The 71,060-nt window shown below is 43.5% G+C and overlaps 3 protein-coding genes and 1 pseudogene across 6 annotated transcripts; all 4 read left to right on the top strand.

Annotated features, from left to right (window-relative positions):
* The first annotated feature begins 2,667 nt into the window (after positions 1-2,667).
* Positions 2,668-28,259, top strand: LOC106601185 (hemicentin-1-like; annotated as a pseudogene). The gene is made up of 18 exons (XR_006769384.1): positions 2,668-3,166; positions 3,694-3,966; positions 4,057-4,383; positions 5,776-6,039; positions 9,208-9,456; positions 9,811-10,140; positions 10,396-10,638; positions 11,421-11,645; positions 21,217-21,486; positions 21,582-21,911; positions 22,115-22,165; positions 22,770-22,914; positions 24,135-24,154; positions 25,768-25,935; positions 26,492-26,758; positions 26,932-27,264; positions 27,385-27,636; positions 27,913-28,259. The product of XR_006769384.1 is annotated as a hemicentin-1-like (transcript).
* Positions 28,260-28,391: 132 nt separating this feature from the next.
* On the top strand, positions 28,392-31,349 carry LOC106601286 (hsp90 co-chaperone Cdc37). The gene is made up of 8 exons (XM_014193385.2): positions 28,392-28,754; positions 29,113-29,394; positions 29,520-29,625; positions 29,708-29,823; positions 30,217-30,339; positions 30,424-30,606; positions 30,723-30,794; positions 30,972-31,349. The coding sequence occupies exons 1-8, from the start codon at positions 28,644-28,646 to the stop codon at positions 31,110-31,112; spliced, it is 1,134 nt and encodes a 377-aa protein (XP_014048860.1). The 5' UTR covers positions 28,392-28,643; the 3' UTR covers positions 31,113-31,349.
* A 6,025-nt stretch (positions 31,350-37,374) lies between these two features.
* Positions 37,375-51,850, top strand: LOC106601287 (non-receptor tyrosine-protein kinase TYK2). Of its 2 annotated transcripts, none has more exons than XM_014193387.2 (24): positions 37,375-37,469; positions 38,639-38,847; positions 41,998-42,121; positions 42,987-43,119; positions 43,264-43,427; positions 43,632-44,016; positions 44,144-44,329; positions 44,608-44,765; positions 44,830-44,947; positions 45,083-45,266; positions 45,431-45,549; positions 45,787-45,957; positions 46,268-46,355; positions 46,617-46,744; positions 46,966-47,101; positions 47,478-47,629; positions 47,753-47,903; positions 48,034-48,125; positions 48,281-48,473; positions 48,705-48,823; positions 50,417-50,589; positions 50,695-50,812; positions 50,979-51,089; positions 51,182-51,850. In XM_014193387.2, exons 2-24 carry the CDS (start codon positions 38,661-38,663, stop codon positions 51,320-51,322), a joined length of 3,531 nt encoding a protein of 1,176 aa, XP_014048862.1. In that variant the 5' UTR covers positions 37,375-37,469; positions 38,639-38,660; the 3' UTR covers positions 51,323-51,850. The 2 variants fall into 2 exon arrangements, with proteins under 2 accessions (XP_014048862.1, XP_014048861.1); XM_014193386.2 differs by lacking the exon at positions 37,375-37,469 and adding an exon at positions 37,777-38,008.
* Positions 51,851-52,518: 668 nt separating this feature from the next.
* On the top strand, positions 52,519-63,386 carry LOC106601288 (ribonucleoprotein PTB-binding 1). 2 transcript variants are annotated; one of them, XM_014193388.2, is made up of 15 exons: positions 52,519-52,875; positions 54,536-54,602; positions 54,772-55,241; positions 56,922-57,113; positions 57,226-57,346; positions 58,137-58,237; positions 58,365-58,436; positions 58,736-58,814; positions 59,168-59,355; positions 59,473-59,554; positions 59,666-59,805; positions 60,241-60,312; positions 60,473-60,598; positions 61,230-61,289; positions 61,392-63,386. In XM_014193388.2, the coding sequence occupies exons 1-15, from the start codon at positions 52,561-52,563 to the stop codon at positions 61,524-61,526; spliced, it is 2,220 nt and encodes a 739-aa protein (XP_014048863.1). In that variant the 5' UTR covers positions 52,519-52,560; the 3' UTR covers positions 61,527-63,386. The 2 variants fall into 2 exon arrangements, with proteins under 2 accessions (XP_014048863.1, XP_014048864.1); XM_014193389.2 differs by lacking the exon at positions 58,365-58,436.
* The last annotated feature ends 7,674 nt before the right edge of the window (positions 63,387-71,060 follow it).

Raw genomic sequence — 71,060 nt, 5'->3', positions numbered from 1 at the left:
GAGGACAGTGCGAGGTCTCAGGGGAAAGTACTGGGGGCCCACCTTGGCTAAGGACGTGAGGTTCTACGTCTCTTCCTGTTCGGTGTGCGCTCAGAGTAAGGCTCCTAGGCATCTCCCGAGAGGGAAGTTACAGCCCCTCCCCATTCCACAACGGCCATGGTCTCACCTGTCAGTGGACTTTCTGACCGATCTCCCTCCGTCTCAGGGGAACACTACGGTTCTGGTCGTTGTGGATCGGTTTTCAAAGTCCTGCCGTCTCCTCCTGTTTCCTGGTCTCCCTATGGCTCTGCAGACTGCGGAGGCCCTATTTACCCACGTCTTCCGGCACTACGGGATGCCGGAGGACATTGTCTCTGATCGAGGTCCCCAGTTCACGTCCAGGGTATGGAAGGCGTTTATGGAGCGTCTAGGGGTCTCGGTTAGCTTGACCTCCGGTTATCACCCCGAGAGTAATGGGCAGGCAGAGAGGGTGAACCAGGAGGTGGGCAGGTTTCTGCGGTCGTATTGCCAGGACCAGCCAGGGGAGTGGGCGAGGTACATTCCATGGGCTGAGTTGGCCCAGAACTCACTTCGTCACTCCTCCACTAACCTGTCACCTTTTCAGTGTGTGTTGGGTTACCAGCCGGTCCTGGCACCATGGCACCAGAGCCAGACCGAGGCTCCTGCGGTGGAGGACTGGGTTTAGTGCTCCAAGGAGACCTGGAGAGCCGTCCAGGAATCTCTGAAGCAAGCCAGTGGACGGCAGAAGAGGAGTGCTGACCGCCACCGCAGTGAGGCCCCCGTGTTCGTACCGGGGGACAGGGTCTGGCTCTCGACCCGGAACCTGCCCCTCCGCTTGAAGCTGGGGCCGCAGTGTGTGGGGCCCTTCAAAGTCCTGAGGAGGATAAACGAGGTGTGTTATAGGTTACAACTCCCTTCCTATTACCGTATTAACCCCTCGTTTCATGTGTCTCTCCTCAGGCTGGTGGTAGCTGGTCCCCTGCAGGAAGGTGAGGTGCCGGAGGTCCCTCCGCCCCCTCTGGACATCGAGGGCTCCCCGGCGTACAGCATAAGGGCCATTCTGGACTGGAGACGCCGGGTGAGGGGCCTGCAGTACCTCGTGGACTGGGAGGGGTACGGCCCGGAGGAGAGGTGCTGGGTACCGGTGGAGGACGTCTTGGACCCGTCCCTGTTGAGGGATTTCCATCGCCTCCACCCGGAGCGCCCTGCGCCTCGCCCTCCGGGTCGCCCTCTAGGCCGGTGTCGGCGCGCTGCGCGAGCCGCACGTCGGGGGGGGGGGTACTGTTACAACTCCTACCGTAGGTGGCCCCCCCTCCTGCTCGGGTGGCGCTCGGCGGTCGTCGTCACCGGCCTACTAGCGTGTGCGTGTGTTTTGCGCAAGCTGAGTTTTGTCCCTTGTGTTTGGGGCACTTTGTTTTGTAGTGCGCTCTGAGCGCTGTTTGGGTTGGCTTGTCATTTCAGCCTTTGTGCCTATTAAAGCCAATACCCTGCATCACTGCTTCCTGCAATTGATTCCTCGTCAGCAAACACCCACGCCTTACAGACGAGTAGCAGATACACCTTTTGATTGGATGGAGCTCTTGAGTTTCTTCCCACCTGCACTTGCCCACCTGTGGGTTGCTATAAAGCCTGTATAGTGTATAAGATAGTGAGGCATTTCTGTGTTCTTATCATCTCTATTCTAACTAAATATCAGTCTAAGTCAACAGAGATGTTATTTGTGGACGGAGCCATCCCACCGCCCACTACCTCCCCCTCATCTGATGACTTATTATATCATCACCACTTCACCACTCAGTTCTGCATCCACTCACCAGAGCACACATCACATGATCAAGATATTTAGTACTCTCCACCAGTCTCATAAATAGACAGGAAAGTGCAGAGAAAAACTGGAAATAACAGTTAATTCTAGAACGCACAGAGATTCCGCCCTAGTGTGCTAATTTCAACACTATGAAAAATTATAATAAATATGAATAGAAATATTCTGAAATTAAATAGATGCAATCAATTGAGTGACTGTTCCCCTGAAATAAATAATATACACAACAAAATGAAAAGACAAATTAGTTATTATGTAAATTTGATGGAATTGTTAATGTTGTCTGAAATGGAAGAACACAAACTGCATCACATTGTCTAATGCTGGTGAGTGGGTGTCAATCTGTGAGCTGGTGACCTCAGATGCTTAGACATATAGCCTTTCAGAAAAAAATGAATATTGCTATTTAAATCTCTAACTTGTCATATTTCATAAATCTTTTTAGTTCCCTGACTATAGACATGCCTTGTGATTGGGCTACACACAAAACACAACTAGGCTATATAAAAAAAAGAAACTATTGATCCTCTTTGGCGAAGTTATATGCCTATTACTGGTGTAGTTTTATAAATTGTTTCATTTCTTTCTGAACAGACAACAGTAATTCTATAATTTTGTGAAATGTATTTCAATGTATCAGCGGTGAAAGAAATTATGAAGAGCAACGCTGGAGAGATAACAGTTGCAGGCTCATGTCTATCAGAGCAGAGAGAGGGAGACAGATCACAGAAAGTGAATGTCATTCTAGAGATACAGGCGCAATTATTTTTCTGACCACAACAATGGCCACGCGTTGGTCTATCGGCGCTACAATGTTGCGCTTTTTTAGACGGCAGGATAAATATAGAGCAGGCAACTTGAATGAACTCTGATTGCTTTTACTATCATTTTTACATCACGATGGGAATTATGTATGATACAAGAGAGCTACCGCATCCTTGCAAATGGGTTCCAGAATGAAACAGTCCAAAACGAGGTGCCGGGTCCTGTTCCATGGAAATTCCCTAAATTTACATTGTTAGGTTTCTTGCGCTTGATGGTTGAAATCGTTCGAAGGGGTCTTCCAGTAAAGAGCACGTGACTTCTCACGATTTTCCGGTCCTGTTCTTGTAATTCAATACAGAGTCAAAATATAATGTGAGACAACTGACCGCTGCGCCTGTTGAAGAGTTGGGCTGTGTGCATGTGGGGACTGGACACTTGGGCATCAGACACTGACCACAAGGAATACCTACATTTTTCTACGTCTTTCTGGGAATGAAACATTAGTTTAATATAAAATGTGTGAAATAATATTTAGTCGGATTTTTCTTGGGTTTCCGTTACTTCTCTGGATGGCAGGTAAAGTTAGTTTTGTTATACCGTTATTGAAAGATTTAAGAATTTCAAGCAGAATTGGAACACAGATAACGCTAAAATATTTGACATTCCAGTTAAGAGGGATAGGAACAATAGCCGCCTTGGTTCGCGTTAAAATCCACAATAACTGGATCTTATTTCATAGTGGCCAGAGAGATAAACTAAAAACCAATAACAGGTTTTGGAATTACCAGGAGAAGGCAATGTAGTAGCGAATAAAATCTGTATGCTCGCAGTAAAGATGATGTGACATATGACACAAAATGTCATTTTTTTGTCTTAACGGTATGTCTTGTCCAATATACTACGTTTTAAACTTTTTTTCCTATATTTCAATTACTGATTAGAAACTGGCTTCTGAAAAAGGCAACTAATTTTAACCTCTTGTTAGTTTACCATTCTGCATTCTAGGCCTAGACTTGGGATCGTTTATGTTTAAAGAAACAGTATGTCTGCTTGAGAATGCAAATTAGCTGATTATGGTCTCTGTCATGTGGTCTGACCTGTAGGTGGGCCTACACATGCCGCCTGTCCTATTAAGCTCAACCCTCCCAGAGTGGTGGTGAGATATGGAGACTCAGTCTCAGTCAACTGCAGCACATCATTCACAGACCATGAGGGGATGGGCTGGGAGGCCACATTAGGAGGTACAGGTTTAGAAAAGGTCAACTTTGTCATCTGGAATGTGGAGAATTTGACAGACTGGACAATACAACCTGCATGCTACCTCACACCAAAAAAAGGAGAGCAGTGTTCGAAAACGTTCCGTGTCATTCTATACAGTAAGTTGTTTTTCTTTTGCGTCTTGTAGTGAGTTTTGTCAGTGAAAACAATTATTTTCTTCTCACTATATGTAACTATTTTGTCTCTAGAGACTGCAGACAGCGTCTCCATCTCTCCTCAGAGCCACTCTGGTCCGATGGTGGAGGGGACAGAGTACCAGCTGCGGTGTGACATAAAGAACGTCGCTCCTTTACGGAAGCTGGTTGTGAGGTGGTACAAAGGGAATGAAACTGTAAAAACTGAAACATTTCATGACTCCAGGAAGAACCCAGTGAATGTGTCCTCCACCCATAACATTACCCCCAGGAGATTTGAGGATGAAGTAAAGTACAGATGTGAGGCAGAGCTGGACCTGAGACCAGAGGGACCAGTGGTACCACTACCTGTCTCACAGACTCTTCATTTTGCTGTTTACTGTAAGTCTTTTTGTTTTCTTTTTGGGGGTTGGTGGCACTGCGGGGCTGTTCAATGTTGGTCCTGGAGTGCCGAAGTACTTCTGGTTTTCATCCTCTCCTTCTAACAAGGGACTAATTCAGACCTGGGACAATTTACAGGTGAGTGCAACCAGGTAGAAACAAAAAATTGAAGTGTTTTGGGCCTCCAGGACCGGAATTGAACAGCCCTGCACTAAAAGGACCTTTTACAGGGACTATTTCATTTCACATTCTTCAAACGATCCTAAAGTGATGTCATAGACCCTTTTGTTTGATGTTAACGTCAGTCTGCAGTGCCTGTAGTCTGTATCAATGGCAAAACTGTCATCAGCCAAAACAGCTGTGAAGTCCTTGGTTGCTGCACCCATTGCAACTAGCGGCAGGATGTGGGGAGTGCTGACTGAGGGGAACTGTAGTTTTGCCTGGATGACAGCTTGTGGTGGCTCATCTTAAAGGGGAAGGCAGACATTATTTTTGTCTGCGACATATTGCCTGACAACTCAAACTGAATTCTTCCACTGCTCTATGTTCACTACAAACTTCAATCTAAAACTGCCATCGTTGAAGTCGTTTGTAGTGACGTCAAAATGAGGGGTGTTCTACAAACAAAGTAATCAGCGATTGGATCAGCTCTAACCAATCAGAGTATCAAAGCCAATGAACAATTTTCAAAACAATGCTTTACCCACATGTTGTTCTGGCTCTCGCCCAACCCATTGGTTTCTGGGACCAATCAGAATAGTTAGAATATGTTTGCGTTCCTCAAATTATCATGGAGGTAGTCAGATCAAGACTTATTGTGGAGGAGAAACGAACGTCTGTGGGCGTGTTGTAGCATTTTGGGTAGCCAGGTATGGACTATTAGTGTGTTCCAACAAATCCAAAATTCCAAACGATCACAACAGCAATTTGCATGTGTTTTGTCTCTCCTACCTTTCCATTTGGCTTCATTGTACTGTTAATTTAACAGCCTCCTGAAAGGTCTCTGTCAGTTTCCCCTTATCTGTTACTATACTTATTGAATGCCCAAGATATTACAGCATAGCTGAGTACACAACCCATAATCTGAGCTGCGTTGAGGGTTATCCTGTACCTGAGGTCATTTGGTACAATACAAATAGTATTTAACATCTTTGAATTGATTTAGCTGTGCTTGATTGAGCTTATCTGTGCAATGGAATCAATGCAATAGTCCCAAAAGTCCAAACCCCACCCATGTAGCAATCCAGACAGGCCCAAGCAAATATGCAAAGTATTTTAATGAAAATGTAAAATACTCTTTGAACCCAGGTCTTCTGTCCATATTTGTATATTCTATATCAGTGTCTGTTGCATTTTGGTATTATTATGCTCATGTGACTCTCGTGCCTCCAGTCCCACCACAGAACATTCTGGAGCTGAAGGACACAGAAGTTGATGTTGGTTCCCCTACTGGGCTGAATTGCTCCTCCAATGGGAACCCCCGGCCAGAGTACTCCTGGACTTATCACCGGGCTCCCAACGTGAAATTGAAGAACGATGATGGGGGGTCCCTACTGACCATCGAGCAGGCCACAGGGGAGAACATTGGGACCTACACATGCCACGCCAGTAATACCCTGGGAAAGGTCTTTAAAATAGCCAGGGTCTCTGTCAGAGGTAAGACCTTCACCAATTATAATGAATTATTGTATTTTGCCTGTCCGGATGCTTAAAGCGCTTTACATAGTAAGGGTTAGGGTTAGGGTTAGACACTCACCTCATCAGCCTCTGTCATCAAAGCGTCCAGGACATTGGTAATGTCGGCTAATGACACTCTTGGCTCAGATCTACCATGTCTTTCTCTATGGTTCTTAAGGGGGTGAAATAAAAATGTATAAAATGGTTCTATAGTCTACGTCTATGTGCTGTATTCACAGTTGCATTTGTTTGTCTTTGCTAATGCCTACTGGACATTATGTCATTGTTCAGTGACACATTTGGATATGATAGTCTATTATAATATGATACTATCACAATTTCGTGACAGCAAATATGATGAGGAACATACATTGAAATAAATATTACTGGACTGTCCCTTTAATACCAGGAATAAAACTGAGCTCAAACAGTATTTTACTGGAGAAAAAAAAAAACAGTATGCCTACAGCTTTGTTTTCCCAAATGAATCTCTGCTTTCTGAAATGTCGTTATGTATAGCCTATCTAAGCTATTGATGTGGTTTCTCGTTCCATAATTGAATAACACATTTAGAAACGGCCTGGTGCTTGTGGAGGAGGGTTGTTTTCTATTATATTTAAGAGGGAGTGGAGTTGAGGGATAGAGTGAATGTGCTGTGCTGACTGCACTTTCGTTAAATAAGTCAACAATTCGGCGCCGCGCGGCTGCAACTTCCAATGAACTAGAGAAAAGTACTCGAATAGATATATTGAGAGGCAGCTAAATAACGGGCCGCTAGACATCCAGGCGGCTTACGAAGCCTCTGACAAGCTCAGGCAATGAAGGATTTGTACCTAAATCGGCTTATTTCAATCGCATTGACTTTGGAACTGTTGTCGCTGTTGAATGGATCAGAATCAAGTAAGTTTTTGTAGTGCACTGAACGGGAAGTGATCGGTGGTGTCCACAGTAGAACATGTTAACGTGCTCGTCGTCATACAAATTGCCTGACAACTTTATTTTGTTTATTCTAAAATATGATGAGAAAAAAATACCACGATAGTAGACGCACATTGTTGAGATGAAAGAGGCTACAAAGGTAGAGATAGGCTTATTTACCATAATCTGGCTCAGTGCTCTCTGATTCTGAGAGTCAACATCATGTATAGAAATAGTATTCCAAGGTTTTTTAGTCATATTCCTTAATCCAGCAATAGTGTTAAAGAACCACGGAAATGCGTGGGCAAAACACACACACACACACACACACACACACACACACACACACACACACACTAAACCCCAGTTCATTGAATAAATAATTGTTTAACTGGTTGAAGTTACATTGAAGTTACGTAGAGATGTGCTTCATGTGAAGTATGATATTTAGTTGTGAAGTGGGTTACATTATTGATGGAGCTTATTAGGGGAAGGGACAGTGACATAAAAGGTCCACTAAAGAATGGGATGCAAAAAATGTCAGTTTTTGTGAAGGAAGGGTATCCTTCCTGGCTCATTTTCCTGTGTTTTGGTCAACTGAGTCACTGGCGGCTTTCAGCTGCATGTCCAGGGGCGAAAATCTGATATCCACTTTGGAGGGGACAATTACATGAAAGTTTCTCAAGAGCAATTCCTGAGGGGGACACCAAAAGTAGTGCTGTAACACATAGCCTACATTGTAATATGGTAAATGTATATTGAGGAACAAAAGAAATAAGGTGTTTGCCGTACTCCTAACTACCGGTACCCAAAACTACACAACTAATCGCAACAGCAATACCATTGCCTTTAACAAATCTTAGTTCAGTCACCAGTTTAAGTTGAGAGTGGGGGTATCCATGGCATTTTCCAATTATGTTCCTATTTTACAAGTCAAAAAAATTGAGAACCTTTCATAATGTTGCCAAACAAAGACTCAACAAACTTACCTGAGACTCCCTGTCTCTGCCAGTCTGTCCCTGCATATCTGTCCCCAACTCTGCTGTCTGTGTGCCATCTGTTGCCTGCTCTGCCTAATGACATCATTGTGAAACATTTCCATTAGAATTTCATTTCTTTCTTATGAACATTTTATCAACTAGTCTTTGAGATATTAGGCTACTAGGGTTCTTACTATGCGTTTTGGTGTATTGAAAAATACTCTGATGTCCGTCTTTTATTTTTCTGCCATTTTTCTACCTGGCTGGCTACACACACAGTGTGTAGGTTATTTACAGTAGGAGATGGGCTTCTATCATCTTCAATCATTCTATATGGGCTTCGATCTAAAAGGTAGCTAGCAAATGTGAAATGGATTAAAATGACAAGAGTTGACAGCTGTATGAGTTCACCATTTACACAACATATGCTGCAACCTTTTGTAATTTTAATAGTTTGTTTCATATTGGCTGGCTTCCAACAATAGCTGAATTTGCAAAGCTAGCGAGCACCAATTCAGTGTCAGTGGTGTTTGCTATAATCTTTGCTACCCGGGTTAAATAAAGGTAAATTAAATAAATAAAAGTTCCCTTGCGACAATTTAGCTTTTGCAACGAGACCATTAAATATATTTAAGACAATGGTAGATGAGAGTGTAGTTCTGTTCAGTTTGGACTTCAGTTTATCGCTAACCTTATCACAGGGACTTTGAAGCACTAACTTACATCATCTGCATGCTGATTCCATCTTTGACGACGCCACATAAATGGAATAGGTACTAGTTAGCTTAATAGTTAATATTTGCGCGCTAGCTCTGCATATTCAGCTAGTGTGTGTGTGCGCGATTGACTGGATGAACCTCACGGCAGTTACGTAGTAAGCTAAGGAACGGGCAGTGGATCAAACCATTGTGAGGCAAAGGGCGGGGGGGGTCGCAATCTTTTGAAACTTAAAAACGCGCTATTAAGTGTCTATAATCAGCACAATTGCTTTCATTGCGTATTATTAATATTATTTAAATTACATAGTTATGTTTCAGTGATATATTGGGGGGGACAAATCATATTTTTCCCAGGATGGGGGGGTCGTGTCCCCCCCGTCCCCCCGGGATTTCCGCCCCTTTGCATGTCACAAAAGTGTGCATTTCCTTTTTTGCTGCTGCTCATTGAAATAGGATGTGATTTATTGTTGGATATTACCAGGTATTTACATTATGTAATTCATTATCTCTCTTTTCTCCTAACTCTGTAGGAGCAGAGCCGGTATGTCCTATCAAGCTGATCCCTGAGAGTGTGGTGGTGAAATATGGATCACCAATCTCAGTGTCATGCAGCAACACAACCAGTGTTGAAGAGATCTACTGGACCACAGGTCCAGAAGTTGTCAATGACACTACCTGGAGTGTTTTGGAACTCCTAAACTGGGACATAAGGCCTGGTTGTAAGGCAACCTTTCAGGGGATTGGAAGATGCAGTAAGCCTCTGCACATCACAGTATACAGTAAGTGAAGATGCTGTCTTCTTCATTCTCTGTCAGAAGAATAATGTCTCTATCCGTAAGGGGTATCCTCTATATCTGGCTGGTATAATATATTATACTGTATATTGTATTATATGAACATTGTGAATGGCATTTCATGTTCCTGTTGTACCGAAATAAAACCAATCTGTGACCCCAATGCGTACGCAATGGGTACCGAGGGGGTTTGGTGAACCGTTACACCATTATTGTTCACCATATGCTCTTACACATATTTACTGTCTCTTTTTTACTGTTTCGTATTAACTTCTAGTTGTTTTTAAAGGTTGGTTTTTGTCTTGAAACACTAATAAGTCTGAAAATTGTCTTCCACAGAGACTCCAGACAGCATCTCCATCTCTGTTCTGAGACACTCTGGTCCCATGGTGGAGGGGACAGAGTACCAGCTGCAGTGTGACATACAGAACATCGCTCCTCTACAGAACCTGGTTGTGAAGTGGTACAAAGGGAATGAACCCTTAGGTAATGTAACTTACAGTAACGTCAGTAAGACACCAGTGGATATGTCACCTACTCTGATGATCAGCCCCATTAGACATGATGATGGAGCTCAGTATAGATGTAGAGCACAACTGGACCTGGGACCAGAGGGACCACAACCCCATCCTACAGTGACATCAGAACCTCTCAACATTACTGTGCACTGTGAGTTGCTGAGAACTGTTCATATATACTAAGCATGCTAACGTTGTGTAACGTGTGATAATATATTAGCTCTATGCACATTCCGTAAGTGCGTAATGTTCTACGGTGAAGTCTCACTATAGATAGATGTCTTTTAATGTTAGAAGAAAATTATCAAACTTACAATTGTGTTTGTTTCCTTCACTGCAGTAATTCATTCAATAAATGTGTTTTCATATTTTCACCACCTGCCTTTATACTCCCTCCCTCTCTAAGATAAGCCATGCATCAATGCATCTCGACTGCCAGTGAGGATACCTGTGTTCAGGGGCTATCCTGAGGAGTTAGTGTGTGAGGCTGAGGGTTACCCACAGCCCAGGATACAGTGGGTCTCTGACCCAGCGAAGCATGTCAGTGAGGCGGGAGGCAACCTGACTGTCTTTGAGGCAGGGCTCTACAACTGCACCGCCACCAACGATGTGGCGACAAGCTTCATTGTGGTAGAGGTGGTTTTAAATGGTAATGGAACCTTTATTAAACTGTATTAAACCCTTTAGTAACCCATTATTTACTGTTTATGAACATCTTGTAGAACATTTTCTTCTTGCTGGTCTGCTTCCTCCTCCCATCTCTCTGGTCTCCTTTCTCTCTCTGTGTCTGTTATTCTTTGGTTGACTGATTAATGTTCTCTGAACAAATTGTATTAACTTTTAACTATGCAGTTTTCCTCATATGTCCTTTACCCGTTGACCAATCCAATACCTCTTAGTCTAAACTGCTCTCCTCCTGCCACATTCTGTAGTCAGATACATGTAGTACATCTCTGTTGTGTGAGGGAGTTTGAACCAAAGCTGCAAAACATGAGGAGATGATGAGGGGACAGTATTTTGTTGTGCACATATAAAATCAGGCATGAAACAAACTCCTTGGGAAGGGCACCTGGTGAGGCTAGGTAGAACTGAGCATCATCTATCATTCATTGAAGAGTGTTGGGTAAAGTTGTTGAATATTTGGCAGTTTAGCTCAGTACTGACTGTTGCCTTGTAGAAGACTATTTCAAGGGTAAAGTTGAGCAATGTCCCCACTCTTACGGTATGTTGTAGATCTACTCTGACTGGTGGGATCATGTAATATTATGTTAAGTAATACATGATTATTCTTTCCTGTTGGAGGAAGTAGGATAAATCAGTGTATTGATGCTTCTCTATTTGATGGTGAATATGGTTCAGTCTGAGGTGGCGCCAGAACGTTAACAGAGTGTGATGGATTAATGGGTGTTTGTTATGTCTCTCTGGTCACAGAGGACTACCTGCCCCTCATAGCGGGCTTCGTGGCCTTCATGGTCGTGATCATCTCGGTCATCTTCGTCTTCATCTACTCCATCTACTACAAGAACACCAAGATGGGCCGCTACAGCCTGAAGAAGGCCAAGCTCAGCAGCACGCCCAACGGCAACGTAGCGCAGAACGGCGGCCAGGACACTCCGCTCCCGATGACTAAACTGTCTCAGCCAAACATCAACTTTTAGGAGAACAAGCTTTATTGGGATGGGACATTCTGAATGAAGAGCCCTCTTTCCCCGCTGAGAGACTAAGTGAGAGACCATATGGTTGAGGTGGTTGAGGGGCTGGTCACAACTCATTCAGCTGGCAGACGCAGGTCTGGATTGTGATAGTTGGGAGTGTCTCCTGACTCTCCTCCAACCTCCCTATGCACTACCTTTCCTCTTTAGCACTAAGATTAAGTACAGATCAGTCCCTCTATTTCCCCTTCTACTGAAGAACCTGATGAGGTAGAATAACTTCTGTTTTTAATGTGAGCTATATGATCTATTCTACACATTCAAAGTGTAGCTGATGTGTGCTCTGAAGGACAAGAAGAAGTAGCAGCAAATAGACAAGGTGAAATCCCTCTTTCAATTGGCTTAATTGAAATGTATTTTTTATATGACTGGTTTTGGAAAAACTGGTTTGTATTGCATAAGCACCAACAAGGGAATTGTTATGTCATTTTGAATGTCTTTTTTTAGTTTGGTCTGATGACAAGGTAATTGCAGTCACATTATACAATTGCTTGAAGAGCAGCACATGATTGAAATTGTGAGAATGACCCCTTTGCCTGGATGTGATGTCTTGCTCGTGACAAGAAGCTTGGAGTGTAACCTGCAGTACAGTGGAGGCTGCTGAGGGGAGGACGGCTCATAATAATGGCTGGAACGGTGTGAATGGAATGGCATCAAACACATGGAAACCATGTTTCATGTATTTAATTCCATTCCACTCCGGCCATTACCACGAGCCCTTCCTCCCCAATTAAGGTGCTACCAACCTCCTGGGCTACAGTATATGCACACAACTTATTTAGGTTGTGAGCACAATGATCACTGAAACCAATTAATATAGCCTACATGTGAAAAGTATTATTTCCCCAGAGTGTGAATTAGTCCGTGACATTGAGGGGGACTTTATTTTTTTACAGGACTTCCTAAAAAAAGAAAATTGGCAGGTGGCTGTAACGACTGTCGAAGAGATGAGACCAAGGCGCAGCGGGTACCTGAATACTCATACTTTAATATTATTATTTAAAGTGAGTAACGGGAAAAAACAAGAAACAGAACGACAGCTAACAGATTTGCAGGCTAAACAAACAACAGTGCAAATACAACTACCCACAAAAACCCAAACCAAACACACACCTATATATATAGGACTCTCAATCAGAGGCAACTAGAAACACCTGCCTCCAATTGAGAGTCCAACACCCAAACATAGAAAAACTAAACTAGACAGAACATAGAAATACATACAAACCCTCTGCCACATCCTGACCAAAACTAATACAATTACTCCCTCTGCTGGTCAGGACGTGACAGTACCCCCCCCCCTAAAGGTGCAGACCCCGAATGCACCTAAAAGAAAAGACAAAAAACCCCAAACAACAAAAATATCCCCCTAAACTAAAGGGAGGGAAGGGAGGGTGGCACTGTGCTACACCCCCCCTCCCCAACCCACCTATATCGGAGGCTGCTCAGGTGCGGGACGTGGACCCCGCTCCACCCTCGGCGTCGCCCAGTTAGGTGGCGCCCCTGGCCGCGTCAGAGGACTGGTGGGCGACCCTGACTGCGCCCGGCTAGCGATTCCTGCTGCGCCCGGCTGGCTGGCGGGCGACCCTGGCGGCTCCGGCCTGGCTGATGGCTCTGGCGGCTCCAGACTGGCTGGCGGCTCCAGACTGGCGAGGCTGGGCTGACGCACTAGAAGCCTGATGCGTGGGGCTGGTACTGGACGTGCCAGCCTGGAGACACGCACCTCAAGGCTAGTGCGTGTAGCGGGAAACACTGGACCGTAGAGGCGCACTGGCGGTCTCGAGCGCAGGGCTGGCATCACCCCTACTGGCTGGATGCCCACTTTCCCCTGGCACATGCGGGGCGCTGGTACTGTGCGTACCGGCCTGAAAATACCCGGCCTCGCCACAGTACCCATCACCCCAAAGCACGGGACCTGTCCAGGATGTCTCTGCCCAAAATGGTACGGGGAGCTGGCCTGGGGCTCCATCCTCGCCCCGCCAAACTGCCCTTGTGCCCCCCCCAAAAAAATTATTGGGGCTGCCTCTCGGGGTCCCTTACCAGCCGTATTCCCCGGTCCTCGCCAGATTTCCTCCGCTGCTTGGTCCTGTTGTGTGGGTAGTTCTGTAATGACTGTCGAAGAGATGAGACCAAGGCGCAGCGGGTACCTGAATACTCATACTTTAATATTATTATTTAAAGTGAGTAACGGGAAAAAACAAGAAACAGAACGACAGCTAACAGATTTGCAGGCTAAACAAACAGCAGTGCAAATACAACTACCCACAAAAACCCAAACCAAACACACACCTATATATATAGGACTCTCAATCAGAGAGGAAGCCTACACTCTTGTAGTCTGAATTAATTAATGCGTCTTGCTGACAAATTTACATTAAAAAAAGTCTGGACACCTGAAAAGGGGCTGAAATACGGGACACAACTACAGCTGTCTGTCCCAAGCTCATGTGAGGGCCCAGTTGAAACAATGTTGCAAAGCTCAAAACAGACATTAGAGAGGCAGACAGGTGGAGAATGAATGCGATTGAAAGAACCTGAACCAGGTTAAACCAGCGGTGAGCTCATTTAGGGGAGCACATGTCTCATTTGAGGGTCAGAGCTACTCTGTTACTACTCTACACTGCTCCTACTCACCCAGCACTGCATCTGGAGTGTTCAGTGTTTTAAAACTGCATCACTCTAATGCCGGACTGCATGTGAGTTCTGAATGTGTGGAAGAGGCAGTTGGTGTGTGGTTGCATCTTCCTGTAAGCAGATTGAATCAAGCCATTATTATCACATGCAGGAGTCAAGAGAAAACCTGGAGCTCAAGAGTAATGTCAATACTTTTTAGGTCTCACTTCACGCTGTGGCCTAAAACCTTTGTAATTACATGGTAGTTGCATTGTTACATAGTACTTACAACTGTTATACCGGTTTGTTATACAGTTAGAAGTATGTAACACTTTGTAATTACAAGGTGCCCATATACACTCACCGGACAATTTATTAGGTACACCACCCCATTCACGAAAATGGATCACTCCTACAGAAAGTTAGTCACCTGGCCGTGGCTTGCTATATAAATCAGGCAGACAGGCATCAAAGCATACAATTAATGTTCGATTGAACGTTAGAATGGGCAAAACGAGTGACCTAAACGACTTTGAGCATGGCACACCAGCTCCAATATCTCAGAAACGGGCGCCCACGACCCATCCTGCCTGGTGTCAACAGTACAGGCTGGTGACGGTGGTGTATCACCATCCAAACTGCAGCAACTGCGTGATGCCATCGCGTCAGCATGGACCAACATCCCTGTGGAACGTTTTTGACTTGTAGAATCCATGTCCCGAATAATTCAGGCTGTTCTGGAGGCAGAGTGGGTCTGACTCGGAACTAGATGGGTGTACCTAATAAACTGCCCAGAGTGTATGTAACTACAATGTAAATGCATATGTTGTAGGCTACTTCATGCAAACTCAAAGCCTTTTGTGTATGTAATATAAAATATAGAACTGTACATTTAATAGTCTGTAAAAATGTGTGCCTCTAAAAGGTAAGGGCCCATAGAGTATATGGAGAATAGATTGCAAAGGGGGGGCTTATAGGGAAGAAGAGAACAATTAATATTGTACAAAGGGATGGTCAGTGTAGTTTTCTATCAATATTGGTCCTCTGGTTGTTAGGAGAGAGTAACTCCCTTGACCCCCTTTCACCACAGTATGTAGTCTACACAAACTTCTGTGGAGGTCTTTTGTTTCACAATCCTCTCATGTCAATACTCCTGTGTTAAGAAATTCATTTGTATTAATCTTTTGTATGATATTGCTTTGAGTTATCTTTCAAATATTGAGTTTTTTATGATGATAATTATTGTTGTATTGTGAAAATGACAGAAAAAAATAATTGAGCAAAATGTGTTTAATATTTCTAAAATATTTTTTTTATTTAAGACAAATGTCAGAATTTCCTTATCAGAAAGTAAATTGTATATTTGAAAATATTTGTAACTGTTTCATTTGTGGCCACAAAATGTAAATTAGGCCCTATGGCTTTTTATAGCCCCAATAGGCCTAGAGAATACACCACACTACAGTATTTATTTTGTGAATTGTGTGCACCCCCTGGAGATCAATTTATGATGCTCTGAGTCAGTGGTTCCCAAACTTTTTATAGTCCCCTACCCCTTCAAACATTCAACCTCCAGCTGCGTACCCCCTCTAGCACCAGGGTCAGCGCACTCTCAAATGTTGTTTTTTGCCATCATTGTAAGTCTGCCACACACACTATACATTTATTAAACATAAGAATGAGTGTGAGTTTGTCACAACCCGGCTCGTGGGAAGTGACAAAGAGCTCTTATAGGACGAGGGCACAAATAATAATTATAATCAATAATTTTGCTCTTTATTTAACCATCTTACATATAAAACCGTATTTGTTCATTGAAAATCTTGAATACCTCTCCACAGGTTAATGAGAACGGTGTGCTTGAAAGGATGCACATAACTCTGCAATGTTGGGTTGTATTGGTGAGAGTCTTAAAAGTACCTGCATAATTGTGCACCCAACTCACTCAGGTGCTTCGCTATATCACATTTGACATTGTCCGTAAGCTTGAGTTAATTTGCACACAAAAAAAACAATACACTAATGGAAAGACCTGTGTGTTGACCTTGTTAATGCAGACAGAGAAGAGCTCCAACTTCTTAATCATAGCTTCAATTTTGTCCCGCACATTGAGAGTCCATGTAATCCTAGATTCAGATTGTTCAGGAGAGATAGGCCAGCCGTGTGAGAAACTCATCATCATGCAAGCGGTCAGACTGTCACGCCCTGATCTGTTTCACCTGTCCTTGTGATTGTCTCCACCCCCTCCAGGTGTCACTGATTTTCCCCAGTGTATTTATCCCTGTGTTTCCTGCCTCTCTGTGCCAGTTCGTCTTGTATGTTCCAAGTCAACCAGTGTTTTTTCCCGTACTCCTGCCTTTGCTATTCTCCTTTTTCTAGTCCTCCTGATTTTGACCCTTTCCTGTTCTGGACTCTGTACCCGCCTGCCTGACCATTCTGCCTGCCTTGACCACGAGCCTTTCTGCCACTCTGTACCTCCTGGACTCTAATCTGGTTTTGACCTTTTGCCTGTCCACAACCATTCTCTTGCCTACTCCTTTTGGATTAATAAACAATGTAAGACTCCAACCATCTGCCTCCAGTGTCTGCATCTGGGTCTCGCCTTGTGTCATGATACAGACAAGTGAAAATTATGGTCAGTAAAGAACTTTAAGCTCCTCTCAATTAAAAAAAAGTGTCAATACATTGCGCCTTGATAACCAGCGCACTTCTGTTGTAAAACCGTTACATGGTCGCTGCCCATATCATTGCATAGTGCAGAACATACACGAGAGTTCAGGGGCCTTGCTTTAACAAAGTTAACCATTTTCACTGTAGTGTCAAATGTATTTCAAGCTGTCAGTCATTCCCTTGGCAGCAAGAGCCTCTCGTGGATGCTGCAATGTACCCAAGTGGCATCGGGATCAACTGCTTGCAGGCGCGTTACCACTTCCCTATGTCTCCCTGTCATGGCCTTTGCGACATCAGTACAGATACCAACACATCTTGACCACCAAAGTCCATTTGATGTCACAAAGCTGTCCAGTACTTTAAAAATATCCTCTCCTGTTGTCCTGGTTTCCAGTGGTTTGCAGAAGAGGATGTCTTCCATAATTCACCCCCCATAAACGTAACAGACATATACCAGGAGCTGTGCCAGGCCCGTGTAACAGTGTAGGTTCCGTCCCTCTCTTCGCCCCAACCTGGGCTCATTGTGTTATTTCGCTGAACACTGGATGGTTTAATTTTATTTTTGGCATTGAAACGAGGCTACTAAGGAGAAGAAAAAAAACTCACCCAAATGTATAGCTGGAAAATGTAAATAGTTTTAAATGTGAAGAATTTTTTCTGCAGCAACCAGTGATCCGGGTCAACAGCGTCAATGTAACAGTATAGCTTCCGTCCCTCTCCTCACCCCTACCTGGGCTCGAACCACCCTACCTGGGCTCTGCACACATCGACAACAGCCACCACCGCTAACTAGCTAGCCATTTCACATCGGCTACACTTAGGCCTAATGAATTATAGAAGAGACCCGAACACACACTAAGTTGTTCATTTCAAACAATTTATCGCATAAGATTTGTTGTGTGATTGGCAGAAGTTTATTTTTCTTGTACGTTGCTCATATGAGGAATCTACAGGATTTTAAAACAGCTGGTCATCATTCTGATTTTGCTCAACAGTTATTTTGTGACGCGCGCTTTGGGATCTCCGTCATCCCGGATGAAACGGAAGCCCATTCATTTTCAAACAAGGAAGCCAAGTGGGCGGAGCGACCATTGGGCGAGGTTTCGTGAACAGGGGTGGACAAAAATTCATTTAAGTCTGTATATTCATTAGCTTTGGGAAAGGTTCATTTTCGTCGTTTACACGAGATCCCGTTGCTATTGACCAATCGAAGCTCACTATGGTTTCCAGCCCCTGTAGATACGTAGGACTATCTAGCTTGCAAACATGAGAGCGATGATTCAGTGTTGACATGCATGTGATTTTCTTACTATTAGGCTACTTTGAAAACGATGTCATGGGTGAAAATGTAGCCTATTGGTTGCGGGTTTTTGGGCTACTTCTTGTTTGCACCGCGGCCGCCATGACATTTTTCTTAAAAATATATAAATTAGTTTCGATAATTTAGTTTCGATTACCGTAGTTATACGTTTTCAAGGTGACGGTCAACATTGGGATATATTTGCTGGATAAAATAAATATGGTGAAAGGACTTTTAGAATTTCTGACTCTCGGTGTGTTGGTGTTAACAGGTAGGGTCTACAGATCGATGTTAAAACTTTTTTGTAAAACTACAGACGTTTGCTGTTCTCGTTAGTTTGTGAATTTCCCATTATGTTTAAACAACTCAATTACTATTCAATTGTATTTTCCAGGGTGATGATTAACTTTCTGGAAGTCATAGTAAAGTTGTGTTTGACTATTTGAAGTCTAAGTCCAATCTCTCCCACCGAATCAATATGTCTCTGATCAAGAAAGAGCTCTATTGGTGGGTGTGGTAGATTCATTTGGAAGAAAAACAAGTGTTTTTCTCTCTCGAATTTGGTCCCTGACACGGAACCCAAACCGGCTGCGCGCGTGCGCTATCGTGCATACATTTATTTTGTCCCCCTACACCAAACACGATCACGACACGCAGGTTAAAATATCAAAACAAACTCCGAACCAATGACATTAATTTGGGGACAGGTCGAAAAGCATTAAACATGTATGGCAATTTAGCTAGTTAGCTTGCACTTGCTAGCTAATTTGTCCTATTTAGCTAGCTTGCTGTTGCTAGCTAATTTGTCCTGGGATATAAACATTGAGTTATTTTACCTGAAATGCACAAGGTCCTCTACTCCGACAATTAATCCACACATAAAACAGCCAACTGAATCGTTTGTAGTCATCTCTCCTCCTTCCAGGCTTTTTCATCTTTGAATTTATATGGTGATCCATCTACATTTTCATAGTATTACCACGACAACCGGCAAAACAGTTCGTCTTTCAATCACCCAGGTGGGTATAACCAATGAGGAGATGGCACGTGGGTACCTGTTTCTATAAACCAATGAGGAGATGGGAGAGGCAGCGCGATCTGCGTCAGAAATAGAATGGAGTTCTATTTTAGCCCTTGGCATCTGCAGACACTAGTTGGTATGTGCGAGCAGTGTGGGTGCTATAATTGAGTAACATGGATTTCTACATTTATTTTGCGATGCTCGCGCACACGACGTGTCCGGTCTGGTCAGCATGTTAGAGCAGTGGTTCCCAAACTGTGGGGCGCGTCCCCCTAGGGTTCGGCAGTCCAGCTTTCATCTTACTCTTGAAAGTTGTAATAGTAGAATGTACAAGGTGCAATTTCGAAATTGGATAGTGTATCATCAGTTCCTCTTGTCATGTCAGTCATTGCATACCTTAGAGAGCTATTTATAACTTGTAAGAAATGTCAAGATCAACTAGCCCAAGTGTACTCAACTACTATTTGAGAAGGTCCAGTCACACAAATTTCCTAGGCGGTAAAATTCTGGATGGATATTGTCTTTATCGGCGTAGTAACAAACCCCCACCTCGCGAGTCGTGACCCATATGACCCCAAATTGTTCAAGCTCCCGTTAATGGCGGAAAGAACGTTTGGGGCGGCAGGGTAGCCTAGTAGTTGGAGTGTTGGACTAGCAATCGAAAGATTGCAAGTTCAAATCCCTGAGCTGACAAGGTACAAATCTGTCATTCTGCCCCTGAACAAGGCAGTTGTTCCTAGGCCGTTACTGAAAATAAGAATTTGTTCTTAACTGACCTGCCTACTAAAATAAAAATAGTTTTAAGCTAATTTGCCTGAAATTCTACCTATTTTGCTATCGGCGGAGAGAAGCTTTTTGCAGTTTTAAAGCAAATTTACTGCAATTATACACATTTTGCCATGTCTTAAATGTGTTCATATGATACCTGAGTGAGTCAGTCAGTGCGCCCATGAGGCCCCCATGGGCGCACATTCTGACCATAATAACTGCAAGATTTAGATAGCTGGTTAGCCTAACATACCTACCTAGCTAACATGGGCTCGTTGATCAACTGTACATTACTGACATGTTAGAAATAGTTCTCTAATGTCTGTCAGTGAATGACATAACAAGAGGAAAACTTCCCATACACTACCAAATGTAAAAATTGCACCTTGTGCATTCTACTGTTACAACTCTCAACCACATTAATAAATTGAAAGCCTGAGTTTTTTATATTATTTATTTATAAAGTCGGGACACGTCAGCTAACGTTTTTTTGGGTCGTTTTCTTGCCCCATAGATTTTGTTGTAACGTTTGAGCCACTTAAATATCACATAAATACACATTAGACATGTCAAAATGTATAGAATAAAAATGCTACATTTTCTCTGCACCTCATGAAAAAATGTGTAGAATTGCAGAAAATAAACTTTAAACCTGCAAGATTTTCTCTTCGCCAACAAGAGGGGTGTGAACAGTTTTTGTCATGAAAAGTGCTTTTGCCCATAGAAATAGACATGGCTCGTGCGCAGGGTGGCGCAGGATGTTCCCCAATGCTGGAAGGGGGGACTGAATGCAAAAGTTTGGGAACCCCTGCCTTAGAGCACTATTAATATTAAAACAAGTTTCATTCATTTACTCCCTTGTTCCAGACTTGACTGAGTGAACTTTGTTTTTTTAACAACTAGCAGTAGCAATAGGCAACTTTCTCAGACCCTCTGATAGTGAAATGTATGGCCACTTCAAAAGTTCAGTTTTGCATAGTCAAACCAGTTGTCTTGCCCAGCAGAGAGATTGTAATACAAACCTGCAAAAATACAAGCAAATATATATTTTTTGACAGACATTGTATTGTTATGTCAGTGTTATTTTATGGTTTTATGTAATCATTGCCATGTTGTTCACATGTCATGTGCTCTGACCGGTAGGTAGGCCAACACATGCCTCCTCTCTTGTTCTCAACCCTCCCAGAGTGGTGGTTTAATGGAGACTCAGTCTCAGTCAACTGCAGCACATCATTCACAGACCATGAGGGGATGGGCTGGGAGGCCACATTCGGAGGTACAGGTTTTGAAAAAGATGTCAAGATTGTCACCTGACTGTGGATAACCTTACTGATTGGACAATAGAACCTACATGCTACATCGCTCTCATTGACGGCGAACAACCCTCAGAAGTACTTCCAGTCATTCTCTACAGTGAGTATTTTCCTCCTTGTGAATGTGAAAGGTATGTTTCTATTTAACTGTATATCAACATTGAGGGGTTTTAACATTGTTGACCTCTTCCACAGAGACTCCAGACAGCGTCTCCATCTCTGTTCTGAGACACTCTGGTCCCATGGTGGAGGGGACAGAGTACCAGCTGCAGTGTGACATACAGAACATCGCTCCTCTACAGAACCTGGTTGTGAAGTGGTACAAAGGGAATGAACCCTTAGGTAATGTAACTTACAGTATCGTCAGTAAGACACCAGTGGATGTGTCTGATACTCTGATGATCAGCCCCAGTAGACATGATGATGGAGCTCAGTATAGATGTAGAGCACAACTGGACCTGGGACCAGAGGGACCACAACCCCATCCTACAGTGACATCAGAACCTCTCAACATTACTGTGCACTGTGAGTTCCCTCTAGTCTTATTTTCAATCATTCAATTCATGTTTACAGCTGATCATTTAGTTTGATCTGATACCCTACTATGATATTTAACAGATTCTTCCAGTAATCTGTTCTCATTCATCTCATAATTTCACCCTCCCCAGACACTGAATCTTGTGGAAACAGTCCATGTTGATTGATTATTATTTCTCCTCATTCTTCAGATCCCCCAACCTTTTCCAGACCTGAAGCTGAGACCCTGGACATCAGAGTGGGTGAGGAAATCACTGCACTGCTACTGGAAAGCCCACTCCTCTGTACAGCTGGCAGTCTTCACATGTCCAAGAAGCTCTTTTCACCCCCCCACCTAGTCTTATCTTTCTTCCCCTCTCGCTCCCCCTTCACTCACTAGTGGCATTCATGTTACCTTTTACCTGAATGAGAGTGTCCATTGGTAAGCGTGCATCATCAGGTGACCACAAGTCCTTTGTTACTTTGCAATTATTACATTGTTACTACACTGTACATATGAAACTAACTACCATGGAAATATGTTTTTCAGGACACTTCATGTAAAGTGGGACCCATTTTTCCCGTACCATGAACATGTGTTACTTTCTTAATATTTCCCATATAGACTTCTCTGTGAAATATCTCCTTTGACAGTATATTTAAATGTTTAATATTGCCAAATTGCTCCAGTTTCTCCAGGCAGTCGTGGAACCACTGCAGGGATAGTAGTGGTCGTGCTGGCTTTCTTTGCTCTAGTGTCTGTCTGTGTGGTGCATCACAAACAAATCAACTCTGCTGTTGCTGGGGCTGAGGAGCTTGGGACGGTCAGCTGATCAAACCCTCATTAACCACACCCTCTTCCCACAGGGGGCAGAACAACGTTCTGGGCTATCATAGGATCGGTTCTGGGAACTGACCTTTGTGTTCGTGATTGTCTATGTCGTTGTCAAACAGAGAGCAGGTCCCAACTCCATCATCTGAGCAGGCCAGAGGAAGAGAATTTCTATCGTTAGTGTGACCAGCAGGACTTCCTCAACAGACACTGTATGAATAAGAAAGGTTGTTTATTAAATTAGTATGATGGAACGCTTCAATCCTGCATGCCTTATAAATCCAAAGAGTGCTTTCTATTAGCCTACTCCAACCAATAGCTTTGTGCCATTTGTATGTGGTGTTGTTTTGAATGTGTCTTGGGCTGTGTCTGTGTGAACATGTGGCGCGACACTACAAAGCATTCATTCACAGGCATGTGTGTCCTGTTTACTTATTTATTTTATCATCAAGCATGCCTGAATGTAGTCTCTCTTCTCACAGCCATTGTGTCTCTGTCACGGATGTAAAGCGGCTGGGAAAACAGGCTAGCCTGATCGCTGTAGTCTGATGACAGCAACAAGTGATCTTATGTGACTGTACAATGAGAAATGAGCCATGCAATGCATCACTTCCTGTCTAATGCTTTTTTTTGTTGCTCTAAATTGGTGCTACCAGAGCCTTTTAACCGATTTAAGTTTACTATTCCAAGAACCACAAGCAGCTTCTCTTCACTATTGCTAATTTTGTTCTCTGCCCACACTCTTCCATTTTATCTCTTGTTAGGGTTTGACCAACTATTTGTTTGCATAACCTATATAATATAACAAATATGCTATGCTACAACATTAAGTTTATACTCTATATGATAAGAGCATACTGCTGTGTGAGAGGAAGGGGCTCATGGGATGGTGAGTCATATGGAAAGAATGCAGATGATGTAAATCAGGGATGTGGAAGAGCTTTTTAAATGATAATGGCAGGATATGGGTGAAATGTATATGCGGAGGGGTGTCGGGGTTTTAGAGAACTGTGCATTGTGCAGTCACAAGATAAATCGACTGCCAAAGATAATAACTACGCCCGGCAACAGGAGGCGTCTCGAGGTTGGGACCAACCTGCACGCCAACGATAGGATGAGTAAGTTTAAACCACGCTCATCCTCCCTCTGACAGGCCAGCAGTGAGCGGGAACTATCTCTGTCAGAGTATTTAATGAAAAGCAAAGGATGTGTAACTCAGTTCTCTGTTTTGCCCTGCGGGGTGTTACAGGGAGCCCGTATATACGAACCACCTATTTACCCTTCAAGTGTTTGCATTAATTAAAGTACAAAGAAATCAGAAGTTACTATGTGCTGACTATTTTGTTCCGATACCAGATTTGAATTGACGCGAATTAACACTCTCTCTTTTACCTTCACAGCACCCTTGATTCTGAGTATTGTCAGTATGTTTGATGATAGCTTTAATCGTTTGTCTTTCACTTTCTCAACCTATATCTGTGGACCATAGGGAAGCGGACATGCATACCGACATGAACCCCATGGACACAGTCTCAGGGCTGTGAGGAGAGAAAGGCCACTAATGTGTTTTATCGATCTCATGTATTTTAATAGGCTACACGGTCATATCTCACCATAGGTGGCTCACATGGCCCTTTAACAAGTTGCTAAACTGTGTGTTTAGTAGAAACAATTCCCCGAGATGATTTTGTTACTTGCCACTTCTTTCTGTTTTGATAAGAGTGCAGTGGCACAGTCCTTCAATAGTTGTCTTTTTTTGTTGAATCACAATCAGAGATTTGGGTTTATTTTTTATAACAATTTTAAAACAAGCATCTTTTGTATGCCATTGGGAACCTTTCTCTCATACATCACTGTAACACTGACACCTCCATACTAATCAGTGCAAACTAAGGTCAATTTAAAGAGAAGCATGAAAGTCCATCTGTTATCCTGCCTACGGTGGCTCATATAAATGCTTCCTTTTTCAGAATTGAGTGTGTGTCCTTTTTGTGTCACTCGGGTTCATCCTGGTGAAGGGGACTTCTGCCTTGCCAAGAAACACTTTGTATGTGCAGCCTGACTGTTGCTATAACAACCTGGCTGCAGTGTAGACTTATAAGGGCAATTTGCCAGCACATTTAGTCCTTGAGCAAAAACATTTTATATTATACACACATGATCATTTTCAGAAACAAGTGTACAGTAGTGTACTTCCACAACAAACAAAGGCACGGGGTAGAAACACAAAACAGAGTCGACATACTGTAGAGACTGAGGATTGGCAGCTGAGCCTTCTATAAATACACCCAATAAGCATCCAATTACTGAGCAATGTTTCTGGCAGCCTGGTCACGGCCGGTGCTGTTGTGCAGTGGTGGTACATTCTGATCACAGAGTGAGGCCTACACACTACATGCCGGACAACTCAAGTCCAACAATCCAACCTGCTGAGTCTTGACAAAGCATGGGCTCTCCAAGCAGTGTGCGTATGGGAATCAAACATGCCTGCAGAAAAGAGATTAGAACTGCAATGTGAGTTTTCTCAAACCACCTATGTATATGGATCCACAGTCACACGGGAACTGTTTAGTTTGAGGCAAGTTAACACAGGTCATTGGGGTTTCATTTCAGATTAAAGAACTGAAAATTGTAACCGTAGCACCCTTCTGAAGTCATAGAACTCTGTATGGGTATTTTCTAAAAACAGAAAACAGATGTCATCTGAATAGCTTGGGGTTGTGCTGCTGTAAGAATACATGACAGCAAACAGAATTACAAAAGATCTAGCCTGCGATTCTAGGAGTACATTTTGGGCTGAAATATATAATGGGTCTGATATATTAACTCCCATTGAACATGAAAATACAGATTCTAACTAAACCACAAATAAATGATTAAAGGAAGAATTTCCCCTGTGGGATGTAGGCCTAATGAGTTACCATTGAGGAGGTCTGGCCTTGATGCCTGTCAAACTTCCTTAGCCCCCTCTTCTCCCCCTCGGGGCCCTGCAGTCAGACACAGACTACGGTATGAGAGCCCTCGTTTGGTGAGGGAGGGCTTTTGTTAGTAATCACAGTTCACTTTGGAGTTGCCAAGCAGGACCAAGTCGGAATTCCACTCGCCTTTCAACTCAGACCATAGTGGACCTCAGAAAAGTCTGCAAAAAGATGGAAAACAACTTTCTAAAATGGATCCTGACCTTTTGCATGTTCTGCACCGGTAAGATGTTGCAAGAGTCAACATTTTATTATTCATAAGATTTGCTTATTCTCTGTGGAGTCGAGGGTTATGGGACATCTGCAGTAGAGGCCCCCATTGTATCGACGAGTTTGTAGTTTGAAGACGTGTTTGGCAATAGAATTGGTCATAAATGGTTTTAAAGCTCTTTGGCGAAATACTCTTATATAATATTGCATATATGAGTGTGTGAATTATTTACCTGTGCTTTGTCCACTGAAATTAAACTTTCAACCCAGAGATGATGGCAAAGTGGAACCTGCATCCCACCCAATCTTATATCCACAGTGATACAAACAGATCATAAACACCTGCTAAAGTCACACAATCAAATCACTGCAAGCAACATTTTCTTTGTATCTGTAAATGTGATTTTATTTAACAAATATGAATGTTGCCGATATGCCAGCAATAATAGAACTTTCTAATTAGATTATGTGATGATCATGATGATAATGAAAAAGATTGCGAAAATGATGACGCGGATGAAGACAATGTAACGATGATGATAGTGATGATGATATTGTCCACTTCTCAGTGTCAGGTGAAGGATGCTCTCTGGAGCTGAAACCCTCCAGGGTGGTGGTGGGGTTTGGGGAGCCTGTGTCTGTCAGCTGTGAGGCCTCTCGCCCGGTGCGTGTCCTAGGCTGGGAGTCAGCCATCGGGGCAGCACACACCCAACAGGACCGGGCTGTCCAATGGAAGGTGGACAGTCTGATCGACTGGATCGAGGAGCCTATCTGCTACGGAGTCTTCTTCACTGCACCCAGACAGTGTGAAGAGAAACTCAACCTCATTCTTTACAGTGAGTCAACCTGGCCTAAATAAAGCTGGCTTTTTATCTTAGCACAATTTAAGGCAGAGCATGGCTGTAGTACATGCATCAGGCCATACTTCATAATAATGAATTCTATTTGTGATGACTACTACTAAATGTACGTGTTTTGCTTGACACACTAACCAGCTGATCTTTCACAGAGACTCCAGACAGTGTCACTATCAGCTCAGCGAACCACACTAGTCCCATGTTGGAGGGGAAAGAGTACCAGCTGCTCTGTGATGTCCAGAACATCGCTCCTGTTCAATACCTCACCCTGAGGTGGTACAGAGGGCAGACTGAAGTTTACAACCACTCTTTCTCTGATTTGACCCCTGCCTCCCCTGTCCAAGTATCCTCCATCCTCCTGATCACCCCAACCAAAGCTGATAACGGAGCCCAGTACAAGTGTGTTGCTCAGCTGGACTTGGGACCAGAGGGACCACAACCGCCTCCTTCAGTGACATCAGAGCCTCTCAACGTCTCTGTGCACTGTGAGTCTATCCACTCAACCCAACCATTAATAGTTTCATGAGAAACAATGAAATACAATTGTGTTTGTGTATTCGTTTATATGCAATATCCATCCCTTTCCCTTATACTTATTTTCTCAGACCCCCCATCCTTCCTCAGTCCTGAGGCTGAGACCCTGGACATCGGTGTGGGGGATGAAATCACATTAAACTGCACGGCTACAGGAAGCCCCAGTCCTGTGTACAGCTGGCAGTCTTCAGATCCCAAAGAGAAGATGGAGGACCAACCTGTTTTTACCTCTTCCTCCTTGCTTCCAGGGACCTACACCTGCATTTCCTCTAATAAGATTGGCAAGAAGAGTAAGCAGTTCATCATCAAGACTAAGTCTTAAGGTAGGAGGACACAGTGAAGGAGGCATTGTTAAATGCACACATTTAGAGGATAGAACTAGCATTCCCTACACTTGTTGTAGAAGCCATTGTTCTTATTTGATTTTTCTATGGTATGTAATGTGAGGAGTCTCTTGAAGGCACAAAGGGCCACATCGAAGGTATGTGACTTTTCCCACAGTGGAGTGTTGGCTTTACAAAACAAAAGTCCAAGTTTGGGGGATTAGCAGAGGGAAGATATTGTCTGTCTCTAATATCAATTGCACGGTTTTGTTACAGGTGTGAGAATGTCATCATTGTCAGCCAGACCGTCGCACAGAAAAAAAGGAATCGCCTTACATTTTTAAAGACTTTGGTCATGTAATAGTTTATAGTAGCATATTATTGTGTTATGATTGATTCTTGTTTTTATTGGAACATAACGTATACTTTGATGTGTTTAAATATATATGTAGGGTATACAGTTCACATTCAGTGTGGAGAACCCTAGAACGCGAGGTAGTGTGAATAATTATATCCATTAATAAGCTATCCATTAACTTTATTTTGGAAATCTACGTTGTTGTTTATGTTCTCTCTTTTTTTACATGCATAAAAACACTAATAAAATGACAAATGTATATTTATATGGCCAGTTGGTTTTATTATTATCAATGATGTTAGGCTATTATTATTAAAACTACTAAGTAATCTTTATATTTCTTTTTTTATTATAAAAATCTTATGCCCCACCCACATGCCTTTGACTTGACGTTCTTCAATGACGAGTTTACGTAGAGACGTGGAAAACGTCTAAACGGAAACGTCTAGGGTTTCCTCCATAGCAAGCTAAAGCTACATTGTGCACTATTGTTTTTTAGCAATAGTAAATATATTAGCTAACGATATAATTTCTAACAAGGTTTGAAGTTAGCTTGTTACGTTGTATCATCAGACTCACATCTGTTATTTTCACTTTTAACGTGCTCTTGCTGCAAGCAACGTTTTAGCCTGCTAGCAAGGAAGCTAGAATGACAAGTAGGATAGACTACAGCGTGTGGGACCACATTGAGGTTTCAGATGATGAAGATGACACTCATCCAAACATCGATACACCCAGCCTTTTCAAATGGAGACATGAGGTAACGTTATGTCGAACGTTTGGGGCGGCAGGTAGCCTAGTGGTTAGAGTGTTGGGCCAGTAACTGAAAGGTTGCTAGATCGAATCCCCGAGCTGACAAGGTAAAAATCTCGTTCTGCCCCTGAACAACGTCATTGTAAATAAGACCCTGTTCTCAACTGACTTGCCTAGTTAAAGGTTAAAATAAATAAGAATGATGCATTTGATAGCTGCTTAGTCTCTGTAAGTTAGCTAGCTTTCTAGATTTTCAGATGCGTTATGTAAACAGCCGTTATCGCAGATAAACGCAATGGAAAGATAAACATAACATTTGGCGATGATATCCTTTTGTCCTGACCCCTCTCCCCACCATCACCTAGGCGCGTGTGGAACGAATGGACCAGTTCATAAAGGCTGGTGAGGACCTGGAGAAGGGGCTAGCTGAATCTAAGCGCAAGTTGACTGAAGCACAGAAGAAGACAAAGAATCTGTCCAGTTCAGTCACGGACGATGCCAAAGCCGAGCTGAGCAAGGCACAGGCCGAGGAGAAGAGGCTGAAGAAAGAGGAGCGAGACTGGGAGAAAAAACTGGAGGACCACCGGCGGGAAGAGAAGAAGATGCCATGGAACGTAGACACACTCTGCAAGGAGGGCTTCAGCAAGGTGGGTTTAGTGTGTGGAACCACTGGTGCTCCCTGGCTGCAGGTGATGGTTATTTGCTGATGCCACTTGACTTTCCCCACTCCGATCTCTCTCTGTCTCTCTCTCTCTCCTTCTGACTCTCCTAGAGTGTTATGAATGTTAAGCCAGATGTGAAGGAGGAGACCGAGGAGCAGAAAGAGCAGAAACACAAGACCTTTGTGGAGAAGTATGAGAAAGAGATCAAACACTTTGGTGAGAGTCACTTTCCCATTCTTTGTTGTCCCCATTCTTTGTGGGTAGTTGTCATGGCCATGGTCTCTGTCTCTGTTGTCAGGTATGATGAAACGCTGGGACGACAGCCAGAAGTACCTATCAGACCACCCTCACCTGGTGTGTGAGGAGACGGCCAACTACCTAGTCATCATGTGCATTGACCTGGAGGTGGAGGAGGTGAGAGCAGAACCGTAATACGACAAACCTCACCACTAATAAGCCATCAGGGATTTCATCCACTATACATTACACCCGAGGACACTCATCAGGGTCATGATCAGTAGGGCACAGGGTAGCAAAATGTTTTGAAACAGAATACGATAGTGTTTCTTGTTGAACAAGTCCAGGTAGTCCCTACCTGTTTCTGTCCATTTTCTTACATTTGGTGCATAATGAACACAATCCTGGTGTAGAGAAGGTTATGAAGTAGGTTAGTAAGTGATCGTCTGATCCTCTTTATTTGCCCAAACATGCCTCAGTACAAAGTACACATGCAGTTGCCTTTTCTTGATACAGATGAGCATACACAGTGGTTAATGTCAGTGTCCTGTTGATGTTTTCCTCCTGTAGAAGAAAGCGCTGATGGAGCAGGTGGCCCACCAGACCATAGTGATGCAGTTCATCCTGGAGCTGGCTAAGAGCCTAAAGGTGGATCCCCGCGGTTGCTTCCGTCAGTTCTTCGACAAGATAAAGGTTTGTTTGCGTGTAAAGGTAATACATTTCCCACTTGCACTCAACAGCAACGCATATAGACTAGCAGTTACATTTCCCTCTCAGACTGCAGATCAGCAGTATCAGGATGCCTTCAATGATGAGCTGGAGTCCTTTAAGGAGAGGGTGCGCGGCAGGGCCAAGATCCGCATCGAGAGGGCCATGAAGGAGTACGAAGAGGAGGAGAGACAGAAACGCCTGGGGCCCGGAGGACTGGATCCTGCCGAGGTGTATGAGTCCTTACCTGAGGTACAGGACATCTACTGCTGCACCTCCTTCATTTAACACCGTCCTTCCTTCATAATCATCATCCCTATCTCTGTTTTTGCAAGTTAACGAAGCCATTTATTTTGTCCTTTTTGTAGGAGATGCAGAAATGTTTTGACGAGAAGGACATTGCCATGTTGCAGACTGTCATCAGTAAGCTGGACCCAACGGTAGGTTACAAAACCAAATCCATTCCTGTTTCTTTTGTTATATTGTCTTCCACGTGCTCGGGGCAAGCATATGACAACATACATTGTACTACAAATGTAAAGGCACACTGAATAGTGACATAAAACCTGAAGTTGTTATAAACTGGTGCTCTGAATGTCATTGTTCCCACCCGTCAGGAGGCTAAGGTCCACATGAAGAGATGCATTGACTCTGGCCTCTGGGTTCCTAACTCACGGGCAGACGAGGGAGACGACAAGGAGGAAGACGCTACTTATGAAGAGCTGAATAAGGAGATGGGCGAACAGAAGATAGAATGATTGACATGAATTGACTTTATGATGATGATATTTTCATCTATGTAGTCATCACTTCTATTGCTACTCCCAATGTTTTTTCGTGAATTTCTCCTTAACGCTTTGGAACAATGTAACCTCTGTGGTGATGTCCACTCTTTGTGGACAACAATATCACACCATATCACTTGCTGAATGCTTTTCTTTTTTTTAAACAATTCTTGCTTGGGCCTTATTAGTAAAGCTGTATTCTTAAACGTGTGTGTGCCTGTACATAGTCTCTTTGTGTGTGTTTGTGTGTGTGCCTGTACACTGTGTGTCAGCCAGCCAATCTGTTGTCTACCTTGTATTTGTGTGCTTTCAGTTGCTGGGGAACATTGTTTCTCTTTTTCATTCAATAGTCTCACTACTGGTTCTACATGTATAGGGAAGGCATGGCAGGATTTCAGTTATTGATGTGATAGAATTATACATAGTGATTTAACGTGGGATAGCCTAGTAACTGAGGTTGAAATTGGATCATATCAACATGTGACATTTTGAATCCAGTCTACTGGCCCCTTACGACCTTTTTGCTCATTGTTTTCTCCTTAATTTGACCAGCAGGTGTCACCCCACATCAACTTTTAAGTTGATGGGAGAATCACTTTTGAGTATTATTTGCAATTAAAAATGACACTGGTTTACATGAGTCAGGATAGGGTGTTCTTGAATTTAGATTTATAAGAAATATTGTTAGATCGTTTCACCTGTCTTCCATTACATAATAATACTAAATGCAACAAACTATTATGGTCCAAACACATCAAGACAGTCGTGAAGAGGGCACAACAACACCTTTTTCCCCTTAGGAGACTGAAACGGTTTGGCATGGGTTCCCAGATCCTCAAAAGGTTCTACAGCTGCACCATCGAGAGCATCCTGACTGGTTGCCTCACGGCCTCGTATGGCAACTGTTCGGTATCTGACCGTAAGGCGCTGTCAGAGGAAGGCCCAAAAAATTGTCAAAGACTCCTGTCATCCAAGTCGTAGACGCTACTGGAGCGCCAAGTCTAGGTCCAAAAGGCTCCTGAACAGCTTCTATCCCCAAGCTATAAGACTAATGAACAATTAATCAAATGGCCACCTAGACTATTTACATTGATCCCCCACTGCTGCTACTCGCTGTTTATCATCTATGCATAGTCCCTTTCCCCTACCTACATGTACAAATTACCTCAACTAACCTGTAACCCCCGCACATTTACTCAGTACCGGTGCCTCCTGTATATAGCCTTGTTATGTAATTCTACTCTGTTAATTCTTTATTTTTACCATTTTATTTAGTAAATATTTTCTTAACTCTATTTCTTGAACTGCACTGTTGGTTAAGGGCTTGTAAGTAAGCATTTCACGATAAGGTCTACACCTACACTACCGTTCAAAAGTTTGGGGTCACTTAGAAATGGCCTTGTTTTTGAAGGAAAATCACATTTTATGTCCATTAAAATAACATCAAACTGATCAGAAATACAGTGTAGACATTGTTAAATGTTGTAAATTGCTATTGTAGCTGGAAACGGCTTATTTTTAATGGAATATCTATATAGGTGTACCAAGGCCCATTATCAACAACCACCACTCCAGTGTTCCAATGGCATGTTGTGTTAGCTAATCCAAGTTTATCATTTTAAAAGGCTAATTGATCATTAGAAAAACATTTTGCAATTATGTTAGCACAGCTGAAAACTGTTGTGCTGATTTAAAGAAGCAATAAAACTGTCCTTCTTTAGACTAGTTGAGTATCTGGAGCATCAGCATTTGTGGGTTCAATTACAGGCTCGAAATGGCCAGAAACAAAGAACTTTCTTCTGGAACTTGTCAGTCTATTCTTGTTCTGAGAAATGAAGACTATTCTATGCGAGAAATTGCCAAGAAACTGAAGATCTTGTACAACGCTGTGTACTACTCCCTTCACAGAACAGGGCAAACTGTCTCTAACCAGAATAGAAAGAGGAGAGGGAGGCCCTGGTGCACAACTGAGCAAGAGGACAAGTACATTTGAGTGTCTAGTTTGAGAAACAGACGCTTCAGAAGTCCTCAACTGGCAGCTTTATTAAATAGTACCCACAAAACACCAGTCTCAACGTCAACAGTGAAGATGCGACTCCGGGATGTTGGCCTTCTAGGCAGAGTTGCAAAGAAAAAGACATATCTGAGACTGGCCAATAAAAATAAAAGATTAAGATGGGCAAAAGAACAGACACTGGACAGAGGAAGATTGGAAAAAGGTGTTATGGACAGGCAAATCTAATTTTGAGGTGTTTGGATCACAAAGAAGAACATTTGTGAGATGCAGAAAAAATGAAAAGATGCTGGAGGAGTGCTTGACGCTGTCTTTCAAGCATGGTGGAGGCAATGTGATGGTCTGGGGGTGCTTTGGTGGTGGTAAAGTGGGAGATTTGTACTGGGTAAAAGGAATCTTGAAGAAGGAAGGCTATCACTCCATTTTGCAACGCCATGCCATCCCCTGTGGATGGTGCTTAATTGGAGCCAATTTCTTCAACAGGTCAATGACCATAAGCACAGCTCCAAACTATGCAATAACTATTTAGAGAAGAAGCAGTCAGCTGGTATTCTGTCTATAAGGAGTGGCCAGCACAGTCACCGGATCTCAACCCTGTTGAGCTGTTATGGGTGCCGCTCTAAGAGCCGGCTCGCATATCAGAAGAGCCGAATCTATTTATAAAAATCATGATATGAATAATCAAAAGATTTAAATGAATAGAATGAATTAATTCAAAAAACAAAAAAAGAAATAAAATAATATAGGCCTAAATGCTCAAGCGCACACACATTCGTTCTGACTGTCTGCTCAGACTAACAGCCTCACCTGTTGTTCCTGTCAGACACGCAGTGTCAACCAATGAACCAAAGATGCGTGAGGGAGGCTCGAGCCAACTCACTCACAGTCACCCTGTAACGTCCTGACCAGTAAAGGGGGTTATTTGTTATTGTAGTTTGGTCAGGACGGGGCTGGGGGGTGTTTGTTTTATGTGGTTCGGGGTTTGTTGGGATGTGTGTTTATGTAGAGGGGTGTTTGTTTAGAGTATTCCGGGGGTTTTGGTTATGTTCTATGTATTTTAGTTCTATGCTCTGTCTATGTTGTGTATTTCTTTGTGTTGGCCTGGTATGGCTCTCAATCAGGAACAGCTGTACATCGTTGTTGCTGATTGGGAGTCATACTTAGGTAGCCCTGTTTTCACATGTCCCTTGAGGGAAGTTGTTTTTGCATAGCTGTGTGTGTGTGTGTGTGTGTGTGTGTGTGTGTGTGTGTGTGTGTGTGTGTGTGTGTGTGTGTGTGTGTGTGTGTGTGTGTGTGTGTGTGTGTGTGTGTGTGTGTGTGTGTGTGTGTGTGTGTGTGTGTGTGTGTGTGTGTAGCCTGCATTACCGTTCGTTCGTTTTCTTGTTTTGTTTCGTCAAGTGTTCAATATAAGTTAAAATGAGCACTCAACCCGCTGCGCCTTGGTCCACTATATACGACGACCGTTACACACACACACACACACACACACACACACACACACACACACACACACACACACACACACACACACACACACACACACACACTTAGCTGCTGAGGAGGAGAGGAAGTACAGCTGTGAAAACAACAGCTGGAAAATGAGTCGGAAGCACAGTAGCATTTGGATGCATTTTAATAATGTAGACAATGTTAGAGCATAGTGTAGAATTTGCCAAAACAATCTCATATAAAGCCGGTTCTATGCACAACCTACACCGGCATATGCAAACTGTGCACCCAACTGTGAAGCTAGCTGTAGCGAAGCTTCAAGAAACTAGCGGACCTGCTAGTGATAGTGGTGGAGCCAGCACTGTCACACATGGAGATGTTTCCACTCAGTCAAGTAGGCCTACTCCGCGACCCACAGCAACGCAGTCTTCAATGGACCAGTTCATGCCAAAGTCTATGTCTGTAGCAAAACAAGGCCAAATTGATATTGCATTGGCTAAAATGATTGCCACCGATTTCCAGTCATTGTCGATCATGGACAGAGCTTTTAGAAATTCTAGCAATAGTCTAAATCCAATGTACACAATTCCAAGCAAGAAAACCCTTTCAAAATCACTTATTCCACAACTGTACAAGAGCACACAGGCTTCAGTGTGGGAAAGAGTCCAAAAAGCTACTGCAGTTTGCCTTACCACTGACTGCTGGACATCAAGGGTAACCACTTCTTACATGTCGGTTACATGTCACTTCATTGGACTGGTTTGAGTTCAGCGACAGACACACCTCAGAGAACTTGTCAGAGGAACTGTTGAGAATGGCCAGAGAATGGCAAGTAGATGGAAAAGTGGTCTGTTGTGTTAGAAACAATACAGCGAACATAACCAAAGCCATGAAAATGTTTAAAATGGACCCATCATCCATGTCTTTCCCACACAATCAACCTGATTGTAAGAGATGCTCTGAAGATGATGTAGCCCACTGTGGACAAAGTGAAAGCAGCTGTGGAATACTTCCACAGGAGCACAGTAGGTACTGAAAAACTAAAGTCTACACAACGCCAGATGGGGATGCCTGTGCTGAGGCCTAAACAAGACTGCACTGCAAGGTGGAATTCAACATTTTATATGCTGAAGCGGTTTCTTGAGTCAAAGGATGCCATCATCCTTGGTCATTGTCAATGCACCTGTTGATGCTCTGACCCAAGAGGAATGGGAGGTGGTGGAGGAGGTGTGCAGAGTCCTGGAACCCTTTGAGCAGGTCACTGTGGAGAGAGGTACAGTAAGCAGTTATTACTACATCATTATTTGATCCAGTATTATATATGTAGATGACAATGTAATATCAGTAGACAAAACATGAACCTGAACTAATAAGTTACTGTTATCTCTTTTCAGCTATGTGACAGCCTCAAAAATGATACTCCTGTGTAAGGGTCTGCAGCGAATCACAGCCAGCCGACAGAGAGAAGCAAATGTAACCACATGACATGTGACAGAGTTGATGGACACCCTATGTTCATCAATGGACAGAAAGTTCCACAGAATGGAATATAATCACGTGCTATCAGAAACCGCTGCACTTGACCCCAGGTTTAAGAAATTAGCCTTCAGTGATGCCAGAGCGATTGATGAGGCTCTTCAAACAATAACCTCAGCAGCAGGGAGGGACAGCCCCAGCAGTCAGCTGGCTCAGGCACCAGGGCAACAGGAAGAAGAGGGAGCAGATGGAGCAGAAGCACCAGCAGTAGCGCCACAAACGTCTGCTGGATGCTGTTTGATGAGAGATCAACTGGGGATGCAGCATGAAGGAATCCCTCAGCAGATGCCATAATGGAGGTCCGATCCTATTTGGAGGAGCCTCTCCTCCGAAGTTCTGCAGATCCTCTGAGCTGGTGGAAGTACAAGGCCTTTGTCTTCCCACAGCTTACTAAAGTCATGACAGGGAGACTGCATAGTGGCCACATCCGTTCCCACTGAGAGGGTCTTCTCGAAAACGGGACAAATAATTACTGAGAGAAGAAACCGCATCAGCCCCTCGAAAGTGAGGCAGCTTGCATTTCTGAATGCAAATCTCTCATAAAAGCTAAATATGGTCAGCATTGCTGTGTGCTGCTGGTTATAACACGGCAATAAAGAAGCGAGAGAAAAGAGGGACCAGTTGAATGTTTTAAGTGGGATGCTGCAGTTTTGCACATTATTTATTTTTCTTTGATATGGTGCAATATTCTATTATTATGTTGTTCAGATTGCATTCGTTTTGAATTGTTACATTTATATACACTTCGTTTATATACATTAAAAAGTTATACTTTAAATGCATATGTGTAATAGCATCCTTCTTTTTTACATTTATTTCAATTTGTGGGATGCTGCAGTTTTGCAAATTGTTATTTATTTTTCTTTGATATGGTGCAATGTTATATTATGCTGTTCAGATTGTATTCGTTTTGAATGGTTAGATTTATATGCACTTTTATTCTACATTAAAAATTTATACTTTAAATGCAAATGTTTAATAGCATTCTTTTTCATAACAAACCATGCATTTTTAAATACATTGTGGTTAAGGTAGAGTATGAATTCATTTAATAATTTAATTCGAATTGTTTTAACACCAATCATAGTCAAACTATCGCAAACTGTTTGACTTGAAAAAATTAAAAACATGTTTTTTTTTAAAGAGCCGTTTGGGAGCCAAAAGAGCCGGCTCTTTTTGGTGAGCTGAGCCGAACGAGCCGGCTCACTGAAAAGAGCCGGAAATGCCCGTCGCTACCACCAAACCAATCCAATTTGTGAGAGGTGCTTCAGGAAGTATGGGGTGAAATCTCTTCAGATTATCTCAACAAATTGACAACTAGAATGCCAAAGGTATGCAAGGCTGTAATTGCGGCAAATGGAGGATTCTTTGATGAAAGCAAAATTTGAAGGACACAATTATTATTTCAATTAACAATCATTATTTATAACTTTGTCAACCTCTTGACTATATTTCCTATTCATTTTGCAACTCATTTCATGTATGTTTTCTTGGAAAACAAGGACATTTCTAAGTGACCTCAAACTTTTGAATGGTAGTGTATTTCTTGAATTGCAATGTTAGTTAAGGGCTTGTAAGTAAGCATTTGACGAAAAAGTCTACAACTGTTGTATTCGGCGAATGTGATAAATACGATTTGATCTATCCCACAAGCCTACTGTAGTACAGCTGGTTCAAGGGGAGTGGCCAGAAGTGGCTTTCGGTGTTTTCATTTTGTAGCTGACTTCTCTATCTATGCGCTTCACGGGCATGCGTAGGAGTAGGGCGTAGGAGTAGGGGAAACACGCTTTAGGAAATCATACGAAGAGTGGACTTCGGTTTTACCTGCATTGGGTTTTCTAACTAGACGTTTTAGGGACGCAACTAAATGGTAAGAAATCTGTAGTTTGACAAAATGTGCAGTACAATTTACAAACACCCAGGTTTATTCCAGCATTGGCGGATAAAGCATACTGTATCATCAGTATTATAGGAAGTGGGCTTTATGCCTCTGGTTTACAATTGTTTACAGTACACAGTAGGCTATATGCCACCATATCCGTGAGCAATCAGTTCGATGACGAAGTGATTAATGTATTGGTGAGAATCGATTTTTAAAATGTGGAAACATTAGATAAATTATATCTTGATTTTCATGTCATGTTATCGTTAAATTTGCGTCATTACTGATGTTCATGTGCAATACCCGGAAGGCCTTACCAGAAAATATTGGATCATATCGCGAGTTTTCAGAACATGGTAATAATGCCGATCAATTACATGGTAACAAATCTATTTGATCCAGATGTGCTTACTTGCTACAATAAGGCTTACATTGCATTTGAGTATAATTTTTGTTGTTGATAATAACAAAACCCATGTATAAAACCCATGTCCTTAATTGTTATCTAATTTCCTTTTCAATTAGTGATTCTGCATCCTAAGACACTATTGAATTACTGCTTGTGGTAAGTGCTGGATTACAGTGAAATACTTTTCTCTTACTTCCTACCTGGGACAGGTGTTGTGACCCAGCCTGGTCCATGATGTCTCGAAGTGGCCGCTTCAAGAGTACCAGGACAGGGTCATCCACAGGCCAGTGTGAACCTCCTCAGGGACCAGGCGTCCATGTCTATCTGTTTTGGACCAAGGGAGGGGAGCGCTATCTGACCCACACAGAGGGTAAAGTGACAGCTGAGGAGCTTTCCATCTCTGCAGCACAGACTGTGGGTAAGAACAAGTGCCATTTTTTTTTCTTCATGAAACAGGAACAATATTTTGTGTGAGTATTGAGAAAGAATTTAGGACTCTCCGGTTAGCTGTGTGGTGTTCTGTTACCTCATGTTTGAGGACATTGGCAGCCTGCTACGTAAGGGTGTGTTTGGGTTGATGACCACAGGAATCTGGGTTTTACAGGGCATTCAGGAAAGTATTCAGACCCCTTCACAATTTCCACATTTTGTTATGTTACAGCCTTATTCTAAAATGTATTAACCTGTTGAGGACAGACGTTCCGCTAGCCGCCTGTGGAACCCCTAGCCAACAGCCAATGGCATCGCACGGCGCGAAATACAAAACCAACTAAAATACCACAATTCAATTTTCTCAAACAATCAACTATTTTACACCATTTTAAAGATAAGACTCGTTAATCTAACCACGTTGTCCGATTTCAAAAAGGCTTTACAGCGAAAGCAAAACATTAGATTATGTTAGGAGAGTACATAGACACAAATAATCACACAGCCATTTTCCAAGCAAGGACATGTGTCAATAAAACCCAAAACACAGCTAAATGCAGCACTAACCTTTGGTGATCTTCATCAGATGACACTCCTAGGACATTATGTTATACAATACATGCATGTTTTGTTCAATCAAGTTCATATTTATATCAAAAAACAGCTTTTTACATTAGCATGTGATGTTCAGAACTAGCATATCCACCGAAAACTTCCGGTGAATTTACTAAATTACTCATGATAAACGTTGACAAAATACATAACAATTATTTTAAGAATTATAGATACAGAACTCCTCTATGCAATCGCTATGTCCGATTTTAAAATAGCTTTTCGGCGAAAGCACATTTGGCAATATTCTGAGTACATAGCTCGGCCATCACAGGCTAGCTATTTTGACATCCGCCAACTTCGGGGTCACCTAAACTCAGAATTACCATTAGAAAAATTGGATTACCTTTGCTGTTCTTCGTCAGAATGCACTCCCAGGACTTCTACTTCAACAACAAATGTTGTTTTGGTTCCAAATAATCCATAGTTATATCCAAATACCTCCGTTTTGTTCGTGCGTTCAGGTCACTATCCGAAGGGTAACGTGCGAGCGCATTTCGTGACAAAAAAAATCAAAATATTCCATTACCGTACTTAGAAGCATGTCAAACGCTGTTTAAAATCAATTTTTATGCTATTTTTCTCGTAAAATAGCGATAATATTCCAACCGGGCAACGTTGTATTCATTCAAAGAGAGAAAGAAAAACATGGCGAGTTCTCGTGACCGCAGCTCCAGTCTCACTGTCCCCAGGCTGACCACTTACAAACTCTGCTCTTATACTTTGCCCAGAGACAGCAGACACCCCATTCCACTTTCTGGCGGCTTTAGAGAGCCAATGGAAGCCTTAGAAAGTGTCATGTTACAGCACAGATGCTGTAATTTCGATAGAGATGCCACAGAAGGAGAACAAATTGTCAGACAGGGCACTTCCTGCATGGAATCTTCTCAGGTTTTGGCCTGCCATATGAGTTCTGTTATACTCAGACACCATTCAAACAGTTTTAGAAACTTTAGAGTTTTTTTCTATCCAAATCTACTAATTATATGCATATTCTAGTTTCTGGGCAGCAGTAGTAACCAGATTAAATTGGGTACGTTTTTTTTATCCGGCCATGAAAATACTGCCCCTTATCCCAAAGAAGTTAAATAGTTTATTTTCCTCATCAATCTACACACATTACCCCATAATGGTTAAGCAAAAACTGGTTTTTAGAAATGCTTGCAAATGTATTAAAAATTGAAATATTTACATAAGTATTCAGACCCTTTACTCAGTACTTTGTTGAAGTACCTTTGGCAGTGATTACAGCCTTGGGTCTTCTTGGGTATGACGCTACATGCTTGACACACCAGTATCTGGAGAGTTTCTCCCATTCTTCTCTGCAGATCCTCTCAAGCTCTGTCAGGTTGGATGGGGAGCGTCGCTGAACAGCTATTTGTTGGTCTCTCCAGAGATGTTCGATCGGGACATTCAGAGACTTGTCCCGAAGCCACTCCTGCGTTGTCTTGGCTGTGTGCTTCGAGTCGTTGCCCTGTTGGAAGGTGAACCTTCGCCCCAGTCTGAGGTCCTGAGTGCTCTGGAGCAGGTTTTCATCAACGATATACTTTGCTCTGTTCATCTTTCCCTCGATCCTGACTAGTCTCCCAGTCCCTGCCGCTGAAAAGAGTTCAATCTTGGTTTCATCTGACCAGAGAATCTTGTTTCTCATGATCTGAGAGTCATTTAGATGCCTTTTGGCAAACTCCAAGTGGGTTGTCATGTGCCTTTTACTTAGTGGCTTCCATCTGGCCACTCTACCAGCAAGGCCTAATTGGTGGAGTGCTGCAGAGATGGTTGAACTTCTAGAAGGTTCTCCTATCTCCACAGAGGAACTCTGGAGCTCTGTCAAAGTGACCATAGGGTTCTTGGTGACCTCCCTGACCAAGGCCCTACTTCCCCGATTGCTCAGTTTGGCTGGGCGGCCAGCTCTAGGAAGAGTCTTGGTGTTTCCAAACTTCTTCAATTTAAGAATGATGGAGGCCACTGTTCTTTGGGACCTTCAATGCTGCAGAAATGTTTTGGTACCCTTTCCCAGATCTGTGCCCCGACACAAGCCTGTCTATGTACAATTCCTTCGACCTCACGGCTTGGTTTTTGCTCTGACGTTCATTGTCAACTGTGGGACCTTATATAGACAGGTGTGTGCCTTTCCAAATCATGTCCAATCAGTTGAATTTACCACAGGTGGACTCCAATCAAGTTGTATAAAACTTCTCAAAGATGATCAATTTCGAGTCTCATAGCAAAGGATCTGAATACTTATGTAAATAAGGTATTAGAGTTATTTATTTTTTATTTTTTTTACATTTGTTTTACATTACATTTGCAAAAATGTCTAAAAACCTATTTTCACTTTGTCCTTATGGGGTTTTGTGTGTAGATTGATGAGGACATTTTTGTATTTAAATTTGATCCACTTTAGAATAAGGCTGCACCGTAACAAAATGTGGAAAAAGTGAAGGGGTCTGAATACTTTCTGAATGTACTGTATGTCATTGAAAGGGTGAATCCAAGGTGTGCGTAACCTATATATCTGTCCCCCTAGGTATAACTCCACTGTGCCATGTCCTGTTTTCCCTGTATGACCCTGAATCCCACTGTTGGTATAGTCCCAACCATTTCTTCAACTCAGAAGAGCAGACAAGACTGACACTCCATTATCGCATGAGGTTAGTTAGTGTGTGTGTGTGTGTTTACAAAAAGGCCATCTGTCCCCTCCTCTCTACCAACATTTCCCTCACACTCCCTTCAGTTTCCCTTGAGTCCCGTTAGTTTGGCTGTTCAGCCGACCTTAGTTATCCCGGACATCCTGTGGAGGATCAGAACCCAGAGAAGTATCAGCGTTGTTCTGAACGGACATCCTGTGGAGGGTCAGAACCCAGAGAAGCATCAGCGTTGTTCTGAACGGACATCCTGTGGAGGGTCAGAACCCAGAGAAGTATCAGCGTTGTTCTGAACGGACATCCTGTGGAGGGTCAGAACCCAGAGAAGCATCAGCGTTGTTCTGAACGGACATCCTGTGGAGGGTCAGAACCCAGAGAAGTATCAGCGTTGTTCTGAACGGACATCCTGTGGAGGGTCAGAACCCAGAGGAGCATCAGCGTTGTTCTGAACGGACATCCTGTGGAGGGTCAGAACCCAGAGAAGTATCAGCGTTGTTCTGAGCGGACATCCTGTGGAGGGTCAGAACCCAGAGAAGCATCAGCGTTGTTCTGAGCGGACATCCTGTGGAGGGTCAGAACCCAAATCCCAGTCAGCATAATTGTGCTAGCGGGAGAGGGCATCTACAGCCGACCGCTCAGACGGGCTAGGGCATCCCAGCCAACTGTTTTTATTGTGTGTGTGTGTGTGTGTGTGTGTGTGTGTGTGTGTGTGTGTGTGTGTGTGTGTGTGTGTGTGTGTGTGTGTGTGTGTGTGTGTGTGTGTGTGTGTGTGTGTGAGAGAGTTAGAATTGGTCTGTATGGGGAGACGATGCACTGTATGCTTTTACGTACAGGCATATTTATATAGGGAATTTTATCTTTCTGTTCCCAGGTTTTACTTTCGGAACTGGCATGGGTTGAGTGAGAAGGAGCCGTCAGTGGTGCGATATGCCCCACGGTCAGGGACGGAGCACGGGGGCTCACCTCTACTAGAAATGACCTCCCTGGAATACCTCTTCTGCCAGGTGAGTTTCAGAATGAGGCGTGTTTTATCCAAAATGTGTTTGTATTCATATATTCCTGTGGAAGTGTGCATAAACATAATAGTCCTGTGTCACACGGACATTTTCATATTGTGAAATAAGTCATTTCCCTTTTGTTTCGCTTAGGCAAAGTTTGATTTTGTGAATGATGTCACGCCGATGGAGGATGCTCAAGGAAAGGAAGAGTTGAGTCGCTTTAAGAATGAGAGTCTGGGGATGGCAGTGCTGCACCTCTCTCACCAGGCCCTGCGCTCAGGCTGCACGCTACAGGAAGTGGCAAAGTCTGTCAGGTAAGCCATGAGTCAGAGGGGATGGGTGCATTGATTCAGGAAGGGCTTTGACAAGGTTTCAGACATTGCTATAGTCTGAGGCTGTGTTGAAAATGGCACCTTATTCACTATCAAAACTAGTGCACTATATTGGGAAACTAGTGCCATTACAAACGCAGCCTTAATGTTTTGATTTACTTCCATATTCCCCTTGCCATACTGTAGCTTCCTGCGCTGCATTCCGAGATCCTTCGCCAAACACATAGCGAGGGACAACTTCCTGACCAAGATCCGTATCCGGCGTGTGTTTGCTGACTTTGTGAGGACCTTCCAGGAGCACACTGTGGACGTAGGACGCCTGGGCTCCCAGGAGGTCATGTATAAATACCTGTCTACTCTGGAGCACCTAGCCCCCCGCTTCGGTACAGAGACCTTCCTCGCGGCCCACCTGGAGCTGAGGACGGACGGGGGCGACGGGAGCGGCTCCTACCTCAACACCAGCCGCGCCCATGGGGCCTCTGACCCTGAGAACGTTGGCCCTCAGGTCATGCATGAGGTCATGGTGTCTGGTACCAAGGGGATTCAGTGGAGGAAGATGACAGTGCAGAAGGTATGTCTGTCCCATTGGATGTTTATCAGGCTCTTTGACTGCTAGTTAGAACTGTGAGTTGCCTTTGTGTGTTTCTCGTAGTATGCCTTCTGTGGGATGCTCTGTAAGTTGTGTCTATCCATTCTAGCCTCAGGCCAACAGTTACTTTGGGAACGATTACTTAGGGAATCGTAAAAGTGTGAAGCAATCGCCCCTCCAGCAAGAACCCACATCATCTGACACATGGACATCTTTCTGCGACTTCCCTGAAATCTCCCACATCACCATCACTGGAGCCAACGTCAGCATCATTAAACAGGACAACTTCTCTATGGTTCGAGCACCTGCCTCTCACCTGCTTTCTGTTGGACCCCAAACTTATCTTGACATACACACACGTAGCTCTGTGTTTTGTGCAAATCCCCCATTGAAAACAGTGCATGATTTATGCGAAAACCTAAGTCAAGTGTGCGGATCTCAAGTTAGGTTTGTGTGTGTGTGAAGTTGCATCTTACTATATGATGTATGGAAGCGGAGTATCTGACCGCAAAATGTGTGTAGGTGGTGTTTTCTGAGGATGATATGTTTATATGTGTGTGTGTGTGTGTGTAGGAGGTTCAAATGAATTCCAGCCTTGAGGCTCTGTCTTTCGTCTCCCTGCTGGATGGGTACTTCCGGCTTACTGCAGACGCACACCACTACCTGTGTCACGAGGTGGCTCCACCCAGAGTAGTGCTCAGTGCCACCAATGGCCTCCATGGACCAATGAAGTGAGTAACACACACACACACACACTTCTCTGGCTCCCACTACAATTCTGACTGTCTTTTTCAGTGATGACTTTGTGCTGCAGAGACTGAGGAAGGAAGCAGTTGAAGAGGGAGCCTTTCTTGTGCGCTGGAGCGTCCTCGACTACCACCGCATCATATTAGCTGTTCTAAACAAGAGTCAGGTAAAAGTGCCTCCACACCAAGCTCTGAAGGACGAGGAACATGGAAAATGTTGTCAAAAAATATAAAAAGCAATACAATGTCATTAGAAGTTGTATATTTGGATGCATGTGTGTGTCTTTGCTGGCTTCCTATAGAATGGACAAGCTGCAATCCACAAGCAGTTCAGGATCCTGCATAGTGGTTCAGTGTTTGCTCTGGAAGGCTGGGACCGGGAGTTCTCCAGTGTCAAGGAGCTCACCGACAGCCTCAAGGCATTTGTGCTCAAGTCTGGCACGGACAATTTCACTGTGAAGAAATGCTGCCTACCCCGACCTGCAGGTTAGTTTGTGTGTGATGTGTTTTTTTTATAGATGTGCATTGGTGTTGTTCTGCCCCTAACATACAACAGCTCAACATATGTACAGAGATGTTATTCTGTAAGGAAGTGTTGTTGTGTGTCCATGTTTTCCTATACTGTATTTAAATGAGCGTTTGTGCTGCAGAACTGTCCAACCTCTTGGTGATGAGGCAGGGTGTGGACCAGTGTGTTCAGCCTGACTCTGTGGCCCTCTGTCTGACTCAGCTGAAGTTCCATCAGATCAAAGACAAGGAGATCACACAGGTGAGAGAGAGAGGGGATTATTCTCTTCTATACATCTCTCTGTCAGCGCCCTCCTTTGTGTATGTTTCACCCGGGTTATATTCAGTAGGGCACACCACAGCGAAACACTTTGCAACAGTACCTCCCAGTTTCACTAAATTCCAATACATTTTTCCATATTGAACACTGATGCTCTTCTCTATCCTTGTCCGGTTTGTACCCAGTACTTCTAAAATGGCTGTTTGTCCCTGTGCTCAGGAGCAGCATCTGGGCCGTGGGACCAGGACCAACATCTACTCGGGCCGTCTGTTGGTGTGGGGCGGAGCAGAGGAGGATGAGGAGGACAAGTGGAACAACAATCTTACTGATCGCAAAGAGATCCGGGTGGTTCTTAAGATCTTGGACCAAAGCCACAAGGACATAGCATTAGTGAGTTACCATTAATCTATCATTATCCTCTTACAAGAATTGATTGCGTGATGAGTAACCTTACCTGAGACCTGAAGACTTTAGCTCTGTGTGATAATGCCTGGACTTTAGCTCTGTGTGATAATGCCTGGACTTTAGCTCTGTGCGATAACACCATCCCAGGTTCCAACCCAGTTTGCCGCAATCACACAACGGTTTCTTAAGTACCTTGTTGGTTCTAAACTACCGTTTTCACCAATTCAACTCTGTTGAATGTGAACCTTTGTTTACAATGTCATGATAATCCTTCCTCTTTCCTGTCCTCTCGTAGGCGTTCTTTGAAACAGCCAGTCTGATGAGCCAAGTATCTCACAGTCACCTGGTCTTTGTACACGGAGTGTCTGTCAAAGGATCTGAGAGTAAGTCACCATGGCACTACTCAACCTCACACTTCCTCATTCAGCTGTGCGACTTCCTTCTTCAGCACGGACACTTCCCTCTCAGAAGGTTAATTGTATTGGTTGTTTGAATTACTAGGCAACAGGACTGGTGTATCACAAGCCTGACTCTCAGCCAAACCATAGCCCTTCAATTAGAATCAATACATTGAAGTCTCGCTCATCTCTAAAAGTAGGTGGTGTGATCCTTGATAATAATCCTTGTCTTTGACCTGTCTGCAGACATCATGGTGGAGGAGTTTGTGGAGTTTGGGCCTCTGGATGTGTTCCTGCGAAGGGAAAGGGCGCTGGTCACTCCTCAGTGGAAATTTACTGTAGCCAAACAGCTGGCCAGTGCCCTGAGCTACCTTGTAAGTCAGCCTGATACTCTCACATCACAACAAACTAAGATTACTCCTCACTCATTGTTAGAAACAATGATCTTTTAGGATGTTGATCTTCTGTGATTGCCCCTCCGTTTCAAACTATAAACCCTTGTGTCCATAGTTAATGAATTGCCAACCCTCATCTCCCACTATTGAGTGTCCTGAATGTACTTTATTTTGTTACCTCTACCACCTGGTTATTGCAGGAGACTAAACAACTGGTACATGGTAACGTCTGTGGCAAAAACATTCTGGTGGCTCGCCGTGGTCTGGAGGAGGGCACCTTTCCCTTCGTCAAGCTGAGTGATCCAGGCATCGCCCTCAACGTGCTGTCCAGAGAAGGTTAGTTCCTACTTGACCAATAAAACAGTTATTTCCTACCAGACCACTTCCATGTTGGGCAACACTCACTACATGAGAAATAGAATCTCTCCACAGTGAGTTATTTTGTCAACCCTCAATTTCCGTCTCTGGTGATTTTGTTTGGTCTTCATTCTTTTAGATCAGATTGAGTCACAGGAAGCCCTGTGCAAACCACTTCCTGGTTGCTGTGAGGCCCACTTCCTGGTTGTCTTGTACTTGTCATTATATTGACACTTAGCAGGAAGGCTTTAGAGGTTATTTAGTTTGTGCTGTGAGACCATGTGATTCATGAACCTACTGAATGTAGTGGTGTTGTATAGCATGGTCTGACTTAGACTGTCTGTATGCCCTACAGAGCGTGTCGAGCGAATCCCATGGATCGCCCCGGAGTGTGTGCCAAGCAGTGCCCCATTCGGCAGAGCTGCCGACCAGTGGAGCTTTGGAGCCACATTGCTGGAGATCTGCAACAATGGAGATTTGCCCATGAGTGGCAGCACGCTCACTGAGGTACCTACAGCCCTATTGTCACTGCCCTTCAATTCTCCTCCCTCTAATCATAACTCATTTATCTGCCATCCTCTTACCATGCCTGTGATTCATGCTGAACCCTGACCTCTCTCCTGCCAACAGAAAGAGCGTTTCTATGAGACGCGGAGTCGCCTCACCGAGCCCTCGTCGCAGGAACTGGCCAGCTTCATTAGCATGTGTTTGACCTACGAACCCCGGGAGAGGCCGTCCTTCCGCACTGTGCTTCGAGAGCTCACTGAACTACAGCTCAAGAGTATGTGCCCTCCTTTTATTCTTTGGATCACAGTCTGTTTCTCTCCGTTTCCTCTTCTAGCATTTAGATTGACCACATTTTCGGGATTGATTAGTGTTGCTTTAATGTTGCTCTCCTGGTTTCTGATCAGATCCTGACATATCCCCCCTGGAGTCTCTCCCGGACGCTGACCCCAACGTTTTCCTCAAACGCTACTTGAAAAAGATCCGGGACTTAGGAGAGGTGAGTTAATTTCCCTGCAGGACAACATGACTCTTATAAACCCCTCTGTGCTCTTCATCTTCTTTCGTACTTTGTGATCTACTAGCGTTATGTAAAACATTATTCCTTGGCCTCCCTCTGAGAGAATGCTTTCTGCTCTCTCTCTCTGTCTCCAGGGTCACTTTGGGAAGGTGATGCTCTATGTGTATGACCCAGCCAACGACGGGACAGGGGACTATGTGGCAGTGAAGGCCCTGAAGCATGAGGGAGGCAGCCATCTCCATGAAGGCTGGATGAAGGAGATTGAGATCCTCAAGTCTCTTTACCACAGCAACATAGTCAAGTACAAGGGCTGCTGCTCTGAGCTGGGTGAGTGGCATGTGATCCACCAAAGCTCACCTGTCTGTCATCCACATGCTTTATATGACTAGCTGTCTCATTTTCATACAATGCTTGTGTATTACGTTTCTTGCTTGGCTCCTTCCTACATATGACATACTCGTGTGGGGGGTTTCCAGCATCTGTTCACATATACATGTGTAGGGTAGCGTCTGTATGTATGAGTGACTGCTGTAAATGCCTGTTTCGTTGTCTCCACAGGAGGGCAGACGGTGCAGCTGATTATGGAGTTCCTACCGCTGGGCAGCCTCAGAGAGTACCTAGTCAAACACCGCCTGGGCGTGGCTCACAGCCTCCTCTTTGCACAGCAGATCTGCCAGGTGAGACAAGAGCACTGCACGGGGGGCTGGTAATATAAAGAAACAGTTGAAGTCGGAATACATAGCCAAATGCATTTAAACTCAGTTTCTCACAATTCCTGACATTTAATCCTTGTAAAAATTCCCTGTCTTATGTCAGTTAGGATCACCAATTTATTTTAAGAATGTGAAATGTCAGAATAATAGTAGCGAGAATGATTTATTTCAGCTTTTATTTCTTTCATCACATTCCCAGTGGGTCGGAAGTTTACATACACTCAATTAGTATTTGGTAGCATTGCCTTTTATTTGTTTAACTTGGGTCAAACGTTTCGGGTAGCCTTCCACAAGCTTCCCACAATAAGTTGGGTGAATTTTGGCCCATTCCTCCTGACAGAGCTGGTGTAACTGAGTCAGGTTTGTAGGCACCCTTGCTCACACATGCTTTTTCAGTTCTGCCCACACATTTTCATTAGGATTGAGGTCAGGGCTTTGTGATGGCCACTCCAATACCTTGTCTTTGTTGTCCTTAAGCCATTTTGCCACAACTTTGGAAGTATGCTAGGGGTCATTGTCCATTTGGAAGACCCAAGCTTTAACTTCCTGACTGATGTCTTGAGATGTTTCTTTTTTATGGCGGTTTTGGAGCAGTGGCTTCTTCCTTGCTGAGCGGCCTTTCAGGTTATGTCGATATAGGACTTGTTTTACTGTGGATATAGATACTTTTGTACCTGTTTCCTCCTGTATCTTCACAAGGTCCTTTGCTGTTGTTCTGGGATTGATTTTCACTTTTCGCACCAAAGTACTTTCATCTCTAAGAGACAGAACTTGTCTCCTTCCTGAGTGGTATGACGGCTGCATGGTCCCATGGTGTTTATACTTGCGTACTATTGTTTGTACAGATGAAGGTGGTACCTTCTGGCGTTTGGAAATTGCTCCCAAGGATGAACCAGACTTGTTGAGGTCTACAATGTTTTTTCTGAGGTCTTGGCTGATTTCTTTTGATTTTCTCATGATATCAAGCAAAGAGGCACTGAGTTTGAAGGTAGGCCTTGAAATACATCCACAGGTACACCTCCAATTGACACAAATGATGTCAATTAGCCTATCAGAAGCTTCTAAAGCCATGACATAATTTTCTGGAATTTTCCATGCTGTTTAAAGGCACAGTCAACTTAATGTATGTAAACTTCTGACCCACTGGAATTGTGATACAGTGAATTATAAGTGAAATAATCTGTCCGTAAACAATTGTTGGAAAAATTACTTGTCATGCACAAAGTAGATGTCCTAACCGACTTGCCAAAACTATAGTTTGTTAACAAGACATTTGTGGAGTGGTTGAAAAAACGAGTTTTAATGACTCCAACCTAAGTGTATGTAAACTTCCGACTTCAACTGTATATGTAATCTAGATTCCTTCTAGGGTTCTGTTTTGTCCTGTAGCTGGTACACTGTTAGGGTTCAAGTTGAAGATTTGCTATCCAATATTGGAATATTGTTTTATACAACAATAGATTAAAGTACTCTATTTTCTTCTCTAACCACTATTCTCTTTCACCTTGGTCTCCCTCATCTCTGCTCCTGCTCCTTCTGCTTTTTTTCCTTTTTAAGGGGATGGATTACCTGCACTCGAAGCGATACATCCACCGGGACTTGGCTGCCCGGAACGTACTGGTGGAGAATGAGCATCTGGTGAAGATCGGGGACTTTGGCCTTACCAAATACATCCCAGAGGGAGATGTTTACTACCGTGTGCGAGAGGATGGAGACAGTCCTGTGTACTGGTGAGTCCTGGAGCCATTGAGCAATTACTTCCCTGCTGGGCTCTGGGCTGCTAATTTAGAGTTCAGATGTGTGCATTAAAAAGGTGTCTTTGACTTATTTAACAGGTATGCGATTGAGTGTCTGAAGGAGAGCAAGTTTTCCTTCTCTTCAGACATATGGTCCTTTGGCGTGACGCTCTATGAGGTCCTGACCCACGGTGACCATCGTCAGAGCCCTCCAGTGGTACGAAACGACACCCTCCGTCTCTCTCAAACTAGCTCAGTCTAAATCTGCATGATCCATTTAATCAAGGCCACCAACCCTTTACATAATACTGATGCAGTCAGTGTGTGGATTGCTGAGTGTATTAATTGTGACGTGTGCGTTTTGTATGTGTTTTTTTTTATAGAAGTTCACTCAGATGATGGGTAACGTGCACGGTCAGATGACAGTGATGGTGCTGGTCAAGCTGCTGGAGAAACACAATAGGTTGCCCTGCCCCCGAGACTGTCCTAGCGAGGTAAAGCCTACAGCTAAACACTCTCACACAGTCTTCATTATTTCTGTAAGCCAGATGCACCTAGGGAAACAAACCTGTCTTGTTTTCAACAGGTCCACATGTTGATGCAGCATTGTTGGGACTTTGACCCCGCGAGAAGGCCATCTTTCAAATCCCTCATTGAGTCCATCGGAGCGATTCGCAAGACATACGAACGGCAACCCAATATGCGGTTGGCCCAAATTAGCCAATGAGATCCTTACTTTTTCACAGGCCAGCTGGCCTTACTCCTGTATACCTCAGCACTTTGCTACATAAATCAACTCTAGAGTCTACACCGCACCCTGCACCACAGTGCCCTCTGTCTGTCTGAAGGAGTAGACTGCTCTTTGTGTTAATAAATAGGAACTCAGGTTTTTAGTAATTCTCATCTATTCATTCATATAGATTAGCCCTTAGTGATGGTACTTGTTTTATTTTGATGCAACAGATATCATTTTTTTAGGTGTGAAATTCCCTGAATGGCAGCTATAGTGCTGTCTCGGGAGGAGAACCGGGTCCATGTTCCATGACTGATCCAATTAGGTTCTACATTTTAGCCGGAGTTGGAGGATCCCATTCATATGAAATATTTACTATCCAGAAGAGAGGAGCTGTCGTTCCACATGATTTGTCACTCATAATGATTAATATAACACTTCAATTAAGGCATGTATATTACCAACTGTTTCTCTTTATTTCTGTATTGATGTAAATATTAAACATTTACTGTTTTTATTGTATCATGTTTTTCCTTATGTTTGTATGTATTAAATGTTTGAGTGGGCGAATGTTGAAAATTAAGCATTTGTATCCCTTGACTGTGTTTAATAAATTTGACCTAAGTCCAAAAAATGCAGGTTGTGAATTGTTAGTTCATCATTTGTAACACTTTCACCGAATGTAAATTACCAATTGGGTATTTTTTTTTTTTTAAAGGGTGTTGAGTGCAAAGCAAAGGGAAGTCCTCTTGTGTTTGTCAACTTGAGCAAACTGCCCACTCAGATGTATGATAAACATGCTAAGGTCCAGTGTGCCTAGAGGCGAAAGCTAATTTGATTTTATGCCTAAATATTTTCCCAATTAGTTGAGCTTTTACAAAATAAATGTTCCTCTGTCAATCATGGACATACACAGCTGAATGTAATGAAAATACATAAACTTCTATTGAATCAGAAATGATATAGTGATTTTCTCCATATTTTCATACCGGTAATTCAATTCAATGTACTGGATCATGTGGGTTAGTTGAACTAGCAGTGGGCATCACTGGTTCTGATTCATGACAGTCAAGCTCCAGTACAACTACCCGCCCCGCTCATGACGTGACGCGGTATTAAAAAAAATGCATCCTCTCGTCCAATTAGAAACCGAGTTGCGCCCATGTGTGTATTGTTTAAACTGCTCAAATCTGACTGTGTTGTCAGTTTCAGAAAACTTCCAAGCAAAACTGATGGCGGCCGCGGCGTCCGTTAGCGCAGCTGCCAGAGAAGAAAATCCAAATGCAGGGCCCAATTTCGTAAGCCGTCAACTTCACGAAAACTATGACCCCGCTGTCGAACACGAGAATTGGATATCCAGGGATCCCGAACTCCAGCCCAGTGATGGGGATGCATCATCGGACAACGAGTGTCAGCGAAGGGTCGATGAAGAGTTGACGACGCTTAGCCCTGAAGAGATTGAGAGTCGCTTGGACAGAACTCGTCGAGAGTTTTACAATCGCCGGAAAATCATAATTAAAAACCTGCCATCCGATGTTAGCAATCAGGTAAGTTTCCTTAACTTTTTTTGGTTTTCACAAGCGTTAGAAATCTAACACGGGTCAGTAATTGCGTCAGATCATGTCAAACACAGGCAGCAGCTGTTGAATCAAATAAATATAAAGTACATACACTTGCCATGAAATTGACAACTAACTATATTACCAGTAATTTAACTGAGTCCGCTGCCTTTTGGCGATTTCTATATTCTAGCTAGCTTCTCTTACCGTTAGTTAGCATAGTTTCCTAACTAACAATGATTTGCTAATTGTCTTTCCTAATTATGTCGCGAATAAACTGAGGTCTCAACGTATCTGGTACGTGGTAGGTGATGTTTGGTGGTTATTCACGGCCTGACTGCAATTGCCCACTCCAGCATCACGCGTGTTTGATGGACAAGTTGCAAGTGCAGAATTAAAATCCTCGTGCGGAAAGGCAATGCTAGTTGCTAACGTTAGCAAAACTGCTTGTTTTGACAAGGAATTGTCAGGCTATGGATTGACATGCTTTGTATGTGACTGGTTAAAAAGTCTGTCGTTAAATTATTTTCAGTTAATTTCCCACATTGAAATAAACTTCATGGCCCTGGAACATTTTGTAAAAAAAAAGTTGGAACATGCTTGACTGGTGGGGAACTGGCCTGTGTGCGTTTCATTGTTTGCGTGGGTGCATATTGGGAGTTCGAGATGGGAACGTGAGTAGCAGTGACAAAGGGTTGAAGGTGTAGAGGCAACGTAGCTGCTTTCAGAAAATGCTAGACAGCATTGCGATTCGTTTGTGGAACAGGCAAAGCGTTGTGGAGCAACATTTCTCCTATCACAGTGAATGGGCAACTGTTTTCCCCAAATGGCTGGGGATGACTTTGCTTTCGTTACATGTTGGCAAAGACACCTGTTGTAAGCAAGCAATCATTCTAATTCGTTTTGATCAGTACTGATGAGCATTTAGGTACTACAGATGGTGTATACTCAAATAGTGTTGTGGAAAGCACTTGCCAATATCACACTATCCCTAATTGGACATTTAAAGCAACATGCCCCCCCCCCCAAAGTAGACATGTAGATGGAGCTACACCACAGATGGCTTTAGATTGGGGATGTTAACACATCACATTCGTTTGTCATGTTTTCAAGTGATTGTAGTGTCTCACACTTAAATTTAAGCTTAATTTATGCCTACAATACTACCATTGTATGGTTAAAAGTTGACCTGTACTAATCTGGGAATATCACATTTATTTTAAGTGTTCTGTGGTAGTTGGAGAAGAATAACCCATTCATTTATTATAAAGGTAATGGTATTCATTTAGGTTAAGTTATTAGTTTAGCAGCGGTGGGCTATCACTAAATAAAGGTGAAATAAAAAAAAAAAAACACTGCTAAATCATTGCTTCCATGCCCAAAAATATGATTGAACCAACAATCAAAAAAATGAAAACTAGGGATAATCTAAAATGGCATAGGGCCCCCATTTTATGTTTGAGTCACTCAGATGGCATAAGAACACTGCATAAGCCCTGGCAAGATGTATAGCACTGCAGGAAATTACCTTCAAAAAATCAAAATTCTCTGGCCAAGGAGGTCTTTTAAAAACGTTGGCTGGAGAATGCTGTGGGAAAAAATATAGGGGAAACACTGATTGTTGCTAATCACACTTTCTCCCTTTCAGGAGGTTCATGAGCTGTTGCGCAACTATGACTTGAAGTACTGCTTTGTGGACAAATACAAGGGAACGGGTAGGTTAAAGAAAGGACTAAAATGTAAATCCCAGTAAGACTAATTGGATGCAGCAGGCTCTCTGACCGAGCTAGACAGATTCCTCAACTCTCTTCCTATTTTGAGCAATGTAACCTTCCACATAGGTCTTAACAAGGTCTTAGCTCATGTTCTCTCTTCTCCCCTTAGCTTTCATCACACTGCTCCATGGGGAGCAGGCACAATGTGCCATCAAAGAGTTCCACCAGCACATGCTGCGGGAGCGGGAGATCTCTGTGCAGCTGCAACCCACCGACGCGCTGCTGTGCATCGCCAACCTGCCCCACGCTTTCTCCCAGCAGCAGTTTGAGGAGCTGGTGAGACCCTTCGGCAACCTAGAGCGCTGCTTCCTGGTCCACAGTGCCTCCACTGGCCACTCCAAGGGCTACGGCTTCGTGGAGTACATGAAGAAGGACTCTGCGGCTAGGGCTAAGTCTGAGCTGCTGGGGAAGCAGCTGGGCTCCAGGATGCTGTATGTCCACTGGACTGAGGTGGGCTCCCTCACCTACCCCCTGCTGCACTCCAGGTGTCTCTGTGTGGACCGTCTGCCCCCCAGCCTGCTGACCGCCCAGGACCTCTGCAATGCCCTGGCCGACACGCACGCACCCATCTTCTGCCAGGTCAGTCACATGCGGACACGCACCGATCTAATGCCAGATCAGTCAATTGCGGACACACACAGGAACTCCAACTCTCTCTCACAAACTTACACTGAGATTTTCAGAGGATTTAACATGTGTATCTGGCTCTCATGAATAGTATATATCTAGTAGCTTTCCTCAGTTCAATTTGTATCTGTGGCTCCAGTATACTCTAGTAGCAAGCAGAACATGTCTGCTTGTACTTTTGGCACTTCTTTTTACTTTAGTCATGAAAGCTGTTCCAACTGTTTCCCCCTAGGTTTTTTTAAAGCAGTGGTGGCAAAGTTAGCGTGGGCATGGCTAATGGCATGGTATTAGAGGCCCTCTTGGCCTCAAACACCATTTTGTTTTAAAGCTAATTTCCTGCAGTTCTACACATTTTGCCATTGGGCAGAGAAAATGTGCAGTTTTAGAGCTATTATACACTTTGCCATTGCGTATACCTTTTTCTTATGCTATCTGGATGACTCAAACCTATAACAAAATCAATGATGGCCAAGGCCATGACATTTTTTGGGATTTTCAATTGTCCTGTTAGGTCTTAAAGATATTGGTTTTATATAAATATATATATATGCTCCATTGTCTTGTCTACATACGTTATATCTGGTTTAAGTTTACGAAATGTGTTACCATCCTGAATTATTTGTATTATATATAACATTTCCAGTGGTGGCCACGATTTAAAAACGGCAGTGGACTGCTGCTTAGTGCATGTTCGGGAAACACTGCTTTTGTTTACACTGAGCAAGTGTGTTTGACACATCTGTTTGAGGTAGCTCTGCTAGAAAGGTTCAAATGGTTGTGTTGTCATGTAACATGGGGCATCTGTAGTGATGAAAGGGTCTTGGGCAGTTCACATAAAGGAGGTGGATATGGATTGAGTATTTTTGTATGAATCTGGCTTTTGAGCCCTCACCTTTGACCTGCTTTTCCTGTGGCCACTCTGTTTCTTTAGCAATGAGCATTGCTGGTTTCTATGGTGATGACCACCTGACTCCCAGGTGGTGTCAGTCAGCAGGCCTCTGGCCCTACAGGCCTTTCTGGAATGAGACAGCAGTGTCCTTTTGGCACCACAAGCACACATACATAGTCATTCATATACCTATAGGGCACAGTAGTTTGAGGTCTGGCAGAACACTGTTGTGTAATAGTGCGAGTGAGGCAATTTAACTATTGGACAGGTTAAAACTCAGGAATATGAAGCTCTTCATTTTTTCCATAGCTCACTTGGTCTTGATACATTGTTTATTGCCTTTTTGTAGATCATTGATTAGTAATTGCTTTTAAACGTTGAGACTCCAGTAGTAGCTGTGGCAAACTAGAGAAAAGATTTGTGAACATGAAGTCTGAAGTATTTTGTCTACTTTATATTACAGAATGCCACTGGGCATGATTCAGTTTAATCCCACCTACTGTCTCTACCATCATATCAACTTTCCTTACAGCTAGAAAGAAGTATTTATCTATCATAGTGTGGATGGTGTTTTTAACAATGTCAAGATGTTTAATATTACTGAATTCTTCTGTGTAAAGCTATTTCAATGGCCAACATAGAATTAAGTGAATGTAGTGAATTTGGCAGAACCAAGGCTTAGTCATTCGTTTTGGACTGATTGCATAAGGAATGCATATTTAACTTAATTTTCCTTTATTCAGTTGGCTCAGGGCCAGGATGACAGTTTCCGGCGGTTTGCCATGTTGGAGTTCTCCTCGGCAGAGATGGCTGAGCAGGTGCAGCGAGAGGCTGACGGCAGGGTGCTAGGTGGGTCCCACATCCGGGTCTCCTTCTGTGCCCCTGGACCCCCAGGAAGGAGCATGCTGGCGGCCCTCATCGCTGCCCAGACCATGGTATAGACTTCTTGGTTGCCACACCAGACCATATGTTTGAACTATTGCTCCCTTATGTTACTGTGGTAAAACAACTGTTCTGAATGGCTCTCCTCCCCTTCCCCCTCCGCAGGCCCTGAACCGAGGGAAAGGTCTCCTCCCTGAGCCCACAGCCATGCAGATCCTCACAGGCCTCAGTAACCCTGCCACACTCAAGATGCTGCTCAACCCCCTCACCCAGGGCAGGAAACAAGGTGAGTAAGATCATGCCATTTCCTAAAGGAAGACAATGTATGGTATGAGTCTCTTACCCTGGTGTTAATGCTTTAAAGCAGGGGTGTCAATTCATTTCATGGTGGGCCAAAAGTCATTTCATGGTGGGCCTAGTGTCTGCTGTTTTTCCTTTCAGTTAAGACCTAGACAACCAGGTGAGAGTTCCTTACTAATTAGTGACCTTACTAATTAGTGACCTTACTAATTAGTGACCTTACTAATTAGTGACCTTACTAATTAGTGACCTTACTAATTAGTGACCTTACTAATTAGTGACCTTACTAATTAGTGACCTTACTAATTAGTGACCTTACTAATTAGTGACCTTACTAATTAGTGACCTTAATTCATCAATCAAGTACAAAGGAGGAGACAAACCCTGTAGAAATTCTGTGGAATTAGTTTGAAATGTGCTTTTAAGCTATAATAGTTAACTTTTTCGGCGACCCGGCCAAATTCACATAGAATGTGAGTTATAGATCTGTTATTCTCATTGTACGCAAGTCTGGGCAGTGGTAGATTTTTTTTCCATGTGCTCAATTTCTATGCTTCTCAGTACTTTTTGTCTCTTACTTTCGGTTTTGTACACCAGCTGAAAATATATTTCACAGCGGTTTAGGTCACACAATGATTCTCTACACTTACTTATTTTGTCACAAACTGAAATTAGGCAAACTATTAGAATTTTAGCAACAAGGATGCATATTGCACCTTCAATGTGTGGTGAAATAATAGGTTGTCAGGTCCTAAGGTCAAATGGTCTCTCTGCAGGTCTCCTTGGTGCTGCTCCCACCATGCCGCTGCTGGCTAACCCTACCCTCTCTGCTGCTCTGCTCCAGCTCCTCCTCCAGAACCAGGCCCAAGTTCAACAGGTACCCTGCATGCCATGCCCTGCATACTCACCACCTCTCTCTCCTCCAGCTCCTCTCCCCTCTTATGTTGGTTCATTACTCTCTCTCATCCACACTTCTCCTACTTTATTCTCTCCCCTACTATCAGCAAGCCTTTTTGGGGAATCATCTTCTCTGGGCTCAGGTGCTGCACAATAAAGAGAATCGACTACTTCCCTGTGTGAGTGATCACTGAGTGTGTGGTAGATATAGGTTTGTCGTGAAGGGACTGCTCCCTAAACCAAAGCTGCTAAATGCGCTCCCTTGGGAAAGTGTTTCTTTCTGCTGTGTTCTTTTTGAGGTGCTTTTCTAGTAATATTAATGTGCAGCCGGTTTGGTTTTGAAATGTCTTGGTGTGAATTCTGTTGACTGACACAATTCTGAAATTGGACATTTTTGGTTCAGTAAATATCTGGTATGTCGACCATTTTATAATCTTGTGGGTCACTGAGGCGTGTGTGTAACTCATGTCTCCTACAGGCAGGACTAATGGGGGACAACCTTCTCGCTGCTATGCCTCTCCAGCAGGGAGTCCATCTGCTGGGAGACCTGCCTCAAGGTTTGGCCTTCCATTCATCTCAATTTAAAATTCTTTATTGGCATGACTAAAGTCTATTTTGTATTGCCAATACAACTCATTAGTAGCCGTTTCTCTAGTTTGGCTTATTTATCACATACAGCAATGCTCTACATTGATGCTGAGCATATGCATGCTATGCTAGCCCTGCTTTCTGTTAGTGGTTTACATTACAGCTTCTTTACACTTGTAATGGATTTGGGCAGTACTTATTACATCTAGGTTATTTACTGTGTTAGTGTTGTATTGATTTTCAGTGTGATCTCAGGGCTCTCTACAGTGTAGTGATGGGGGTGTTTTGTTATATTGATCAGGTGTTTGTCTCCTGTCCCCAGGCGGTGTGGTTCCATCCCTGGGCCTCCCGTCAGACCCTATGGGCCCCATAAACCCCCACTCTATGGGTCGCCCCCTGGGCAGAGAGTCTCCTACCAGCTTCTCCCAGAACCCCTCCCCCACTCTCCAGGGCATGTCCATCTCCCACCTTGGTGGAGTGATGCGGGCAGAGGGGCCTACAGCACCTGGGGTATGATTAAAATGCTCTGCATACTTTTCTAATGTCTCTACTAGCAGGGATACTCAAGTCATTGTGCCTCATTACATAACATCAAGTCCCCTGATTTTTAAATGTCTTCTCCAATAGGTGTCCATACAAGGACACCGTCCCAATGATGTGAATCTTCCCCAGAACCCCTTCAATGTCCACAGCCTGTTCCCATCCTCCGGTGAGCTGCCCTTCCTACTGTCTGCAGCCTGTGAAGTTTGGCTCTGATTCCTTCCCAGTATTGACCCGTAGGGTTTTTTGACATTTTCCATTCCTGCCGTACTTCACTCAGGCACCAACTGCAGGCCCCACCCTTACAGGAAGAGACCAGTGCTAGGCAACTCATCCAACCAGCGCACACAGAACATCCACTGTAACTACAGGCTGCGCTACCAGGAGTCCTACACCCAAGACTACCCCCCAATACACCAGGTAGGTTCCCCTTATCCTCTAACCTTTACTGTCCAGCCCTACTGCCTGGCCAGGCTGATCTGATGTTGTGATAGAATGCCTAGTCATTGATGTTTATTTGATATCTGAGAACACTGCTGTCTTGGTTAAGGTCATTGTGGCCACAGGTGGGTTTTCTAACTCTCTGGCTGCCCAGTGGTCAGTGCATGGACTTTTCTAGTGTGATGGAACACAGTGGGCCTGCTTATCAGCACCACTTCCTGTCTGGTAACCCTGTCCTCACAATGGTTTGAACTTGGGGTCTTCTGCCTCACAAACACGGGACTCCCTGCTTGACAACGTACTAGCCAGATGCGCCACCAAAAAGCTTGAAGCTGTGGAATAAGCGTACGGTACGAGCGTAACTTGGTTACATGAGCAGCAGGTTTAATGGCGTCTGGCTCCTTTCTTCCCCAGGACCCTCTGGCCCATCTGTATGAACAGCAGGAGGCTCTGGACACTAGCGCTTTGGCAGGGTTCGGACAGCAGGTAAGCGACACTATACCATCTCCACTATTCACATCCAGTCTTCAAACTGCTGCATCTCTTGCCTTTTCAATCTCTACTCCCCTTTGTAGTCTTATTTTTATTATAAATGCATGTAGAACTGTATATGCAGCATAGAATAACATGATGAATGTCTCTGTAGCGGTTTGGCCACCCCAGCTACAGTGAGCAGGCCTCCTCCCACTATAGTTACCCCCCCAGCCTGCCCTCGTCTTCCTACTACAGCTCGGTGGCACCCGGCAGCCTCCCCTCCAGCCATCTCAACAAGGTAGGCCCACACTGACACCCACCCCCACTGCTACTTAGACTTTCTCTCTGCCTCTTCCCAATGTAATCAACAGATCTAATGAGGGTTGAGTGTCTGATCAAAATGTAAAGGTTGACCTCTGTTAGACTTAGCGGAGATGTCTTGATGTCTGTTGGCTAGCCTAGCACCTGTCATTTTGAGGACAATCTGTAAGTTCTAAACATTATGAAACAGTTGGGCTGCAAATGTTAATTGAAATTATCGTCTTATTCTGCGTGTCCTTGGTCCAATCAGACGAATGCGGACAACACATTATCTTGAAGCCGCGCATAGTTGCATAACCACAGTAGCCATGCTGGCAGAACAATGACAAACAAAATGGTGGAGAATTGTCCTGCAGAGATTTTGTAGCGGAATCCTGTGAAGTCAGATGCAGATGTTCGATATTGCATATTTTTGTTTGCGTGAACTGTGTCAAAGCTGAAGGGATAGATCAGGCTTTATTGTTCCTGTTTGAGTGTAAAACTAAAAGGGGAACAAAGACCCAAGCTGGCCGTCTTCACTGGAAATCAAACATACATATTGTGCCTTTTAGGTGAGACCAATGCTTTGTGGTTCTGTTTTGATCACTGAACACTGTTTGTCTGTTCAGGCTGTGGGCATGCCTCCGGTGAGCCACTCTAACACATACCCATCTGGTCTGGGGATGAAGGTCAGTGTGCCTCTTTGTCATTATCAGTTTGTCTGCCATTTCCTGTTCTGTCGCCATTTCTCACCATGGCATTGACAGTGGTTATGTCTCTGCCCCCTGTAGACTCCCGTTGGTGGTCACAAGCGTCTGATCCCGTCTCCAGAGCCCAGCCCAGAAGGGGGCTACGTGGGACAACACTCCCAGGGCCTGGGGGGCCACTATGCTGACTCCTACCTGAAACGCAAGCGTATCTTCTAATGTAAACCAATCAAAGCTTCTTGTACGAGTTGCCAATTAACAGCCAGGATGTGGCTCATGGCTCCATTTCCCCCCCCGGAGCTCCTCCAATCAGCTTTTAGGTTTGGGCTTGGCGGTCCAGTGGTCTCTCACTTGTGTTCCTGCCAGCGACCCCTGGAGGGCGCTGGGGGTGCAGCCTGTCGCTAATCAGGACATAATGTGGGCCAGTGTATGGGAGTTTTGACGTTTATTTTTTGTAAATATATGATTTCAGTGTGCTTGTAAATTAAGTTTTATCATTTTTTTTTGTCTTTTTTTCTATCAGGAAATCCTTTTGTTTAAAAACTGGGAGTTACCTTGTACTATAAGAAAATAATTGTCAAATCTGATTTCAGGTCTTTTTCCTCTGCGTATTCCCTTCATTGGTTGGCAGAACACAATATATTTTTAATTTTTTTGCATTTGTTTTTTCTTCCTGTTGTGATGGTGTCAACGGGTTTCTATTTTTAAAATGTTTTGCCTCCCAATATTTTTGTATATAGTTCATTAGTTTGTTTGTTTGGGATGGTGTTTTCTCGCTCCTTCCTCCTACAGGGCTTATGTACTGACTGTCTGGACAGGATTCAGGCCTTTGGATTCACGTAGATCTGTGTAGCAGTTCTGTCTTTCGTCCTTTGGAAAAACTGTCACCTTACCAAAAAACTAGTCTGGAATATGCTGTTTTCAAGCCTTTACTCTTCCACCCCTCCGTCTCATTTGGGAGCCTGTTCTCTGCACTGAGTGTTTTAGTATTGCACTTGGATGACACGGGTGGGGTCACAATTCTCCAGGTTTGTTGAATTTCTGTTCTCACTTTATTTTCTCTCTCTCAACTTGTGCTCTGCAGAATTGGTGTATTCTGTGTTGACGTGAGCTCTTTGTCTGAGTTCGTATTTGCATCTCAACCACCATGGCACCTGACTTGCTCTCGTTCGTTTGGAGGGGATGGTTGCTGTGCCTTATAATCTGTAGATATTAAAGTCTGGATAACAGTAAGCAGGGACACCTGTGGCCTCTGTCCACTCAGAGCCTAAACATGAATGAACTGTACTATCATTTATTAGTGAGCCATGGCTCGGTTGGCTCCCGTGTGGCTGTCCCTCCCCTGTAGATCAGCAGGTGGGGCTGTTTTATCCTCGGGGGCTAAACTGAAACGTAATCAAGCTTGACAGTTTCACCCTGATGGTTGACAAACGGAAACGGGTTGTAGAACTTTCATCCAGTTTACCAGTCCAGGAGAAGTTGACTTCCTATCTGAAGTGTTACTGTGATGGGAGTGTCCAGTGACTCTAAACAGGTGTTTACTCGGTCTGCCACGGAAGGTTTGCATGGAAATGAAGCTTATGGTTGGTCAGTGATTGAGTTCTTAGTCTGTGAAGAATAATCTGGTTGACATTTTGATTGTGATCACCATTACCTCCTGATGGGAACTGCAATTACACTTGAGCCTTAACAGCTTTTCCCTGTCATCTCATCTTCCCCTTCTGTGGGCTTTTTGACTGCATTGACCCCCCCCCTTTGTTTTTGCCGTGTACATACTTTAACGCTTGAACATTTCCTCGGAGTCCTAAACTCTTGTTTTCTCAATCATATCTTTGGCCTCTGGTCTGTTTTTAAGATTGAAACTGCTGCTCAATATTTAGTGTATATTTTAGTGACCATTACCAAGTGCAGCCACCTGTCTGATGGTAGATGTCTCCATGTTCTGTATAGACCGAGACCTGCTGCCGTATGATATGAATGAAGATTGCTTTTGTTTTTCCTCATACAAGAAGCTCATCTCGTCTGTCATCTGTACTGCCGTATGTCTGTTTTTGGAGCAAGTAAATGTTATTTAATTCATCTATTTGTGGTCAACTCATTTCCATGGTCAATACGCTGGCTGTGTTAGACAGCACTGCTGTTAGATTTTGATGAGAACTCAGGAAAACACTGACTTGTGAAGTTTGGTTGACAACGTTGCCATGGATGCAGCCACCACACCTGATCCCCCCGCCCCCCTGCCTCGTCTCATAAGTGAGGAACACAGATCAGACTTGGAAGTAAATGATTGTTACTCCTATAGGTCTCTACAGTCCCCCTTTTGGATGTTCATGTTATTTATAACAATACCTCCGTAAACCTTAACCGTCAAATGAATACATTTGGAGTCCTGTACTCATGCAAATGGGTTATAATAACTGGCCAAAAGCAACCCCTGAATGCAAACTAGCACTCATTTTTGGTTGTAGGTCTGCCCTATGCACAAGGACTGCTTTTCAATAGTCTTTTGTAAACCAATTCTGCTATTCATCAACTGAAATTTTCAGTGGCTGCCTTGAAACCATTGTCGAGGTAAATCAATGCTACAATAGATGGTTTCAGAATACAGATACAAACTGACCAACTATGGCTTCTGTCATGACTGCTGTGAGGGGAGAGGATGGTTGTTTTTCGTGTTTCTGGCTCTGTTGTGCCTTGGGCCACAAAGCATCTCTCCCACATGCACAATACAGTCCCAGAGTCAGACATGGAGAAGGACGTTCCTCTACTTTAGACTCGGTGAACGTGGCTTTGGCAACTGATACTAGCTGACACAGCCTGACTCCAAAGCCATGGCTGTGTTTGTCAACTCCAAAGGTTAAAATGTAAATATTACTCTTATCAATAAACAAACCCAGTGCAATTTGTGGCGAGGAGGATGCATGTCAGTACGATGAAATGGAGAGACTGACATGAGTAGGAAAAGTGAAAATGTTAACTGAGTTTTGTCCAGTGGGTAATAGGAGGTGAAGTTATGACTGGTGTTTAGGGGACATTGTATTGTGGACATCATAGTTGTGTCTAGTACGGTGAATGTTTAGAAACGGAAGTACTTCGATCTGAACTTGTCCAATTAAAAAAATTATGAGTTTAAGGGCACCAGCACTGGGATATTTGTGAAAACCGTTGGGTTAGAGCACACTGTGGTCAAATGTTTTACTGTTGGTGGCCCTCAGCTCCTCTGCTGTAAGAAACAAGGGGGACTGAAGAGGCTGTCCTCCTCCATCCTGTAATCAGGCTACAAGGTGACTTTGGTTGGCTGTTACTGTCTCCTAGTCCCATCTGCTAGGAACAGCAGTGTTACTGACTAGGGCACTGAGATGAAACAAATTAGATGCCATGTAGAGGAAATGTTTGCTTTACATTTAGGCAGCGAACGTTGGCTGAACACCCTTCTCATATGGTTTAAATGGAACGTTCATATCAATTTTATGGCAAAGGAAACAAATGTTACCATAGAAATGGAGCGTTGCTCAGATGGTTGCATCATTGTAGCATATTGGAAACAATACATCTGCACACCTCCATTTTGTATATTTGATACTTTTAGTGCCCCTAATCTCTCTTGTGGTGCCTGCTGTCTGTAACCAGAGTGCTCTGGGGGAACCACCAAACGTGGCTCAGTGGACGGTGTGTCTGACACATTTTAGATTTCTGCCTTTCATATTTCCACCCACGCAGTCACCCTACACACAGTTGCTGCAGAAACCTGTGATTTTCCAAAATGCAGGAGGGAGGGAGAAGGGCTCTGAGGACTGCACTGTAAATATCAGCAGCAGAGAATATGTTCCCTGTGCTACACTTACAGATGTGAACTGTGCCTATTCTGCAGGATCAATTCTGTTTATCAGTATAGTGAAATGACAATTGAACACTCAATCAACCAGAGACTTTTAGGGGGTTACGAATCATACTCAATCATTTTCAAATAATGGAGCTGTTTTTAGCATGAATACCTCTTGAACCCCCCCTTCCACTACATGGCTTGCATTGCTGACTGTATAAAAGCTTTGGTAGGCGATGTGAAAAATGTAAGGCTGCCTGCTGTTTTATTAATCAGGAATCTCTATGTGGTGCCCAATGGGTCCAGCTCCACTGGTACCAAAGTCAAAATAAATGAGCAATTGCTTTGCCATGTACTCTCCATTTGAGTGGTGCCACATCTGTGGTGTCCAATGCCCATGTTCCATAGTGAAGCAGTATCAGCATCATTACTAATTGTGTTTGAAACAGAAGCCATGGCAGTGGATGGGGAGAGTGGCAGTGAGGAAATTGGACAGCCTTGTGGATGGGTCAGCTACTGGATCTTGCTCTCAGATATCCTCTCCAGCCCCTCATCAATATGGTCTTAAGAAGCTCTGAAATCTACTTATCTGGCCTTTAAAGTCATAAATGTTGCTCAGCTGGTCCCCAAAGTAAACCACGGTCTCCTCGAGGTTTCCCATTCCTAATGCATTAGATCACGTCATCGCTTTCTTTCCCACCTCGGCCCTGGAACAAACACACACAGAGGCAGTGCAGTTTCAAATGGAGTTCAAAGGAGGACGCAGGTCGGTAACGAGCTCATAGCCAATATGAACACGCTGCTTGACCACCGCTGCAGAAAATGAAAATGTAGACACTGAGGTTATTTCTAGGTTTGTATCAAACCACGTAATACAAATGACATTAGATACCTCGCTGGAAGAAAATACATCTATTACATTCTTATGCATGGCTGTATTCTCTGACACCATAGGCATATGAGCATGTATGGACTACCTTCCACCACCCATTGTCCTACAGTACAAATGAACAACCACATATTTACTGATACACACACACACACACACGATCACTACACACAAAGTTAGTGGCCAGGCCAGATTATTCTTCACTGTCAGAAAAGTGGTGTGGATTAATGTTTCATTGTCCTCCCTAAGAGTAGGTCCAATTCCCAGAATCCCCTGGTTCGCACACTACACTACACCACTACACACAGCTTGAGACAGAGGCCAGACAGACACAGGGCTTTTCTTGGCATGATATAAATAGAGCAGTCTTTCATGTGTTGGTGATGCATCAAAGAGAGAGAGAGAGCTCCTTTACCGGAATCATCTTAATATCAATATTCCAAAACATCAAATACCCAGCAGGCACAGGTTTATGTTGAGCTCTCTCTCTCTCACTCACAGACAGACAGACAGACACGCATACACTATATTCAGAGGACTAATGTGAGATTTCTACAGGAGGCTAAATGTGAATAACCTCCATGGTATTTCACCAGCAGCAGGTAATATAGTTTACAAAAGTTCAGTCAGTAAGGCTGGTCTGAATGGATCATCACTTTTCATGAATCTAGTAAACTCATATAATTCACATTGCTTCCAGCAATTACCAGCAGGTATTTATTGATTTATAGATCCTTATATAACGTTACCTCATCAGTATAGTCGGTATTCATAGGGTAGTGTTTATAATGGTACCTCATTAGCACATCCGACATTTATATGGTAGCTTTTATAAGGATACCTCATCAGCATAACAGGTATTTATATGGTAATGATTATAACATTACCTCATCAGCATAACAGGTATTTATATGGTAATGATTATAACATTACCTCATCAGCATAACAGGTATTTATATGGTAATGATTATAACATTACCTCATCAGCATATCAGGTATTTATATGGTAATGATTATAACATTACCTCATCAGCATATCAGGTATTTATATGGTAATGATTATAACATTACCTCATCAGCATATCAGGTATTTATATGGTAATGATTATAACATTACCTCATCAGCATATCAGGTATTTATATGGTAATGATTATAACATTACCTCATCAGCATATCAGGTATCTATATGGTAGTGTTCATAATGTTACCTCATCAGCATAGCAGGTACAGTATTTAAACTGAGTACACAAAACATTAAGAACACCTGCTCTTTCCAGGTGAAGGCTATGATCCCTTATTGATGTCCCTTATTGAATCCATTTCAATCAGTGTAGATGAAGGGGAGGAGACAGGTTAAAAAATGATTTTTAAGCCTTAAGACAATTGAGACATGGATTGTGTGTGTCCCATTCAGAGGGTGAAAGGGCAAGAACAAATATTTAAGTGCCTTTGAATGGGTATTGGAAGTAGGTGCCAGGAGCACAAGTTTGTGTGAAAAACTTGTCCTGTGTGGCTCAGTTGGTAGAGCATGGCACTTGCAACGCCAGGGTTGAGGGTTCAATTCCCATAGGGGATAAGTATGAAAAATGTATTACCGTGGGTAAGAGTGTCTGCAACACTGGTGGGTTTTTCATGCTCAACAGTGTCCTGTGTGTCCACCACCCAAAGGACATCCAGCAACGGTGGGAAGCATTGGAGTCAATATGGGTTAGCATCCCTGTGGAATTCTTTCGACACTGTGTAGATTCCTTGTCCTGTGGTTACAGGGCTCAGGTATCTTGGTTATGATTTGGAGAATGCATTTAGACTTATAAAATGTGAATATACAAGGTTCCATTATTTTTGTATTAAAGGCCCAATGCAGCTGTTTTTATATCAATCACTGGCGATTTTAGCATGTAAATCTTGGTGGGGCAAACTCCCCCCAATTTTTTTAGATGCATGCTAGCAAAGCCACTACACAACACTAAACAATACATTAATTGCACTCTAACGGCAACAAGCGGTGCCCACAACCTGTTAGGGCCGACATAAAGCTGTCCCAACAGCAGAGCTTCCTTTCCAGCACAATGGACTGAATCCTTACCACAGCTACACCTGGCTGTCAGCGGAGCCTTGTCTGGCTGTGAAACAGTTAATTCAGCCTCATTTACAGCCTTTTAAAAAAACATAGCTGAGATGGCTGACTTGCTTAAACAAATGTGGTTTCTACTGACAATTGAAGGAACGATGAGCAGATGAGAGGCATTTCGTATTTTCGATAAAGACATTAAAAAGCGAGCTAAAACGGACATGGCGCATCGGTCTAAGGCACTGCATCTCAGTGCTAGAGGCGACACTACAGACACCCTGCTACGAATCCAGGCTATATCACAACCGGCCGTGATTGGGAGTCCCATAGGGCGGCACACAATTGGCCCTGCTTCGTCCGGGTTTGGCCGGGATAGGTCGTCATTGTAAATAAGAATTTGTTCTTAACTGACTTGCCTAGTTAAATTAAATAAAAAATATAACTATGAGTTCAGCACTTTTGAAATGTACAGTGACAGAATGCAGAACATGGGCTGCTCTTAAAGTATTTTCCCTGTACACCAAGTCAGAACCATAGGATAAATAAAGGGGGCAAATAAGAAGACAATGAAATCTCTGACAATATTAGATGATGGCATTTCTCAAAAACAGATTATATGCTACATGTGCACCACTGAGTCAGAACAGTAATGTTAGGGGAAATTAAGAGGTGAAAATAGACCAAATTATTAGGGTGAGGCACATGGGAAACTAACAGCTTACTACACAACATGCACTTTCTATTACTTTGTTAGTTACAGTATACATATCTCCCTGGCATATTACATAATTTATGCAGCAGCATATTAGACATTTTTGGACTCACATTGTGGTGATGTGCTCACTTAAACAGGAAGGTGGCGTGGTGGTACTTCGTGGCCAAATTTTGTCAAGGAAAGAGAAAGAGAAAGATTGACAATTCTGAGTTGGATGACCGTTCAAAATATATTTTCCCAGTCTGAGCTTGTTTATTCCCAACTTCCCAGTTGCAATGCTTGCGGTTAGCCACTGTCACCAGTTCCTTCCAAACCACTCATTGTTGAATTTGCGATTTCCAACTTGTTATGTAATGTTTATGTCCAGTGGCCGATGAGCACCGATAACTGTTCGTCGGGAGCTTCATGAAATGGGTTTCCATGGCCGTGCAGCCAAACCCAAGCCTAAGATCGTCATGTGCAATGCCAAGCTTTGGCTGGAGTGGTGTAAAGCTCGCCGCCATTGGACTATGGAGCAGTGGAAACGTATTCTCTGGAGTGATGAATCACGCTTCATCATCTGGTAGTCCGACAGATTAATGTAGGTTTGGCGGATGCCATGAGAACGCTACCAGCCCCAATGCATAGTGCCAACTGTAAAGTTTGGTGGGAGGAATAATGGTCTGGGGCTGTTTTTTGTGGTTCGGGCTAGGCCCCTTAGTTCCAGTGAAGGGAAATCTTAGACACTACAGCATACAATGGCTTTCTAAACAATTCTGTGCTTCCAACTTTGTGGCAACAGTTTGGAGAAGGCCCTTTCCTGTTTCAGCATGACAATGCCCCCGTGCACAAAGTGAGGTCCATCCAGAAATGGTTTGTCAAGATCGGTGTGGGAGAACTTGACTGGCCTGCACAGAGCCTTGACCTCCACCCCGTCAAACACCTTTGGGATGAATTGAAACGCTGACTGTGAGCCAGGCCTATTCGCCCAACATCAGTGCCTGACCTCAAAAATGCTCTTGTGGCTGAATGGAAGCAAGTCCCCGCAGGAAATTTCCAACATTTAGTGGAAAGCCTTCCCAGAGCAGTGGAGGCTGTTATAGCAGCAGTGGGACCAACTCCAATGCCCATTATTTTGGAATGAGATGTTTGACAAACAGGTGTCCACATACTTTTGGTCATGTTGTGTATATATAATACACAGACAAACACGTTTTTGACTGCACTGGGACTTTAAATTATTCCTGTAGCCTATAGCCATCTCTCACCACAGCTGTAGAATATCTAACTGATAAACAAAAAAAAGACGTTTGATGTGAGAAAATTTCTGCAGCTTAAAAAGCAAATTGTTTAATGCCTTTATGGGTAAGCAGACGTGCTCATATGTGATATTACAAATACTTAATTCGATGGCGCACGGTGCCATAGCATTGCCCGGAGATTTAATAAAAACTGGAGCTGAGAATCCCTGATCATTATGCATCAGCAGATGAGACGATAATATAATTAATGCTATGATTAACGGAAGGTTGTAGAGATGCAGTTGTGAATGCGCTCTACAAACGCATCTTGCATTGAGAGTGCTCTTGGTTTCAACCCTGCGTGTCCAGATATGATCCAATTATGCTGAAAACGGTCAGAGAAATCTAAGTGACAGTTCGCATCAGTGGAACGACTGCGACAAATAGCTAAAACGGATACAACAAATAGCGCGTTTTGTGAGAAGTGGTTATCCATTTACTACGGCTTACACTTTTGACCACGTCGGCAGTGCACTGAAAGCAGACAGTGGTGGAAAACGATTTAGTAGACTATTAAAATACATCAGTTCTTTTGATTTTATGTCGAGGGCTTTTCAGGAGAATACCGTCAAATGCGCTTGCACAAAATTGACTGTCGAGAAAAGAACGCAATATGAGGGAAATAATAATACATTATTAAATTCCTTTCAGTCCAAAGATATAAACCAACTGGACGGGGCCGCGAGTGTGGGCTTGCTGGAGAGAAAAAAGAGAGCGAGAAAGAAGCTAGACAGCGAGACTGGAGGGGTTGATGATGCGTTATGGTTAATGTAACATTTGTCGTCAATCTGGAGTTCAGACGTGACAGTGGACAGATAATGGAAGCAGCGACTACAGGACTTCGACAGTCAATGCTTTTCTGGTAGCCTTTTGCTTTTGATAATGCATTGTGCGAAGAAGAGCGGCAAAGAAAATAACATCGCGTGGGTTTTGGATACAGGCACAACCACAACTCCAAAGGCAACCGAAATTAT

This window comes from Salmo salar, chromosome ssa03 (genome assembly GCF_905237065.1).
Source record: "Salmo salar chromosome ssa03, Ssal_v3.1, whole genome shotgun sequence".
Classification (NCBI taxonomy): Eukaryota; Metazoa; Chordata; class Actinopteri; order Salmoniformes; family Salmonidae; genus Salmo; species Salmo salar.
The sequence above is the reverse complement of the archived record's forward strand: the minus strand, read 5'-3'. Positions and strand labels throughout refer to the sequence as shown.

Excerpts from the sequence above, each read along its gene's own strand:
- LOC106601286 (XM_014193385.2), top strand. The coding sequence starts at position 28,644 with ATGACAAGTAGGATAGACTACAGCGTGTGGGACCACATTGAGGTTTCA. Across the intron at positions 29,395-29,519 it reads GCAAGGAGGGCTTCAGCAAG|AGTGTTATGAATGTTAAGCC; the intron begins GTGGGTTTAGTG and ends TGACTCTCCTAG. Across the intron at positions 29,626-29,707 it reads GAAAGAGATCAAACACTTTG|GTATGATGAAACGCTGGGAC; the intron begins GTGAGAGTCACT and ends CTCTGTTGTCAG.
- LOC106601287 (XM_014193387.2), top strand. The coding sequence starts at position 38,661 with ATGATGTCTCGAAGTGGCCGCTTCAAGAGTACCAGGACAGGGTCATCC. Across the intron at positions 45,958-46,267 it reads GCCACAAGGACATAGCATTA|GCGTTCTTTGAAACAGCCAG; the intron begins GTGAGTTACCAT and ends GTCCTCTCGTAG. Across the intron at positions 47,102-47,477 it reads CAACGTGCTGTCCAGAGAAG|AGCGTGTCGAGCGAATCCCA; the intron begins GTTAGTTCCTAC and ends TATGCCCTACAG.
- LOC106601288 (XM_014193388.2), top strand. The coding sequence starts at position 52,561 with ATGGCGGCCGCGGCGTCCGTTAGCGCAGCTGCCAGAGAAGAAAATCCA. Across the intron at positions 54,603-54,771 it reads GGACAAATACAAGGGAACGG|CTTTCATCACACTGCTCCAT; the intron begins GTAGGTTAAAGA and ends TTCTCCCCTTAG. Across the intron at positions 59,806-60,240 it reads ACTACCCCCCAATACACCAG|GACCCTCTGGCCCATCTGTA; the intron begins GTAGGTTCCCCT and ends TTTCTTCCCCAG.